At 43.1% G+C, this 72,089-nt stretch overlaps 2 protein-coding genes and 1 pseudogene across 2 annotated transcripts; all 3 read right to left on the bottom strand.

Annotated features, from left to right (window-relative positions):
• Nucleotides 1–3,364: 3,364 nt before the first annotated feature.
• LOC145344431 (cytochrome c oxidase subunit 8B, mitochondrial-like) lies at nt 3,365–9,138 on the bottom strand. Its single transcript, XM_080191568.1, has 2 exons — nt 8,854–9,138; nt 3,365–3,585 (listed from the first exon to the last, which is right to left on the bottom strand). The coding sequence occupies exons 1-2, from the start codon at nt 8,974–8,976 to the stop codon at nt 3,475–3,477; spliced, it is 234 nt and encodes a 77-aa protein (XP_080047694.1). The 5' UTR covers nt 8,977–9,138; the 3' UTR covers nt 3,365–3,474.
• A 2,223-nt stretch (nt 9,139–11,361) lies between these two features.
• On the bottom strand, nt 11,362–59,516 carry LOC145343661 (putative oxidoreductase YjmC). The gene is made up of 12 exons (XM_080189829.1): nt 59,386–59,516; nt 58,606–58,791; nt 57,637–57,785; nt 48,252–48,440; nt 34,046–34,107; nt 33,899–33,952; nt 32,248–32,346; nt 31,437–31,572; nt 22,738–22,856; nt 17,105–17,200; nt 13,152–13,262; nt 11,362–11,860 (listed from the first exon to the last, which is right to left on the bottom strand). The coding sequence occupies exons 1-12, from the start codon at nt 59,514–59,516 to the stop codon at nt 11,798–11,800; spliced, it is 1,395 nt and encodes a 464-aa protein (XP_080045955.1). The 3' UTR covers nt 11,362–11,797.
• On the bottom strand, nt 43,746–45,155 carry LOC145343647 (WD repeat-containing protein 75 pseudogene; annotated as a pseudogene).
• Nucleotides 59,517–72,089: the final 12,573 nt, after the last annotated feature.

The raw sequence follows: 72,089 nt of genomic DNA on the forward strand, positions 1-72,089 counted from the left end.
CACTGAGACTGGGGTTTAAATAAACAGATCTTCAAAATGAAAGGACAAGTTGATAAAGCTATCTTGATAAAAAACAGATGGTTTCTCGGTTTATAAATAGCAGACAAGAGGGGAATATCAAACCTGTACAAACCAGTGGTTAGGTTGCAGCTAATATATAATCTCTTGTTTCAGCTGACTTATCTGAGGACCTTGAAGTGGGTGCAGGAGAGATTCACTGAGCTGATCTCAGAGATGAGAAGAGACTGGAAACATTGGGGCTCTGTTCATTAGAGGAAAGGAGATCCTTTGGGAGAGGATTACAATTATAAAAATTATGAATAAAGTAAATCAGCTGAAAAAACTCTTTCCCTGGTTGGTTATCAGAAATGAAAGAATTTGTTAGCAAAATATTGAAGGGAGAGATTTGGAGAATACTTTTCATCTGCATTGTTATATACAGAATTTCTGACCAGTAGCTGGGAAACAATAGATACTATAGAATCATAAAATCCTACAGCGTGGAAGGAGGCTATTTGGCCCATCAAGTCAGCACCGACCACAATCCCACCCAGACCCTATCCCCATAACTCCATGCATTTACCCTAGCTAGTCTCCCTGACATTAAGGGGCAATTTAACATGGCCAATCTACCTAACCCGCACATTTTGGACTGTGGGAGGAAACTGGAGCACTTGGAGGAAACCCACACAGACACGGGGAGAATGTGCAAACCCCACACAGACAGTGTCTGAAGCTGGAGGAGATAAATATTTGAAAAATGAAAATTGAGAAGAAGGGTGTACAGGAAAGGCTGGCTCTGCTTAGAATGGATATACTGACTGGTCCAGATGATTTGCAACCCAGGTTTCAAAGGAAGTGAGGGTGGCGATAGTAATAGTCAAATCTTCCAATCTTTCCTTGATATAGGGGAAGTGCCAGAGGATTGGAAAGTGGCAAATGTAACATCCTTTTTCAAGAATGGCTTTAAGGACATTCCTAATAACTGCAGTGGTATGTAAGGTTTTGAAAAAAATCAATAAAACACACTTGGAGAAGTTTGAATTTGTTAGGGAAAGCCAGCAGACATTCGCAAAAGGTGGTTCGTGCTTGACTAATTAAATCTGATTAAGTAACAGAAGGTTGATGGGAACGCAATGGATGTCGTCAATATGGAAATTAAGAAATGAGATGGACAGAATACTACATAAAAGGCTGTGTATAGGAAAAATGCTTGAATCCGTCATCAAAGAATAGCGAGGCACCTTGAGAAGAATTGTTTGATAAAGCAGACGTAGCACGGATTCATTAAGGGAAAGTTGAGTCTGACAAATTTATTGGAATTTTATGAGGATGTGACTAGTGCGGTAGACAGAGGGGAACCGGTGGATGTGGTGTTTCTCGATTTTCAGAAGGCGTTTGATAAGGTGCCACACAAGAGGTTGTTTCAGAAGGTTAGGGGGCATGGAGTTGGCGGTAAGGTGTTAGCGTGGATAGGGGATTGGTTGTCTAATAGGAGGCAGAGAGTTGGTATCAATGGGTGCTATTCTGATAGGCGGCTGGTGACTAGTGGAGTGCCCCAGGGATCGGTGCTGGGGCCTCAACTATTTACCATTTATATAGATGATCTGGAGGAGGGGGCTGAGTGTAGGGTGTCAAAATTTGCTGATGACACAAAGATAAATGGAAAAGCAAATTGTGCGGAAAGTCTGCAGAGGGATCTAGATAGGTTAAGCGAGTGGGCGAGGACCTGGCAGATGGAGTACAATGTTAGCAAGTGTGAGGTTATCCACTTTGGCAGGAATAATAGTAGGAGGGATTACTATTTAAAGGGCAAAAAGTTGCAGCATGCTATGGTACAGAGGGACCTGGGGTCCTTGTGCATGAGTCGCAAAAACCCAGCCTGCAGGTGCAGCAGGTGATCAGGAAGGCAAATGGGATGCTGGCCTTTATAGCGAGGGGGATTGAATATAGAAGCAGGGAGGTCTTGCTGCAACTGTACAGGGTACTGATGAGGCTGCAGCTGGAATACTGTGTGCAGTTTTGGTCGCTGCACTTGCGCAAGGATATTTTGGCCTTGGAGGGAGTGCAGAGGAGGTTCACTAGGCTGATACCGGAGATGAGGGGGTTGGACTATGAAGAGAGGCTGAATAGACTGGGTTTGTCCTCGTTGGAGTTTAGAAGGATGAGGGGGGGTCTTATAGAGACGTATAAATTAATGAAAGGGATGGATAGGGTAGAGGTAGAGAGATTCTTCCCGCTCAGAAAGGACAGCAGGACTAGAGGGCACAGCCTCAAGATAAGCGGGGGGGGGGGCAGTTTAGAACGGAGTTGAGGAGGAACTTCTTCACTCAAAGGGTGGTGAATCTCTGGAATTCTCTGCCCGTTGATGTGGTGGAGGCTACCTCGCTAAATATATTTAAGACATGAGTGGATAGGTTTTTGGTAGGCAAGGGAATTAAGGGTTATGGGGAGAAAGCGGGAAAGTGGAACTGAGCCACTTCAGATCAGCCATGATCTTACTGAATGGTGGGGCAGGCTCGAAGAGCTAGATGGCCTACTCCTGCTCCTACTTCTTATGATCTTTTGTTCTTAACAAAATTGAAGCACATGGAATCATCTTGATTAAAAAAGTTGGCTTAAGAAAGAAAAATAGTGAGTCATGGTAAATGATTGTTTCTTAGACTGGAGAATAGTGGACAATGCTTGTTTCCCAAGGGTCAGTGCTAGGTCTATTCTTTGATGTGTATAAATGATTTGGATATTGGGAGTACAAATTCAAATTTCAAAATTTCTGGATGTTTTCAAACTTGGAATTGTGGCAAACAGTAAGGGTAATACTGATAGGCTGCAACAGGATATAGGCTACCAGAAAAGCTGATGAGTGGCAGAAGGGATTTAATGCAGAGATACAGGTATGGACTCAATAGACAGGAATTTATGGCCTCGCTCATCCTGAAACCATAAAATCCCACCCAAGGTCAATGGGCCTTCCCATTGTCTGCTCTGATTCCCGTGGTGGGCAGCGGATGGTAAAATTCTGGAGAATGTGTCGAATGACCTCCTTCTGAATTGTTCAGACTCAATGAGTTATAAAGTGTGGGAATGAGTCAGACAGTGAGAGCAAGGAGATGGGCCGAATGGCTGTCTTCTGTGCTGTAAAATTTCAAATAAGTTAAGGTCCAAAGGGTAGAAGGGGAGCCAGAAGCAAAGGAAAGGAGGGATAGTGGAATATGGTTCCCATGTTTACAATTAATAGAAGGGAACATTGCCCTTACCTTGAATTTACCCCTAGGTGTGTTATCAATCCTGTTTAAATACCTTGTAAAATCAGTTCTGAAATTCACTTCATGGCCGCAACAAAATAAGACAGTGGAATCTCTGGAATGGTTTAAAACGTATTTATCAGTAAATTCATGTCAGCATAGCAACATTGTAATGACCTCATGATGGCCATTCTTTGGCAATTACAGGAGTTCAGAGTAAATCTCTGTCTTAGCTCTTTGTAGGTTCTGGTCTGTGCTTGTACTCCTCCAGATGAGAGAGCATCCAACTAGAAGGTACCATCATTACAGATGTCAGGACAAAGAAGCCTATGGCCTGCTCCTGTAACACAAAACAACAGCTGGTGTGAGGCTGCTTGTCTCCCATTCAAGCCTGGAACTTCAAGTCACCTTCACTCAATGCTCCTTCACTCATTATCCTTCCCACTGTTCAGCATGTCCCCTCCGACAGTGCAGCAGGGCGCATTGCACTGAGAGCAGCAATATAGATTTTTGTGCTTAGAGTTCTGGAGTGGAGCTTTACCCATAACCCCCTGATGCAGAGAGAGAGAAAGAGAGAGACATTCATTGAGCCAATGGCCAGTACAGAATTTGAATGGAGCATTTTCCATTAACTGAGCTTACTTGACATTTCCAAAGTTAATACTTTACTTGTGTAAATAAACATCTTTTGGTGAAGTTCCAGAAAGCCCCTGTCTGTGAGGCTCTCCCTGATTTAGCAGATGCGAGCACTTAGATTCAGTGGGGCAATCTTACCAAAAAAAGTCCTAAGTGCTGAATCAGTGTGAAAATGGCAGAGTTTCAGATCCATTTCTCTGGCAAGGCCACAAATGAAATCTTGCGCCATTTAGTGCTAAAAATGATGCACGATCTGTTTCATGCCAGTAGGGGGAATGGGTGGGGCCTAAGCTCACCCAAAAGTCCAATTGCGCATGTATGCATCTTTCTGTTCTGTGTAAACCCCTCATCCCCTCCATCCCCTGAATGTCTCCCTCCCACACCGATCACTATCCTCCCCAGCTGTTTGACCTCTCCCACTTCCTTGGATATCACCCCCTGCCCCTGGCCGATCGCACACACCCGCACTCCTCTTCCAGCTCGGTTCGAGCTGATGGTCAGCTCAACCAACAGGTCCCACCCCTTCCCATTAGGTCCCACCCCCTCAGGCCCCACCAATGTGATCTTAGTGGTGATTACCTTCACCAGCAAGGGGACCATATGCGATCCGTTATAATATGAGGCCACTAAGGCAAGTGAGCCCAGACAATTGTGTCCCGGGCTCACTAATAAAATTTAAATCTTCATTTAAATAGATTTAAATGTTCTAGTCAGTGTCATGCCCTTCCCAGGTGCAAGGTTGATCTTATTGGAATCCAAGCCCGATAATGTCACAAAAGATGAAAAACTGGGCGCGAACCCAATTTTCCGCCTCTCACGCGATCTTGCGTTAACCGGTGGGACAAGCCGGTATGATCATCCCCAGTGTGTCTGATACCTCTCACACACTCCCTGCTTGGGTTCTACTCCAGACTTCTCCTGAGATGTTCGATATTACTATTCTATACTATTACTAGTTCGATGGACTATTACTTACGTGGCGAAAAACTGCAGCAGGCGACGGTGCAGAGGGACCTCGGGGTCCTTGTGCATGAGTCGCAAAAACCCAGCTTGCAGGTGCAGCATGTGGTCAGGAAGGCGAATGGGATGCTGGCCTTCATAGCGAAGGGGATTGAATATAAAAGTAGGGAGGTCTTGCTGCAGCTGTATAGGGCATTGGTGAGGCCGCAGCTGGAGTACTGTGTGCAGTTTTGGGCGCCGCACCTGCGCAAAGATATTTTGGCCTTGGAGGGAGTGCAGAGGAGGTTTACTAGGCTGATACCGGAGTTGAGGGGGTTGAACTATGAGGAGAGGCTGAATAAACTAGGCTTGTACTCGTTAGAGTTTGGAAGAATGAGGGGAGATCTCATTGAGACGTATAAGATGATGAATAGGATGGATAGGATAGAGGTGGAGAGGCTCTTCCCGCTCAGAAAGGACAGTAGGACTAGGGGGCACAGCCTCAAGATAAAGGGGGGGTGGTTTAGAACAGAGTTGAGGAGGAACTTCTTCACTCAAAGGGTGGTGAATCTCTGGAATTCTCTGCCCGTTGAAGTGGTGGAGGCTGCCTCGCTAAATATTTTTAAGACGTGGGTTGATGGGTTTTTGATAAGAGAGGGGATTAAGGGTTATGGGGAGAGGGCGGGAAAGTGGAACTGAGCCACGACAGATCAGCCATGATCTTATTGAATGGCGGGGCAGGCTCAAAGGGCTAGATGGCCTACTCCTGCTCCTATTTCTTATGTTCTTATGTTCTTATATACTTTGGACCAACTGGTTATAAAACAAACCAATGGCCTGTCCTCAAACTGTCCTGATGGAGTTTACACAAACACTCAAATTGAAACCCACTCTCACTAACTGTCACTCACTCAACCCCACATTCACTCACTGACCCTCAGTCGCTGACCCTCACCCACTGACCCATCACTCACTGACCCTCACTCACTGACCCTCACTCACTGACCCTCACTCACTGACCATCACTCACTGACCATCACTCACTGACCCTCACCCACTGACCCATCACTCACTGACCCTCACTCACTGACCCTCACTGACCCTCACTCACTGACCCTCACTCACTGTCTTTCAGTCGTGGGCCCTCTCTTGCTAACCCTCACTCAGTGCCTTTCAGTCACGGGCCCTCACTCACTGACCTGTCACTCGCTGACCTTCACTCATTGGCCCTCACTCACTGACCCTCACTCACTGACCCTCACTCACTGACCCTCACTCACTGACCCTCACTCACTGACCCTCACTCACTGACCATTACTCACTGACCCTCACCCACTGACCCATCACTCACTGACCCTCACTCACTGACCCTCACTGACCCTCACTCACTGACCCTCACTCACTGTCTTTCAGTCGTGGGCCCTCTCTTGCTAACCCTCACTCAGTGCCTTTCAGTCGTGGGCCCTCACTCACTGACCTGTCACTCGCTGACCTTCACTCATTGGCCCTCACTCACTGACCTATCACTCTGACCTTCACACACTGACCTTAAAACCATAAGAAATAGTAACAACAGTAGGCTGTTCGATCCCTTGAACCTGCTCCACCGTTCAATAGGATCATGGTTGATCCAACATTCCTCACATCTGCTTTCTTGCCTTTCCCCGTAATCCTTGAGTACCTCACTGATTAAAAATCTGACTATCTCAGCCTTAAATGTACACAAGGCCTCTGTCCCGACAGCTCTCTATGGCAAGGAGTTCCAAAGACCCACAACCCTTTTAAAAAAATAAATTCCTCCTCAGCTCTGTCTTAAATTGGCGCCCCTTTATTCTTACACTATGCAGTCTGGTCCTCGACTCTCCCTTGAGAGGAACCATTCTCTCAGCATTTAGCCTGTCAAGCTTCTGAAGAATCCTATATGTTTCAACGGGATCACATCCCGTTCTTCCAAATTCCAGTGAGTAAAGTCCCAACCTGTTAAAGCTTTCCTCATCAGGCAAACCCTCCATACCTGGGAACATCCTAGTGAATCTTCTCTGAACTACCTCCAATGCAATATCTTTCCTTAAATAAGGGACTGCTCACAGTGCTCCAGATGCTGTCTCACTAGATGTGCAGTTGCAGGAAGACAAGACTGTTATACTCCAACCTACTTGAAATAAAGGCCAACATTCCATGAGCCTTCCTGATTACCTGCTGCTCCCGCGTTCTAGCTGTCTTTCATGCACAAGTGCCCCTAAGTCCCATTTCCTCTCATTCACTCTCTGATCCCTCAGTGATCCCCACTCACACTCCTCATTCACTATCCCCTCACTGACCCTTCATTCATAGGCCCCCTATTCTGATCACTCACACACGCTGTCTCTTCACTGTCCCTCACTCATTGACCCCCTTACTCACTGGCTCCCTCACTCTCTAACCTCTCATTCTGACTGTCTCTTCACTCTGGCCCTCACTCTGCCCCTTCATTCATAATAATAAGAACATAATAAGAAATAGGAGCAGGAGTAGGCCATCTAGCCCTTCGAGCCTGCCCCGCCATTCAATAAGATCATGGCTGATCTGTCGTGGCTCAGTTCCACACTCCCGCCCTCTCCCCATAACCCTTAATCCCCTCTCTTATCAAAAACCCATCAACCCACGTCTTAAAAATATTTAGCGAGGCAGCCTCCACCACTTCAACGGGCAGAGAATTCCAGAGATTCACCACCCTTTGAGTGAAGAAGTTCTTCCTCAACTCCGTTCTAAACCGCCCCCCCTTTACCTTGAGGCTGTGCCCCCTAGTCCTACTGTCCTTTCTGAGCGGGAAGAGCCTCTCCACCTCTATCCTATCCATCCCATTCATCATCTTATACGTCTCAATGAGATCTCCCCTCATTCTTCTAAACTCTAACGAGTACAAGCCTAGTTTATTCAGCCTCTCCTCATAGTTCAACCCCCTCAACTCCGACATCAGCCTAGTAAACCTCCTCTGCACTCCCTCCAAGGCCAAAATATCCTTGCGTAAGTACGGCGCCCAAAACTGCACACAGTACTCCAGCTGCGGCCTCACCAATTCCCTATATAGCCGCAGCAAGACCTCCCTACTTTTATATTCAATCCCCCTCGCTATGAAGGCCAGCATCCCATTCGCCTTCCTGACCACCTGCTGCACCTGCAGGCTGGGTTTTTGCGACTCATGCACAAGGACCCCGAGGTCCCTCTGCACCGTCGCCTGTTGCAGTTTTTCGCCACGTAAGTAATAGTCCTTCCTACCATTATTCCTACCAAAGTGGACCACCTCGCACTTGCCAACATTAAATTCCATTTGCCAGTTCCTGGCCCATTCGCCCAGCCTATCTAGATCCTTCTGCAGACTCTCCACACCCGCCGCGCAATTTGCGGTTCCACCAATCTTGGTGTCATCAGCAAATTTTGACACCATACACTCGGTTCCCTCCTCCAGATCATCTATATAAATGGTAAATAGCTGTAAATTCACTGTCCCCCAACTCTCTAATCCCTCATTCTGACACACACTAAGGGTGACACATTGGTTAGCACCACTGCCAAACAGCATTAGGGACCTGGGTTCGATTCCCGGCTTGGGTCACTGTCTGTGCGGAGTTTGCATTTTCTCCCCATGGGTTTCTTCTGGGTTCTCTGGTTTCCTCCCACAGTCCGAAAGACTTGCTGGTTGGTGCATTAGCCATTCTAAATTCTCCCTCAATGTACCCGAATAGGTGCCAGAGTCTGGTGACTGGGCGATTTTCACAGTAGCTTCATTGCAGTGTTAATGTAAGCCTACTTGTGACACTGATAAATAAACTTTAAACTATCTTCTCAGTCTGACCATCACTCACTGGCCCCCTCACTCTCTAACGCCCCCCACTCTGACCACTCAGCCACTGTATCCGCACTCACTGACCCCATTCTCCCCCCGCACTCTGCCTCCATTCTCTCTATCCCCTATTCCCTCTCTCTCTCCTCGCTCTGCCTCTGTCTGTGTTTCCCCTGGCTCCGGACCCTGGGTTGCTTTGCAGTCACTCACCGCGATTGTCAGCTGTTCCTTCGCGGGTTTGGACGCGATCCTCGCCCTGGGCATGAGCTGATGCTGCGTTTGGGTGATCAGGAAGCGGAGCCCCCGGAACAGGGGGCGACTCAATCCCTGCATCTCCCCTACAACAAGCGCACGTCTCTCGGAAAAGCGGTACGGGTCCGGCTTGCAGCTGAATGACCTTCAGAAGTGGAGCTAATTCGCATTGACTGGGTGCAGGCAACAAGTAGCCGCGGCTCAACTGGGAGCGACCAACCCACAGGAGCTACCCACCTAACTGAAAATAACAACCCCCCAACTGAAAATAACACCCCCCACCCCCACCGCCTCCCGTTGAGAAATAAACCCCTTTCACTGGGGGAAAAAAACTCCATTCATTGAGGATAATCTCCTAATTGAAAATAACAAATGCCACAACCTGAGAGTAAACACCTCATTGGGAATAGAAAAATCACCGGGAATAAATTCCGCGAATTTTAAACGTCTTTATTAAGAATAAATAACCCTCTCTGGGAGTTCTCATAGTCCAACTACATTTTCAGCCAATGAAGTATTTTCACCACAGTTATTTATTAGTGTCACAAGTAAGCTTACATTATTAACAGGGCAATTAAGTTACCCTAAGGATCCACTAGTCGCCACATTCCGGCGCCTGTTCGATTTGATTTGTATTCCTAATAAAATGAAAAGTTTTGTTTCTTGCGCTATACAGACAAGGCATACCGTTCATAGAGAAAGTAACCGGAGAGTGCAGAAGAAGCTGTTGTTGAGTAGGTTGGTACGTGACCTCAGACTCTTGTATCTCTTTCCTGATGGAAGAAGGTGGAAGAGAGAATGTTCGGGATGCGTGGGGTCCTTAATTATGCTGGCTGCTTTGCTAAGGCAGTGGAAAATGTAGACAGAGTCAATGGATGGGAGGCTGGTTTGCGTGATGAATTGGGCTACATTCATGACTTTTTGTAGTTTCTTACGGTCTTGGGCAGCGCAGGACTGATACTTAGCTGTGATACAACCAGAAAGAATGCTTTCTATGGTGCATCTGTAAAAGTTGGTGAGAGTCATAGCCAACATGCAAAATTTCCTTAGTCTTCTGAGAAAGTAGAGGCATTGGTGGGCTTTCTTAACCGTAGTGTCGGCATGGAGGGACCAGGACAGGTTGTTGATGATCAGGACACCTAAAAATTTGAAGCTTTCGACCATTTCCACTTCATCCCTGTTGATGTAGACAGGTTAAAATCCAACAGGTTTATTTGGTAGCACAAGCTTTCGGAGTGTCGCTCCTTCTTCAGGTGAGTGTCTGCTCTAGTGTATGAGGTGGTTGAGGTGTGAGAGACGTGCGACTGTAAAATCTCTCAGTGTAGTTTTTGTTATAGGTTGACCTGAGTGGGTTCATGATCTGTAGTTCTTTCAATATTTTGTCTGCTTTCTTGCATTCTTTGTAGAAAGTTGATGTCTGTGTTTATGTGCACCATCTTTTTGGAGATTCTCTCCGCTTGGAGCTGACAGTTTGCAATGTTGATGGTAGCCATGATATGGAGATGCTGGCATTGGACTGGGGTAAGCACAGTAAGAAGTCTCAACACCAGGTTAAAGTCCAACAGGTTTATTTGGTAGCACAAGTTGATGCACAGTATCTTCCCATGAAGGGCCTCATTATTTTCCTTTAACAGCTTCTTCATAAGTTCATCCTCTCTGACATTCAGTATTCCCTCAGCATTGCCCTTCTGGCAATGCAGCACTCCTTCAGTGCAACCTATCTGATAGTGCAGCACCCCCCAGTACTGACCCTCTGATAATGCAGCGCTCCCTCACTACTGACCCTCTGACAGTGTGATGCTCCCTCGCTACTGACCCTCTGACAGTGCAGTGTCCCCCAGTACTAACTTTCGGACAGTGCAGTGCTCTGAGTACTGATCCTTTGACAGCGCAGCGCTCCCTCAGCCTTGACCCTCTGACAGTGCAGTGCTGCCTCAGTCCTGAGTCTCTGACAGTGCAGCGCTCCCTCAGCACTGACCCTCAGAGTGCAGCGCTGCCTCAGTCCTATTTCTCTGACAAGTGCAATGCTCTCTCACCACTGATACTGTGACAAATGTAATGCTCACTCAGTCCTGACTCTGTGACAGTGCAGCACCCCCTCAGTACTCTGACCCTCTGACAGTGCAGTGCTCCTTCAGTCCTGAATCTCTGACAGTGTTGCGCTCCCTCAGTACTGATCCTCTGATAGTGAAGCATTCCCTCAGTATTGACCGTCTGACAGTGCAGTGTTCCTTCAGTCCTGACTCTCTGACAATGCAGCACTCCCTCAGTACTGACCCTCTGATAGTGCAGTGGTCCCTCCTCCTCCACCGGGACTGTCACTATTGATTTTTTGCTACAGTCTGAGCTTAAGCTGATAAACTCCCTTCAGTGAGGCAAGAACAATTAAGGGCTACGAGCAAAAGCCTTTATTAAAAATGTAGAAATTTTAATTTCACTGTAGTGTTACACATCCCAATCCCAGAATAAAATACCTCCATTAAAATGATTTGCATTCAAACATTGCCACAGCTATAAAATATCAATCAACTCCCAAACGTCTGCTGTCCCCACTTATTCATGTGCTGGAGGTTACCTCCTGCGAACCACCCTAATGAGAGTTCAGGCTTGAGGACACCTCACTGCTGAACTTCACTCACCCTCATGCACACAATCTTGCAAGGGACAACAGAGAACAATGAAAATTCCTTTGTCTGTCCCCGGTGTCCTGCTGCAGCAGAATGTTTTAATGGATGAAACATCTTAATCCCTGGTTTAAACAAGTTAAAAGAATACCTCCACTTAATTTAAATTGCAACACTGAACTTCGAGCTAAAATGCAAACTACATGTCCAGGAGTGTTTCGTGTGTCCTGAACCCACTCTTGGTTTTTGATGCCTGTGCAGCTTCCACAATTGAGTGTTCAAGGGTCGATTGTGTGATCAGTTGGGAGCAACTTGACTCCAAGCTCCTTCGCGACAGAGTTCTGGAAAAATAATGAATGTTAGTACCAGGAAAAAAAAAGTGATTAAAGCAATGGGACCACAATACTGGACTTTGTCTGAAGGACACACCTTCCTAGTCACACACTGTTCCGATCACCTATGGGTTCCAATCACACCTATCCTGACACGTCAAATATTAATTGATCAAAAACTAAACAGAATAATTACTGATTTGTTACAGTAAACATCTGCATGACCTTGTCTGCATAAGCCTGATCATATGCCGGTCCTGTCACATGTGAACCCTATCACATGTGGGACCTGTTGCACGTGGATCCTGTCATACGCAGGCCCTGTCACATGATAGTCCTGTTACATTTAGACCCTGTCACATGCTGGCCTTGTTCATGTGGATCTTGTAATATGTGGTCCCTGTCACACGATATTGCCATCAAACAATGTTCCTATCACACATGAGCCCCAAACACAGTCCCATATTTGACAGGGCCTGTGGATGGTATGTGATGCTGTGGGACCCTGTCACATGCAGGCCCTATCACATGTGATCTCATCATTGGTGAGCTCTTCATACGTGATCCCCATCATATAGTTCCCATCAAAAACTGTTCCATTACACACAGAGCCCATTATGCATGGGTCCTGTCACACATTGGTCTTGCAATACGTGGTTCGCAGCACACACAGGCCTCATCATACATGGTCCATGTCACACATGGACCCTGCACATGTGGATCCCATCACACACTGTTCCCATTACCTATGGGTTCCAATCACATTTATCCTGATACATGTTGATCCTATTACACATGGGTGCAGTCACAGATGGGCTCCACCACGTGTGGGTGTTGTCACAGCTCTATCACGCTGGCTCTATCACGCAAGTGCCCCATCACATACGTTTCTCATCACATGCGGGCCCCATCAAATACTGGCCTTGTCACATCCAGTGCCTTGTCACACACAGGCCCTTACACATGCAAAGTCTAGCACACTGTCACATGTTTATTCATTCTACTACACCTGTAGTCTTTGTGTAGCATTAGCTCATTTCTAATCTCTTGATGTGTCGCGGCATTCTGGAATGTGGAGCGTATTCCTATTTTTAATGATTTACATTTGTTGCTAATCCTCTATTTTAGAGTTTTTCTTTGTTGTTCCACAGTACTGAAAGCCAATGTCCCTCCCTCCTACCACCTTGTAGGCAGCCTGCCCCCTGCCATCAATTCAATCACCCTTTGACTTTCTAAGTTTGGCACTCCAGGTTTTTACTGACTGACTGACAGAGCAGCTGAACTGTGGGCGGACTCTCACCATGTGATCAACGACATTGACGTGATAGGGAATGGCACTGTAACGGTCACATTCTGCCATGTGAAGGGCTTCTGGATCTCCAGGGATCAGCACAGGAAGGCTAGGTTCACTCTGTGAGGGTTTAAACACATTGCACTGTTTAACACAGTTTAATGCAAACTGAGACATTATCACCCAAAGCCCATACTCAACACACCACAGAACAGCTGGTTAGAACTGAAGATGGGAATAATCAGTTAAATGTTCAGGAGACACCAGCTGCTATCTCTTTGCCAGTTATTAGTACAACTCAGAGGGTCAAACTTTGACAAGAATATTACACTGGCGGATTTTGCATCACCTGACAACATGATTGTAATATTTCAACATAACATTCCTTTGTTATTTTAGTTTATTATAAGTCCAGTCATGACTAATACAGCTTTACACAGTTGATTAATTGTAGCAGAAATTAAAAAGGCTGCAATCCACCATCAGGATGTGGAGATGCCAGCGTTGGACTGGGGAAAACACAATAAGAAGTCTCACAACACCATGTTAACGTCCAACAGGTTTATTTGGTAGCAAACACCATTAGCTTTTGGAGTGCTGCTCCTTTGTCAGGTGAATGGGAGTTCTGTTCACAAACAGGGCAGAAAAGACACAAACTCAATTTACAGACTAATGATTGGAATGCGAGTTTTTGCAGCTAATCAAGACATTGTCTGTACCTTTAAGACTTGATTAGCTGCAAAGACTCACATTCCAATCATTAGTCTGTAAATTGTGTTTATGTCTTTATATGCCCTGTTTGTGAACAGAACTCCCATTTATCTGATGAAGGAGCAGTGTTCTGAAAGCTAGTAGCATTTGCTACCAAATAAACCTGTTGGACGTTACCCTGGTGTTGTGAGACTTCTTACTGTATCACCATCAGGGATGGAGTGATTGACCATTTGAACATTCACATGCTGACTGGAGTTAGCATGGACTTACATCAGGCTGGTTACATCTGGTAAATCCTGTTAAGGTTACTAACCTGGTATACAGATAATATCTCTGGTGCAGTCTTCCAGACATGTGATAAAGTTTTACACGAGTGATTTGTAGAATGATAGGCTGCCACATTACAGGAAGCCATTCGGTCCATTGTGGGCATTTGCCACTCTATCCAATTGTTCCCATTCTCCTGTTACTTTTGTATTTGTGCATTCCAGACCACAACTCACAGTGTACAATCATGTTTCTTTATGCCATCTCAGGTTATTTTGCCAATCACTTTAAATGTGTTCCTTGGTTACTGACCCTCTTGCTGGGAAGGGAGTAAGTAAGAGTAAGTGATCAAATCATCCCTTAACATACTCTGCTCTGAAGAGAATACTCTCAGATTCTTAAGTATCTCCATATAACCCCTTTCTGGTACCGTTCTTCTAAATCTCCTCTGCATTTTCTTCAAGGCTTTGACATCCTTCCTAAGGTGCAATGCCCAAAATTAGACACGATATTCCAGGTGTTTATTAAAATGATTAACGAAAGATGCAGCGCATCCCACCATGGCAGGGCTGGAAAATCCCAGCCAATCTATTTTTGTGATGCTGATTGAGGAATAAATATTGGACAGGACACTGGGGATGACTCCCCTGTTCTTCAAAATGGTGTTGTAGGATCTTTTATGTCTAACCAAGAGGGTCTCGATTTAATAGCTCAAGCCAAAAGGTCCCTCAAGGAACTTGGAGTACAAAGAGGAGGAATAAAAGCAAAATAGTGCGAATGCTGGTAATCTGAAATAGAAACAGAAAATGCTGGAAAACCCAGCATCTGGGGAGAGAGAAGCAGAGTTAATGTTTTGAGTCCATGTAACTTGTTTTAACAGTATTTCCTGTTTTATTAGAAGAGGAAATTATGCTCCAGTTGTACAGAGCCTTAGTCAGACTCCACACGCAGTGGCTGCTTTTCAGATCTGGGCTCCAAGCTTCAGGAAAGACATATTGGGCTTGGAAGAGTGCCATGCAGATTCACTAGAATTATACCGCTGCTTAAAGGGTTAAGTTACAAGGACAGGCTGCATAATCAGCTTGTGTTCTCTTGGGATTTGAAGAGTAATACAAGGCCCGATCGTTTAAAATGATAAAGGGAGTTGGTAGATAGGCCATATGTGTGAGAATTAATGTTGGCCGTAAGAGTAAGCCCAAAAACTAGAGATCAGTCAATTTAACCTTGCTGATGGGAAAGCTTTTAGAAGTTATAATCTGGGGTAAAATTAACAGTCACTTGGACAAATCTACATTACAGAAAACCAGCAAGGATGTTAAAGTCTTATCTTGTTAATTTGACTTCAGTTTTTGATGAGTTGACAGCAATGATTGATGAAGATAATGCAGTTGATTTAGTATATCTGGACTTTCAAAAGGCTTTCATTAAATTGCCACGTAACAGACTTCTCAGTAAAGTTGAAGCCCATGGATTAAAAGGCATACGGTAGTCTGCACGCAGCCAATGGATACCACACTGGCTGCATGCAGGAAACACAGCAGTGATGGATGTTTTTTCCTCATGAGGACGGTCTCAACAGGGATCTTGGGTTCATGTCGCACTATCCGTAACCCCCGTGACTTGCCTGGGTTTGCAAAACCTCACTTACTGTACTGTCTGGAGACAATACACATCTCTTTAAACTGTGATCAGTGCTCCTTCCACTCACATTATCAGCCACTTCAGGTCTTGAACAGCAGGTTAGGTGTAAGGATTCGCATTCTAGTCAGTAATCTCTAAACTGTCTGTGCTTTATATGCTCTGTCTGAGGCCAGAACTCTCCATTCACCTGACGAAGGGGCTAACCCCAAAAGCTTGTGAGTATATTATCAAATAAATAGGTTGGACTAAAACCTGGTGTTGTCAGACTTTTTAAAGTGCTCTAAGCACAGAGGGTGACACGTTGGCACAGTGGTTAGCACTGCTGTCTCACAGCACCAGGGACCCGGGCTCAATTCCCATCTTGGGTCACTGTCTGTGTGGATTTTGCACATTCTCCTCATGTCAGCGTGGGTTTCCTCCAGGTGCTCCGGTTTCCTCCCACAGTCCAAAAGATGTGCTAGTTAGGTGCACTGGCCATGATAAATTCTCCCCCAGTGTACCCGAACAGCCGGCAGAGTGTGGCAACTAGGTAACTTTCACAGTAACTTCTTTGCAATGTTAATGCAAGCCTATTTGTGACACTAATAAATAAACTAAATTAAAGAAAGCCCATTGTGCTGCAGCATCATTTATTTCAAGGATTTTCATATTGTTACCACCAATAAGAAACTCATTGGAACAACACCCCACCAAGAAGGAAACACTCTCTGGACTTTGACTTCTCAGAATCTGGAAATCATGTGAATTAATATTAATTTATGTGGTTCTTGTACTCTAAATCTCCCCCTGTACTCTGTGTGCATAGTTATGTGTACACGCACATGCGCGTGTCTGGGGTAGAATGGGAAGTTGCAGACTCCTCTTTTTTTAAAAACATATATGAAATAAACTAACCTTCTGAGTTAATCATAACATGGGTTTGCTGTGAATTATTAATTAATTGGATCATGCAAACCTAGGGATTGGTAAACCACACCACAACATACTTTAAAAATAATTCAAAATACCGAATACTTACAGATGGGCGTTGAGAATCACAGAATTGTTACGGCGAAGAAGGAGGCCATTTGGCCCATTGCATCTATATCGGCTTTCCAAATGAGCATCATGACTTAGTGCCAATTCTTAGCCTTTCAGTTGTGCCCCGCACATTGCTTCTATTCAAATAATCATCTAAAGCCGTCTTGAATGCTCAATTGAACCTGCCTCCACCATACTTCCAGACAGTGCAGTCCAGACCCGAACCAGTCATTGCGTGAAAGGTTTTTTCTCACGTCAGTGCAGTTTGCTTATCTCTCTCCTGTCTGTAACACCATTAATAGTTAAACTGTTATACTCACCGGTTCTAGTGTTCTGTGCATTTTAAGTAAGTCTGACATCCTTGTCTCAAAACCTGGAGAAAAGCAGCCTGGATTAATGGCAACGAAACATTGTCCCTGGAGGATAAGGAGAGTACAAAAATTTGTGAGTTAATGATTGCAGCCGTACTGAACACTACAATATCAATTCTTATTTTCATTGCAGATGTATATTACATAGTTACATAAATATATCCAAAGGAGAAGTGCACTGGGCAAGTGCTGGGAGTAAAGCAGAGAGCAACAAAAACTTCAAACAGATACACACAGACAGACAGATGTACATACACACACGAACACACACAGACATGTAGGCACACACACATTCCCTGGAACTAGTTGAAAAATGATTCCAAAGGGAAACTGTATGGGCACTTGAGTGAAATAAATTTACAGGTTTGATAGTGTGGGAGAAGGAGGTTGACTGGATTGTTCTACAGAGAGTCAGTCTGGGCTTGCTGGGCCAAATGGCCTCCTTTTGTGCTGTAATGGCTCTATGGCACACAACACTCACAGACATATATACAGTTACACACAGCAGTTAAGGCTGTTGCTGTGCTCTAAGTGGGAGCACAGCAAGTGGGAATCAGTGGGAGATTCGAACTCTGTGTTCTGTCTGGAGTCACAAATATGTTCTGGCCAGATCCTTCTGGTACCTTATAAGATTGGCCATAACAGGCAGATATGCTCAGATTATTCCATTTTGCTGGTGTCAATCTATAGTAAAAGATTCCCCCACACTCCTATAGCAGGATCGACAACAAATGAACTCTGAAATTTGACTATTATTTTCCAACCCTTTTTTGGACATTGGTATGGTGCCAGAGGACTGCCAATGTTATACCATTGTTTAAAAGGAGAGGAAAGAATAGCCCAAGTAATTGCAGGCCAGTCAATCTAACCTAGTGCTGGGAAAATTATTGTAATAAAAATGTAAGACACAGTTTTTTTAAAATTTAATCATGGAACATGGACATTGCTGGCTGGCCAGCGTTTATTGCCCATCTCTAGTTATCCTTGAGATGATGGTGGTGAGCTGCCTTTTTGAAATGCTGCAGTCCAGTTGACCCATAATCCTGCTAGGAGGGGAATTTTAGGATTTTGACCCAGCGATTGCAAAGAAACGCCAATGTATTTCGAAGTCAGGATGGTAAGTGGCTTGGAGGAGAACTTGCTGGTGGTAGTGTTCCCATCTCTCTGTCCTTCTAGATGGAAGTGGGCATGGACTTAACTGTCAAAGGATCTTTGGTGAATTTCTGCAGCACATCTTGTAGATAGTACACACTGCTGCTACTGAGCATCAGTGGTGGAGTGAGTGGATGTTTGTGGATATGGTGCCAATCAAGTGGGCTGCTTTGTCCTGGATGGTGTCAAGCTTCTCGAGTGTTGTTGGAGCTGTACCCATCCTGGCAATTGAGGAATATCCCATCATATTCCTGACTTGTGCCTTATAAATGGTAGAGAGGCTTTGGGGAATCAGAAGGTGAGTTACTCACTGCAGTACTCCTACCCTCTGACCTGTTCTTTAGCCACTGTGTTAATGTGGCGAGTCCAGTTGAGTTTCTGATCGATGGTAATCCCAAGGATGTTGACAGTGGGAGATTCAGTGATAGTAATACCACTGAATGTCAAGGGACAGTGGTTAGATTGTATCTTATTGATGATGGTCATTTGTGTGGCGAATATGTTACCTGCTACTTGTCAGCCCAAGTCTGGATATTGCCGGAACTTGTTTAAATCATAATTTAGAGGGGCACAGATTAAGCAAGAACAATTAGCATGAATTTATTAATGGAAGGTTGTGTCTGAGTAACTTGATAACAGTCTTTGAGATAAAAAAGAGCGTTGATGAGGGCAGCAGTTTGATTTAGTCAGTATGGATTTTAGCAAGGCTTTTGACAAGGTTCCACAGAACAGATTGTTTAGTAATTAAATGCTCATGGAATCAAGGGAAAGTCTGAAATTGGGTCCAAAATTGGCCAGGATGCAAAAATTAAAGTTCTGACGGAGATTTTGTGATTTGAATAGGATGGAAAAGAGGATTGGTTAATGGATAAGAAGCAGAGAGTGGGCATAAAGTAGCAATTTCAAGTTAGCAGGCAGTGAATAGTCAAGTTCCACAAGGATCAGTGAGGGATTTTCATAGAAAGTTCATTGCAGTCTTAATGTAAACCTACTTGTGGCACTAATAAATGGAAAAAAAACTTACTGAGGCCTCATATTTATAATCTATATTGACGACTTAGATAAAGAGCTAGAGAGTAATGTACCTAAGTTTGCTGATGATATGTAGCTATGTGGAAAGGTAAACTATACAGAGGAGAGAAGCTTCAAGGAGATACAGATAGATTAAGTGAGTGGACAGCAAGATAGCAGATAGAGTATAATATAGGAAAGTGTGAAGTCATTCACTTTGGTTAGACACATAGGAACATAAAAGTTAGTAGCAGGAGTAGTCCTAAGTTCTAAAAGGTTTATCCTTTATCCTCAAACTATACCCCTAGTTCTGGACTCCCTCACCAGCGGGAGCAGCCTTTCTGAATCTATAGAAACAGTGAAAATCTAGATAGAAAAGCAATCTACTTTTAAAAGGTGAGAAATCTGTGTTTATGTTCAAAAAAACATGGATGTGCTCATACAATGAATGTAGAAAAAGTTAGCATGCAAGCTCAGTAAGCAATTATGAAGGCAAATGTCATGTGGCTTTTATTGCAGGGGATTGGAGTACAGGAATAAATTCTACTACAATTTTGCAAGGTTTTGGTGGGACTACATTTGGAATGCTGTTTGCATTTTTGGCCTCCGCACTTAAGAAAGGATATACTTGCATTCAAGGCATTACAGCAACAATTCACTCAATAGATCTCTGGGATGAAGGGGTTGTCCTGTAACGAGAGGCTGATTGAATTGGGATTATGTTCTTTGGTTTTTACAAGAATGAGAAATGATCTGATTGACACATACAAAATTCTAAAAGGGCTAAATATGATGGACTTTAGAGTTTATCTCTGCTCATCAGGGAATCACAAGGGCACAGTTAAAGGAAAGTAGTCAATCATTTAGGACTGAAATTGGAAAAAATTACTTCATTCAAAGGATTGTGAATCTTTGAAATGCACTACCCCAGTGAATTGTGAGTGCTCCATTGTTGAATACATTTAAGGCTGGGATAGACAAATTTTTGGGCTCTCAGGGACTCAAGGGGTCTGGGGAGTGGGTCGGAAAGTGGAGTTGAAACCCAAGATCAGAGATCTCATACTAAAGGTGGAACAAGGTCAATGGCCATCTGGTCTAGCCCTGCTCCTACTTCTTGTGTTCTTGGAAGCATGTTTCCAATAGGGTTCCACAGGGTTTGCTACACAGGTCCTTTGTTTTTCATGGTATACAATCAATGATTTAGACTCAGATTTAGGAGGGATGAGCAAGATGTTTGTGATCGTACAAAAATTGGTTTTGTGGTTGATAGTGAGGAAGAAAGCTGTAGATTGCAACTAGATATAATGGATTGGTCAGGTGAGCAGAAAAGTGATAAGTGGAATTCAATCCAAAGAAGAATGAGATTGTGGATCTGAGGATGGCAATCGAGGCATAGGAGTGCAGGATAAATGGTAAGATACTGAGAGTGTAGAGTGGAACCTTGGAGCACGAGTCAATAGGTCCCTGAAGATAGCAGGACAGAAGTCAGGTGGTTAAGAAGGCACTAGAAATTTTTTCTTTTTTAATTGAGGCCTGGGATATAAGAATGGGGGGTGGGGGGGTGCAGTGTTAGACTGCAGCTAGTTTACTGCATACAATTCTGGACACTGCATGACTGCATTATAGGAAGTGATTTCAACTGAGGAGATTAATGAGTATATTGCCATGACTGGAGCATTTTAACTATGACAAAAAAATTCGATTGGCTGGAATTGTTTACTTTGGAACAGAGCAGGATGTGCAAAGATTTAATTAAGGTCTAGAAAATTATAAGAGGCCTAGATAGAGTAGATTGGAAGAATCCATATTCATTAGCAGAGGGATTAATAACCAGAGGCAAAGACTTAAACTAATTGGTTGAAGGGTCAAAGGGAAGTTGAGGAGTATCATATTCACCCAGAAGGTGCAGCGGTCTGGAATTCACTGCCTGAAAGGGCGATATAGGCAAAAATCTTAAATACATTAAAAACAAGCACTGGCATATGCACTTGAGAACCTGCAACAGACAGGGCGATAGGACTGCTAAAATGTAGTTCATTCTGTAAAATCACTCAGTCACTGTGGCAAATCAAGATACAAATTTTCAATGCAAGTGGAAATCACAAAAGAAAGATAATCCACAGAACAATTCCCGCAGGTTAGGAAGCCAGAAGAGGGTCCACAGTCCTAGAGGGAACCAGAAGGACCATTCTCACAGGCCATCAGCTCAGAATTGGAGTCAAGTCTCTCTCCAAAGCTGGAATTGAGGTTAAAGACCCTAAAACTTTTCTGGTCAGATGGTGAGCTGCATTTCATGCTAGTAAGGGAATGGTGGGGGGTAGATTGAGGAAGAAGCGGGGAGAAAGTGATAATAGAGAGAGAAAATGAGTGAGAGAACAGGGAAGTAGGAAAGTGACAGAAGGGGATGAGGGAGAGGGTGGTGGGGTGAGAAAGAAAATGAAGAGAGAGAAAGAAAGAAGTCAAAAGCAAGGTAGAGAAAGTGAGGGAGAGTGAAGGAGTGAGACTGAGGAAGAGTATGAGAGAGAGAGGGTGAGAGAAAGGGAGAGAGAGTGCGGGAGGGGGAGCACAGTGACACAGTGGTTAGCACTGCTACCTCGTAGCGCCAGGGGCCCAGATTCAATTTCAGACTCGGGTGACTTTGTGGAGTTTGCACGTTCTCCTTGCGTCTGTGTGGGTTTCTGCTAGGTGCTCTGGTTTCCTCTCATAGTCCAAAGATGTGCGGGTTAGGAAGACTAGCCATGATAAATAGCTGACTGGGGTTACGGTGAGAGGGCCTGGGTAAGGTGCTCTTTTAGAGAGTCAGTGTAGACTTGATAGGCTGAATGGACAATTTCAGCACTGTAGGGATTCCATAGAATAAGAGAGTGAGGAAAAGGGAGACAGAGTGATGGAAGGAAATAAAAATTAATAATACTCAAAATAAATGTGGAAAACTAAATCACACCCAACTTCCTCCAGGCTCAGGTGATGCTCAGAGCCTGATGAGGAAGATAAAGGAGGGAGGGAAGAAAGGGAGAGAGTGAGGGAGGGAGTAGTGTAATAGTGTTGATGAGCATCTCAAATTATAAAATTCGTTCTGTACCAAAATGAATAGCACTTGGAGAAAGCATTAACGAAACAGAAACCACTTTGGTTGGGATGGCTCAGTAATAACACCAATGATACAAGTCCTGAATATTGTAGACCGAGATTGTGGCAGGTGATGTGAGAGAACAAATACAAGGAAGTAACCTTCTTGCCACAAACTTAAACGTATATGATAGCTTTAGTAGAAGTGAACAATACACAATGTTCATGAAGACAAAACATCTCTACCCTGAGTGAGCTGGAGTGGGAAATGGAGCAATGAGTTCAGTTTGGAGCAGGATGAGGATACACTTGATGTGCAGTCACTAAGTGCAGCAACAGAGAATCCTCACCAGATTGGCCACCTTTTCTGTGTCCTTCCAACGACGGATGTTTGTACTGTAGTTAGATCCTGTGAGCATGCCACATAATATCTCCACCAGCAGACTCAGTCCATAACCCTTATAACCACCTGAAAATACAACACAACGTTAAGCTCAAATATCACTCAGCTAGTCATAGCGCTCGGCCAATCACAATGTTCAGCTCAGACAACTTTCTTTCCTTCTCTCTGTCCCTCCCTTTTTCTCTCTCTTCTCCACCCATGTCTTTGTATTTTCACCTCTGCTTTTCTCACCTCCTCCTTTCCCCTCACCCATTCCTGCTTTCAACTCCTTGTCTCCTCTCCAGTGGATTCTCTTCCTTCCTTACTTTTTTTTTCACCTCCAAATGTCCTGTTCCTTCCATCCACTCCCCCTCCTCCTTCTTGAAGTAGGATATTCCCTCACTAGGGTCACCAACAGAACCTCACTCAACCTTGCCATTGCTCACACCCAAACCCATGTGAGTGAATGTTGATTAATTGCCTTGAGGAGGGAATATGCCCAATCTGCAATCAGCGATTCCAACAGAACTCAGTATCATGGAATACGGAAGCAAAAATCAGCCAGACATTCCACTTTACCCTGCCGCAAATTATTTATTTTTAATCAACGGTAGATATTGGTTTGTCTGCACTGAATGGCCTTCCACATTCACTACCCAAGTACAGTCGTCTAGTGATTGGTTACAGCTTGACAGAATCTGAGCATTACTCATCTCTTCTTACGTTCTGCTCCGCATGACCAACTGGATCCTCTTATGTGATAAACTGGTTCTCTACAATGATGAACAGAACTTCAAGGAAGGACTAAGGGCACAGAATTCACACTGGATGGGAATGGCTCAGCAATAATACCAGCAACCCAAGTCCTGAAAGATCTTGATTGGGATTGTGGCAGGTAGTGAGAGAACCAACACAAGGAAGCAACCAAAACAGAATATGCTGGAAAAACTCAGCGGCTCTGGCAGCATCTGTGGGGAGAGAAAATAGAGTTAATGTTTTGAGTCCTTCACAGTTGGAAGTAACCACCTTGTCACCATCTACACCTGTGATGGGTTTAGCAGAAGCGACCATTACACAGTGCTCTTGAAGACGAACCCTCATCTCTGACCCGAGGGCCTTCTACATCCAATGGGATTAACCCAACTGCTCAAAACTAGTCATCCATAAGGCACTGCTGGGCATCAGCAGGAACAGAATTGCAATCCACCATGTTGACAATCTGTAATCTTACTTCCCAACATCTCTCTCACTCCCCCATCACCAGCAAGCCAGGAAGTCAATTCAAGCTCAGTGGTGAGTGTTGAAGAAGCAGCACCATGGCATATCTGAGAATGGAGAGTGAGTTGCAACTAAACAGCAAAATCAGCAGGCTGGAGAAAGTGGCTCGGTAGCACAGTGGTTAGCATTGCTGCTTAACAGCTCCAGAGACTTAAGTTCGATTCCCGGCTTGGGTCACTGTCGGAGTGGAGTTTGCACGTTCTCCTCGTGTCTTTGTGGGTTTCCTCTGGGTGCTCCGGTTTCCTCCCACAGTCCAAAAATGTGTGGTTAGGTTGATTGGCCATGCTAAAATTGCCCCTTAGTGTCCTGAGATGAGTAGGTTAGAGGGATTAGCTGGTAAATATGTAGGGATATGGGGGCAGGGCATGAGTGGGATTGTGGTCAGTGTGGTCTCGATGGGCTAAATGGCATCTTTCTGCACTGTAGGGTTTCTATGATTCTAACAGCCTGAACCTGCCTTCCCCCCAATATCCTTCGATTCCCTCCACCTCAAATCCCATATCTAACTGCTTCTTGAAAACGTTCAATGGTTTGGCCTCACTACTTTGTGGTAGCAAATTCCACAGGCTAACCAGTCTCTGGATGAAGAAATCTCTCCTCAACGTTGTCCTAAACAGTCTATCCTGTATCCTCAGACTGTGACCTCTGATTCTGGACACCTCTAATCAGAAATATCCTTTTTGCACCTACCTTGTCCAGTCCCCTTAGAATTTTATAGGTTTCTATGAGATCCTCCTCATTCTTCTGAACTCCAGCAAATACAATCCTAATTGATTCAATCTCTCCTCATATGTCAGTCCCACCATCCCAGGAATCAGTCTGGTAAACCGTCTCTGCACTCCCTCAAGAGGAAGAACATCTTTCCTCAGATAAGGAGAGCAAAGCTGCACACAATGTTCCAGGTGTGACCCCACCAAGACCTTGTATACTTGCATCAAAACATCCCAGCTCCTGTACTTGAATCCTTTGACCATAAAGGCCAACATATCATTTGCCTTTTTTACTGCCTGCTGCACCTGCATTCTTAATTTCAGTGATCAGTGTACAAAGACACCCAGATCTCATTGCACATTCCCCTCTCCTAATTTATGGCCATTCAAATAATAATCTGCCTTCCCATTTTTGCTACTGAAGTGGATAACCACACATTTATCCAAATTACACTGCACCTGCCAATCATTTGCCCATTCACTCAACTTGTTCAAATCACAACAAGATTTGCATTCTCCCCATAGCTCACCCTTCCATCCAGCTTTGAGTCATCTGCAAATTTGGTGATATTACATTTAGTACCCTCATCCAAATTGTTAACATATATAGTGAATAGCTAGGGTCCCAGCACTGATACTTGCAATATCCCACAAGATACTGCCTGCCACTTGGAAAGAGACGCGTTTATTCCTACTCTATATTTCCTGTCTTCCAACAGTGTTCTATCCATCTCAGGGCACTACCCCCAATCGCATGAGCTTTAATTTTACACAATAATCTCTTATGTGTGACCTTGGAAGCCTTCTGAAAGTCTGAGTAACCACATATACTGGCTTCCCTTCATCAACTCCACTAGTTACATCCTTGAAGAATTCCAGTATGTATTCCAATAGATTTGGCAAGGATGATTTCCCTTTTATATTCCAATAGATTTGTTAAGCATGATTTCCTTTCAAACAACCCCATCAGTGTTGTAAATGAAGAGGGTACCCTAGGGGGAACGATACCATAGCTGAGTGGTTTATCCAGGGCCAATGTGCAAAGTGTAAACTACCCAGTATTGGTCAAATGTATCTTGAACACTATGTCCAGTTCTGGTCAGACACACCTTAAGCACCCTATCCACTTATCATCACTAAACAGTGGAAGACATGCAAACACTGGGTATAATGCTTCGAGGAGACATGCATTTCATCTCCAGGGTCAGGTTTTGAACTATGGGGAAATACCAGGGGTGGAATTGGTTTTGGGAAGCAGCAACACACCAGACAACTGCAAATTCACAGAATATTTCACTCTTGCCTGAATCTCTTTCCCATTTGAATCATAAAATCCCTGCATGCAGAAGGAGGCCATTCAGCCTGTTGAGTCTGCATCGACTCTCCAACAGAGCCAGGCCCTATCCTTGTAACCCTACATATTTACCCTGCTAATTCCCTAACCTACGCATCCTGGGACAGCTAAGGGGAAATTTAACACGGGCCAATCAATGTAATCCGCTCATTTTTGGACTGTGGGGGAAAACTGGAGCACTCGGGGAAAACCCATGCTGAACAAAGAAAATGTGCAAACTCCACACGGACGGTCACCCAAGGCCCCTTGACCTTGATTTTTTTTATGTTAACTCCCTTGCATCCTAACCAAGACTAATATCAAACTTTGGAATTTTCAAATAGGGAAGAAAGTGTCTGAGAGCTGATTCTGTAGTGAGGTACAGGAACAATACATCAGTGATGGGGTAAAGGGGTATAGTAGAATACCCCAGTGATGAGGTACAACAGGGGTATAGTAGAATACCCTAGTGATGAACTATAACAGATACAGGATAATACCCTAGAGATGGGGTATAGCAGATACAGGAGAATACCTCAGTGATGGGGTACAGCAGGTACAGGGAAATATTCCAGTGATGGGATACAAGGTGAAGCCTTCCATTGTTTGCTGGAGCAGACGAGTGAAGGAGCAGAGAGAGAGCTAAGATTTTACCTGTTAAAAACCTGTTTAAAATAAGTTTAAAGCACTTTGTTCTTTGTAGAACTGTTTAAAGCATTTATTTATTGTATTTACTGCTTTAAGAATTCTGAGGGAGTGGTTAGCAGGCAGTTGTGGGCCATCAGCTTTAAATCAGCGCCAGGTTTAAAAGGAGGCCTGGTGTAGACAGCGGGCAGCGTCTGAGCGGGCAGCGGAGTGAGTGGGAAGCAGAGTGAGCTACTAGGGCTTAATATCAAAAAGGGCTGGAAGGAAAAAAGGCCAGGTGAGTTCGTTTGAAAAACAAAAAAAACAAAAAAAATTTTTTCAAAACTACTACAGTGAATAATGGAGGGGCATGTGATGTGTGGTTTCTGTATGATGTGGGAACTGGTGGACCCTAGGGTTCATCCCAGTGACCATGTCGGCAGTAAGTGCAGGTTGCTGGAGGAGCTCCAGCTCAGGGTAAATGAGCTGGCCTCTGAGCTACAGACACTGAGGCTCATCAAGGGGAGAGAGGGTGCCATTGTCAATGGGGTGCAAGTGACATCCACCCCGCCTAGACTGGCTAACTCTAAGGGTCAGGGACAAGAGGGGGCTGCTGGGAGGAGGAAAGGGGGTGAGGAGCGGAGGCCTCAGCCTCTTAATCTGCATAACAGGTTTGAGGTTCTTGCTTCCAGGCTGGACGAGAACGAGGCAGGTGAGGTTGGTGAGCAAGCTGCACACGGTACAGTGCTGCAGCAGGACATAGGCAAAGAGAAAGGGAAAAGGAACGTAGTAGTGATTGGGGATAGTGGGGTGAAGGGTATTGACACTGTCCTTTGTCACAATGACAAAGTGCACAGAAGGGTGTGTTGTCTGCCTGGTGCTCAGGTCCGGGATGTCGCCGCTGGGCTGCAGAGGAACCTGGAGTGGGAGGGTGAGAATCCGGTCGTTGTGGTTCATGTGGGTGCCGGCGACGTAAGCAAAATGCAGACTGAGGATCTGGGGAGGGAGAATGAAAAGCTGGGAATGGAATTAAAAAGTAGAACCGACAAGGTGGTTATCTCTGGGCTACTGCCTGAACCGTGTGCAGATGGGCGTAGGGTTGACAGGATTAAGGAAGTGAATGGGTGGCTCAGGGATTGGTGTGGGAGGAATGGGTTTGAATTTATGGGGCATTGGCACCAGTATTGGGGTAGGTGGGACCTGTTCGGGCGGGATGGGGTTGGTCTGAACCGTGCTGGGACCAGAGTGCTGGCGAATCGAGTAAAGAGGACTGTAGACAGGGCTTTAAACTAATTAGGGGGGGGGAGGGTGCGAGGGTAGGTGACCTTACGAGGTCTAAAGTTAAGGAGAGTGTACATGTAAGGGAAGAGGCCGAGGATGTCCCAATAATAGAGGGAGTAGGGGGCGTGAGTATAGTTGGTGGCGTTGCGGCAAATAGCGTCCAGGTGAAGGCTGGGATGAAAGCACTTTATCTGAATGCACGAAGCATTCGGAATAAAGTGGATGAGCTGATGGCGCAGATCGACACAAATGGATACGATCTGGTGGCCATTACAGAGACGTGGCTGCAGGGTGACAGGGACTGGGAGCTGAATGTACAGGGCTATCAAGTGTTTAGGAAGGATAGGCAGGAGGAAAGAGGGGGTGGCGTAGCTCTGCTGATTAAGGATAGCATCACGGTGGTAGCAAGGGATGATATTGGAGCCAAGGAGCAGAGGGTGGAATCGTTGTGGGTGGAGATTAGGAACAGCAAAGGGAGGAAGACGCTGGTGGGTGTCGTCTATAGGCCCCCGAATAATGATCTGGAGATGGGGCGGGCTGTTAACGTGCAAATAAGTGCGGCGTGCAGGAATGGGACGGCTGTAGTTATGGGGGATTTCAATCTGCATATTGATTGGTCGACCCATGTTGGATGTGGGGGGCTCGAGGAAGAGTTCTTGGAATGCTGCCGGGATAGTTTCCTCGAACAGTGTGTGTTGGAGCCGACGAGGGAGCGAGCTATCTTGGATCTGGTGCTATGTAATGAAGCGGGTAGAATTAGGGACCTTGTGGTGAAGGATCCTCTTGGGGAGAGTGATCATTGTATGGTGGAGTTTCTGGTGCAGATGGAGGAGGAGAAAGTGGGTTCCCGGACACGCGTCCTTTGTTTGAATAGAGGGGAATACGGTAGGATGAGAGAAGAATTGGCGAATGTGGACTGGGAGAGCGCGTTGGAGGGAGGGTCTGTTGAGGAGCAGTGGAGGAGCTTTAAGGAGATCTTTCTTGGTGCTCAACGGAAATTTATTCCGATGGTCAAAAAGGATAGTAGGAGGAGAGGTAATAAGCCGTGGATAACGAAGGAGGTGAAGGAAAGTGTTAAACTAAAAGCGGAGGAATTTAGAGTAGCTAAGAGTAGTGGGCGAGAAGAGGATTGGGAGAGGTTTAAATGTCAACAAAGATTGACAAAGAAGTTGATAAGGAAGGGTAGGAGAAACTATGAAGCTGGGCTAGCGCTTAATATAAAAAAGGATAGCAAGAGTTTTTATAAATATATAAAAAGGAAGAGGCTGGCTAGGGTGAATGTTGGTCCTTTAGAGGATGAGAAAGGGGACCTAGTGGTAGGGGATGGGGATATGGCTAAGGTCTTGAATAACTTTTTTGTTTCTGTCTTCACGGAGGAGGACGTGAATAATTTGCCGGGTGTTAGCGATGGAAAGGTGGTAGGACTGGAGGGTCTTAATGACATTACTGTTACTAGAAAGGCGGTGCTCGACAGACTGGAGGGGCTGATTGTGGACAAGTCCCCAGGACCGGATGGAATGCATCCGAGGGTTCTGAAAGAAATGGCGGAGGTGATAGTGGATGCCTTGGTGGTTATTTTCCAAACGTCGCTGGATTCCGGGGAAGTGCCAGATGATTGGAAAACGGCTAATGTTACGCCGTTGTTTAAGAAGGGTGCCAGGCAAAAGGCGGGGAATTATAGGCCGGTTAGTTTAACGTCTGTGGTAGGTAAAATGTTAGAATCTGTCACTAAGGAGGAAATTGCGAGGCATCTTGAAGGGAATTGCTTGATAGAGCAGACGCAGCAAGGTTTCATTAAAGGGAAGTCGTGTCTGACAAATTTACTGGAGTTCTATGAGGATGTGTCTAGGGCGGTGGATAGAGGAGAGCCGGTGGATGTGGTCTTTCTTGATTTTCAGAAGGCGTTTGACAAAGTGCCTCACAAGAGGTTATTGCAGAAGGTCGAGGGACATGGAGTTGGGGGTAGGGTGTTAGCGTGGATAGAGGATTGGTTGTCAAATAGGAGGCAGAGAGTGGGGGTCAACGGGTGCTATTCGGATTGGCGGATGGTGACTAGTGGAGTGCCCCAGGGGTTGGTGCTGGGGCCTCAGCTTTTTACCATTTATATAGATGATCTGGAGGAGGGAACCGAGTGTAGAGTGTCGAAATTTGCTGATGACACCAAGATTGGGGGAACGGCAAATTGTGCAGAGGGTGTGGAGAGTCTGCAGAAGGATCTAGATAGGCTGGGCGAATGGGCCAGGAAATGGCAAATGGAATTTAATGTTGGCAAGTGTGAGGTGGTCCACTTTGGTAGGAATAATGGTAGGAAGGACTATTACTTACGGGGCGAAAAACTGCAGCAGGCGACGGTGCAGAGGGACCTCGGGGTCCTTGTGCATGAGTCGCAAAAACCCAGCTTGCAGGTGCAGCAGGTGGTCAGGAAGGCGAATGGGATGCTGGCCTTCATAGCGAGGGGGATTGAATATAAAAGTAGGGAGGTCTTGCTGCAGCTGTATAGGGCATTGGTGAGGCCGCAACTGGAGTACTGTGTGCATTTTTGGGCGCCGCACCTGTGCAAAGATATTTTGGCCTTGGAGGGAGTGCAGAGGAGGTTTACTAGGCTGATACCGGAGTTGAGGGGGTTGAGCTATGAGGAGAGGCTGAATAAACTGGGCTTGTACTCGTTAGAGTTTAGAAGAATGAGAGGAGATCTCATTGAGACGTATAAGATGATGAATGGGATGGATAGGATAGAGGTGGAAAGACTCTTCCCGCTCAAAAAAGACAATAGGACTAGGGGGCACAGCCTCAAGATAAAAGGGGGGCGGTTTAGAACGGAGTTGAGGAGGAACTTCTTCACTCAAAGGGTGGTGAATCTCTGGAATTCTCTGCCCGTTGAAGTGGTGGAGGCTGCCTCGCTAAATATTTTTAAGACGCGGGTTGATGGGTTTTTGATAGGAGAGGGGATTAAGGGTTATGGGGAGAGGGCGGGAAAGTGGAACTGAGCAGCGACAGATCAGCCATGATCTTATTGAATGGCGGGGCAGGCTCGAAGGGCTGGATGGCCTACTCCTGCTCCTATTTCTTATGTTCTTATGTTCTTATATAGTGGGTCATGCGATTGGTAAAGGAATGAAACATGTAAATCTGGAATATTATTTTGAATTAAACTGTAGGAATAGACATTAGGACTGGCTTAATAAACTAGCTGATCTTTTCATGCCTGTTAATTCTATATATTCCTATATAGGAAGGGGAACAAGCAAATTCAGAACCAAAGTAGGAAATCCTTCTACAGACAGACAGTGACTGAGGTATAGAATGGAACAAGAGCGCAGCTGAGCCTAGGGGTTGCAGCGGTTCGGATTTTTCTGAGTACGTGGTTTCAGGTGGATTGCACAACTACCCTCATCGATAGTGGAGTTGTGTGAAAGACATATTGATACAGATATCACTCACTTGTAGCCTCACTTCCTCCCAGAGGCACTAGTCCTCCACCTCTTAGAATCTGTGTCGGATCAGTGGTCTCTCTGCCTTTGGAATCACACCCCCATCCTACTGGAACTTTCTCTTTACTTCTTTCCTGTACTTCTATCTAAAAGGACAGAGATGATATGGTTCAACAAGCAAGTTCCTGCAGATCGGAGGCATGCAACAACAAGAATAATTTGCATTCATACAACAACTGGTGCTTTAGAGTAGCACAATCAAACAACATTTTACATCAAGTCTCATAAAAAGCTTGGTTAAGGCAAATAACAAAAAGCTTAGCTAAAGAGGAAGGTTTTAAGGAACACCTTGAAGGAGGACAGAGAGGCAGAGAAGTTTACACAGCTAAAAGCATAACCAGCATTGAAGGAAGGATTAAAATTCTGGATGTGCAAGAGGCCTGAATGTGAGGAATGCAGAGACCTCGGAAAGTTGTGGAGCTAGAAGAGATCACAGAGATAGGAAGAGGCAAGGCCATGGAAGATTTTGAAAACAAGAAAGAGAATTTTAAAAGTTAGGCTTTGCCAGATCAAGAGTTAAATGTATGTCAGCTATCACAAGGGTTAATGAATTAAACAGGAGTTGTTGTTAGTTAGGATACAGGCAGCTGAGTTTAGAATAGTCTGATGCTTCTGGAGGATGGACGGACAGCCAAAAGTGTGCTAGAACAGTTGAGGCTAGAGGCAACTAAGGCATGAATGATGGTTACAGCAATAGGTGAGCCTGAATGGGTCATTTAATCTTTTATCATCTGAATGTAAAGAATGAAACTATGCTGTACCTTTCCCAGAGCCACTGCTGATGTGGCCATGTCCAGCACAAAGCTATCATCATTCAGGGCTGGAGCAGCAACACTGAGAGGATTGGTCCCCAGAGTGCACTGGAAAACAAGTAAATAACAGATGAAAGGTACAATTTTAAAGTGGGTATAAGAACAGAGGCCTGGGATGATTGTACACAAATCTTTGAAGGTGGCAGAAAAAGTTAAAAAAAGTGAACAGGATCCTGTGCTTAATACAGACAGTAGACTAACAAAACAGGGAAGTTATGGTGAACCTTTGTAAATTATTGTGGCCTCCGCTGGAGTAGTGTGTTCAGTTCTGAGCAGCACACTTTAGGAAGAATATCAAGGTTTTGGAGAAAGTGCAGAGGAGACTTATTAGAATGACATCAGGGATGAGGGACTTCAAATATGCAGACTGAAGAAGCTGGGATTACTCTCCTTAAAGCAGATATTCCTTGGTAGGCAAGGCTTTCGCTGGTTTATGGGTTAGCTGAACCATATGTAACTAATTCTAGTTACTACAACCGAGGCTGACCGAAACTACAGACTGAGATTCATACCTGGGACATTCTTGGTCTCTATGAATCAGTACTCATGTAGCTGAATGTTTATGAGACATGAACCAACTATCCCAAAGCATCGGAGCTAGTTTGCTAGATTTAGTGATTCATGGGCTTGCACCAGCTATAACAAACATGGAAGTAGTGGATTGTAGTGAAAACCCCAACTAGTTCACAGTTGTTTTTCAGAGAGAGAAGCTGCTACAGCTACCCAATGCTGGCAATTTGACTCGAACCCCAGGTTATATGGCTGACCCTCAAAGCCTTCTGAAGTGTCCAAATCATTCTCTCCTGGCCAGTGCATGCTGGCCTTCATTGCAAGAGGATTTGAGTATAGGAATAAGAGTGTCTTGCTGAAGTTATACAGGGCCTTGGTGAGGCCACATCTTGAGTATTGTGTGCAGTTTTGGTCTCCTAGTCTGAGGAAGGACGTTCTTTTTATTGAGGCAGTCCAGCAAAAGTTCACCAGACTGATTCCTGGAATGGCAGGACTGACATATGAAGACAGATTGGATTGAACAGGCTTGTACTTACTGGAATTTAGAAAAATGAGAGAGGATCTCATTGAAACATATAAGATCCTGATATGACACGACAGGATAGATGCAGGAACAATGTTCCTGATGTTTAAGTGCAGAAGTGGGGGTCATAGTCTAAGAATAAGGGGTAACCAATTCAGGACTGAGACGAGGGAGAACTTCTTTACTCCAAGAGTTGTAAACCTATGGAATTCTCTACCACAGAAAGTTGTTGGAGCCAGTTTGTTAGATATGTTCAAGAGGGAGCTGGACATGATCCCTGTGGATAAAGGGATCAAGGGGTATGGGGGAAAGCAGGAGTGGGATACTGAATCAACCATGATCATATTGAATGGTGGTGCAGGTTCAAAGGGCCAAATGGCCCACTCCTGCATCTATTTTCTATGTTTCTATAAGAGCAATCTACCCAGTGACTGATACCCACACCCAGGCAATAAAAAGACTGTTGACGCTTTCACACATTGAGGTAAGAAGCTGGCTGTACAACAATATAAAGTCTCCCATTGATCATCTCTCTGTAACTACAGCCTTTGTCAGCAGATACTCTACCTCCTTTGCTCTGGTTGGCACTACGAATGGAGAGGTGTTTGTGCAAGTCATTCCCTGTTGAAAGTAAATGCAGAGATTGTAATAAACTGCTTACCCAACAAGTGAAATTTCCGAATTGTTTTGTCATGTAAGAATCATTCTACTTACAATGAAACCACATTTTAGAGCTTGCATGGAATAAAATCCTGCAATGCCGTAGTGATTAGACCCTGCAATGACAAAGAGGCGTAATAATAAACAGTACACTGTAAGGGATGTGACTAAACCCTCCCAACAAAGGAAGTTATCAGACAAGTTATACACAAGATTCCACAGTTATGAGATAATAACTACATATCTATTTCAGTGAGGTGGGCTGAGGGATAAATATTTGTCATGGGACAGTGGGAAGAACTCTCCTCCCAGAAGAAGGATCTTGTATGCCCATCTAAGAGGACAATTGAAGTTTAAACTTAAATTCTCATTCAAAAGAGGGCACATCTGACAGTACTGCATTCCAAGTAGTGCAGCACTTCCTCAGTACTACATTCCATCAATGCAATTCTCCTTCAGTATTGGACATTTAACAATGCAACATTCCCGCTACTCACTCTGACAATGCAGTACTCTTTCAGTAATGCCCACCCAATAGCGCAGCACTGCCTTGGTAAAGAAATGCAACAATACAGCAACCTCTCAGTACTGAACTTCCTACAATGCAGTGCTTCCTCAGTACTACCCCTCCAATGATGCAATATTCCCTTACGACTGACTCTCCAATAGTGCAGCACCCCTTGAGTACTGATCTTTCAAAAGTGCAGCACATGAAACTGGGATAAAATGAAATGGAAGCAGCTACTACCATAGCCTTGTCCAGCTATAGAAAGCAGACTCTTTTGAAAATAAGTTCTTGCTAAAAGGCTGCTGTTTAAAATCTAAACCTTGAACAAAGAAGATTATTTCTTCACTGAAACTGAAAATGGCTCTCCCAAATGTGAGCAAATAACCTGTGGGTGGTAACTATCTGCTGCATTTAGCTCATAGGATTGTGTAATAATGGAAGTTGTTTGGGAAAAATGGAGTTTCTCAGAGTTCAGGAAATGTAGGTAGTTGGAAACAAGGGGCAAATACTGTCTGTGCATCATCTTCAGTGTCCTTCTTGTCATGTGTTTTCTTTTAAATTAATAATATTCTTTATTAATTGATCACCAAGTGACTGGATTCTTCCTCCCTGGTTTGCATATGTTTTCTCACACTTAGGACTGCTTCTCCAGCCGTGGTGTATTTCTTCAGCTTTGGTCCTCTGAGAGCGTGGCACTCCCTCAGTATGACGGAACACCCCTTTAGTGCTGCCCCGCTGATAGTGCCGAATTCCCTCAGTACTGAACATCCACAGTGTAACGTTCCTCAGTACTGACCCTCCAACAAAGCCCTGTTCCTTTAGTATTGTCCCTCCAACAGTGCTACATGCCCACAGTACTGCCCACTGACAGTGCAACATTCCCTCAGTACTAGCTCTCTGATAGTGCAGCACTCCCTGAGTACTGACCTTTTGATAGTGCAGCTCTTCCTCAGTACTGTTTCTCCAACAGTGCTGTACTCTCATTATTGGCCCTCTGCGAGTGCAGCATTCCCCTAATGCCTCTCCAGCAGCACCACACTCCCTTAGAACTGCACCACTGACAATGCAACTTCCTTCATTACTGGCCCTTTGATTGTTCTGTACTCTTTCAATATTGAACACCTAGTGGTACAGCATACCCTCAGTACTGCCCCACTGACAAAGCAGCATTCCCTCAGTAATGCCCTTTCAACTATATAATCCTCTCTCAGTACTGGCTCACTGACATTGAAGTGGTGTCCCAACTGGGAGTGACAACTTTGATAATACAGAGCAAGGCTCAAACCCATGGCTTAATTCCCTGAAGCAAGAGCTATCCACAACTAACACCCTCAATACACAGAGACTCTCTTCTCATCTCACCTTTGGTTCTTTTGCCAATTGGTTTCAATCTGGTAAATGATCCTCTGCCAATGGACACTGTCAAAACCCATCATGATTTTGAACACTTCTATTGAATCTTCCTTAACTTTCTTTGCTCTAAATAGGGCAAACCAGTTTCGCCTGTCTCTCCACATAACTGAAGTTCCTCATCCCTGGTATCATTCTAATAAATTTCTTCTGCTTTCTCCAAGACCTTGGCATCCTTCCTAGAGTATGGTGTCCAGAAGGGACATAGGAGTTGAATCCTAATTACTAATTTGTGAACATTTAACATAATTTTCTTGCTTTTGTACTCATTGCATCTGTTTATGAACCAAGGATCCTCCTTCTTAACCAAGCTTCAATTAATCTCCTCTACTATGACTAGCTATCTGGCTTCCTGTCTATCCCCATTTTCAAATCTCGGTGGAATTGCATTCCCCTTCCCAATTACATATCTCAGCGGTGGCAAACTATAGTGGTCTAAATCATGGCTGATATAAGTGTTGTGCAGCTGTCCACCCTCACTTCACACGTGACTTCAAAGTATTCATAATGACAACTGCACTATCTTTGTCCGCTCTCTCAATCATAGATGCATTTAAGGTGATTATAAACAGATAAGGGAGAAAGGAATAGAAGAATATGCTAATAGGGTGAGATGAAGAGGGTGGGGAGAACACTGTCACACTCCAAATGGTCTGTTCCTGTGCTGTCAATATGGAGTGCAACATTCAAAGCCTACTTGCACTGGCTCCTCAACAATGCCAGTGTTAAGCCACACTGTTGAAGTTATATAGCGGAGTTGCTTACTGTAGGTGGCTTGGATGTTGGGCTGGGCTTCTTACTGTGATGCGGCGCTATTCCAACAGCCTTGTGTGAGTGACTCTCAGGCAGTGTTGCACTTTAAAATAGAGATCAGCATGGCAACTAGCTAATGCCAAGAGGAGAGGGCAAGGCCCTATTCTCAAGTTTAATAATATCCTTTCTATAATAGGGTGACCAGAATTGTACACAGTATTCCAAGTGTGCCCTTAACAATGTCTTGTACAACTTCAACAAGACGTCCCAATTCCTGTATTCAATGTTCTGACCAATGAAACCAAACACGTCAAATGCCCTCTTCACCGCTGTCCACCTGTAACTCCATTTTCAAGGAGCTATGAACTTGTACCCTGAGATTTCTTTATTCTATAACTCTCTCCAATGCCCCACCATTAATTCAGTAAGTCCTACCCTAGTTTGATCTACCAAAATGCTGTGAGGGAGGGAGTTCCAGGATTTTGACCCAGTGATAATGAAGGAACGTCATGTAGCTTCAAATTAGGCCAGTGTGTGGCTTCGAGAACTTACAGGTGTGATGTTCCCATGAATCTGCTATCCTTGTGGAAATTGCAGGTTTGGCAAATGCTTTTGGAGAAGCCTTGAAAAGTTTCTGCAGTGTATCTTGCAGATGGTACATACACTGTGTGCTGGTGCTATAGGGAGTGAACATTTGAGGTGATGGATAGGGCACCAAACAGGTGGGTTGCTTTTCCCTGGATGAAGTTGGACTTCTTGAAGATTGCTGGAGCTACACTCATCCAAGTAAATGGATAGCATTCTATCACATAACCGACTTGAGCCTTGTAGATGGTGTACTGGTTTTGGTGAGTCAGGAGGTTATTCATTGCAGAATTTGCAAACACTGATCTGTTCTTAGATCTATTGTATTCTCTTGCCAGTCTAGTTAAATTTCTAATCAATGGTAACATATTCTTGCACAAAGAGAGCAGATGCATGGGAACTCCACCACCTTCAAGTTCTCTAAGAATATTGGTGGTAAGAGATTCAGCCACGGTCATGCCATTGAATGTCAAAGGAAGATGGACAGTCTCTTTCTTGGTGGTGATAATCCTTGCCTGGCACTTGTGTAACACAAATTTTATTTGCCACTTATCAGCCCAAATTTGAATGCTGTCCAGCCCTTGCGAAATGCCAGCTGTTTAATTGAGATCTGTGATTTCAACTTAATTGAACAAACTCCTTCAGACATTTGGATTTTGTGCTTTTGTGCCACAACTAAATGAAATCTCTTTATTTTGTCTCCTAGGGCCTTTAAATATCACAGGACATAAGACCATAAGACAGAGGAGCAAAATTAGGCCATTCGGCCCATTGAGTCTGCCATTCAGTCATGGCTGATACTTTTCTGATCCCCATTCTCCTGCCTTTTCCCCATAACCCCTGATCCCCTTAATCAAGAACCTATCCATCTCTGTCTTAAAGACACTCAATGACCTGGCATCCACAGCCTTCTGTGGCCAAGAGCTCCACAGATTCACCACTCTCTGGCTGAAGAAATTGCTCGTCATCTCTGTTTTAAAGGATCATCTCTTTAGTCTGAGGCTGTACTTTTTGGTTCTAGGTTTTCTTATTAGTGAAAACATCATCTCCATGTCCACTTTATCCAGACCTTGCAGTATCCTGTAAGATTCAATAAGATCCCCCTTGTCCTTCTAAACTTCAACGAATACAGACCCAGAGTCCTCAACTGTTCCTCATATGACAAGCTCTTCATTCCAGGGATCATTCTTATGAATCTCCTCTGGACCCTTTCCAAGGCCAGCACATCCTTCTTAAGGTACAGGACCCAAAACAGCTCACAATACTCCAAATGGGGTCTGACCACAGCATCAGAAGTATATCCCTGCTCTTGTATTCTAGCCCTCTCGACATGAATACTAACATTGCATTTGCCTTCCTAACTGCTGACTGAACCTGCATGTTAACCTTAAGAGAATCTTGAACAATGACTCCCAAGTCCCTTTGGGTTTCTGATTTTATTAGCATTTCCCCATTTAGAAAACAGTCTCTGCCTCCATTCTTCCTTCCAAAGTGCATAGCCTTTTCCACATCGTATTCCATCTGCCACTTCTTTGTCCTCTCGCCTAACCTGCCCAAGTCCTTCTGCAGCTCCCCGTTTCTCAATACTACCTGTCCCTCTACAGTGCCTTCAGTTCCTTCTTCCAAATCGTTAACGTATATTGTGAAAAGTTGTGATCCCAGCACCGACCCCCGAGGCACACCACTGGTAACTAGCTGCCATCCTGAAAAAGACCCTTTTTTCTCCACTCTCTGTAAGCCAACCCTCTATCCATGCCACGATCTTACCCTTAACACCATGGGCATTTAACTTATTTAACAGTCTCCTATGCAGCACCTTGTCAAAGGCCTTCTGGAAATCTAAATAAATCACGTCCACTGGTTCTCCTTTATCTAACTTCCTTGTTACCTCCTCAAAGAACTCTAGCAGATTTGTCAGACATGACCCCTCCTTGACAAAGCCATGCTGACTCAATCCTACTTTATCATGCACTTCCAAGTACTCCGTGATCTCATATTTATTAATGAACTCTAAATCTTGCCAATGACCGAAGTCAGGTTAACCAGCCTATAATTACCCGTCTGCTGCTTCCCTCCCTTCTTAAATAACGGTGTTACATTAACTACTTTCCAGTCCTCTGGAACTCTCCCTGCCTCCAGTGATTCCTGAAATATCACCATCAATGCCACCACAATTTCCTCAGCTACCTCTTTTAGAACTCTGGGGTGTAGTCCATCCATTCCAGGGGATTTATCCACCTTCAGACCTTTCAGTTTCCCCAGAACCTTCTCCTCAGAGATGGCCACTGCACTCACCTGTGCCCCCTGATTCTCCTGGTGCTCTGGCATTCCACTGGTGTCTTCCACCATGAAGACTGATGCAAAGTAACGACTCAGTTCCTCTGCCATTTCTTTATTTTCTCTTATTACTTCTCTAGCCTCTTTTCCAATGGTCCAATGTCTATTTTTGCATTTCTCTTACTTTTATATATTGAAAAAAACTCTTCCTATGTTCTTTTATATTACTAGCTAACTTACACTCATATTTCATCTTCTCCTTCCTTATTGCTTTTTTAGTTGTCCTCTGCTCACATTTAAAGGCTTCCCAGTCCTCTCGCTTCCCACTAATCCTTGTCACTTTGTATGCTTTTTCTTTTGCTTTTATGCTGTTTCTGAGTTCCCTCATCAGCCATGATGCTTCATCCTCCCTTAGCATGTTTCCTCCTCCTTGGGATGAATTTCTGTTTTGCCTCCTGAATAACCTACAAAAACTCCTGCCACTGCTGTTCCACTGTCTTCCCTACTAGGCTCCCTTTCCAATCAGCTCCAGTCAGTTCCTCCCTCATGTCCTTGTGGTTATTGTTATATCTGATTCCAGCTTCTCCCTCTTAAACTGCAGGGTAAATTTTATTGTATTATGGTCACTGCTCCCTAAGTGTTCCCTCACTTTAAGTTCCCTAATGGAATCTGCCTCATTACACAACACCAAATCCTGAATTGCCTGTTCCCTAGGAAGTCTGTCACAAGCTCTCCAAAACGCCAATTCTTAGACATTCCAAAAATTCCTTTGCTTGGGACCCACTACTTACCTGATTTTCCCAGTTCACCTGCATTTTGAAGTCCCCCATGATTATTGTAATGTTGCCTATTTATAGGCCTTTTCTATCTCCAGATTTATTTTCAGCCCCACATCCTGACTACTGCTACGGGACCTGTACATAACTCCCATCAGGTTTTTTTTATCTTTGTGATTCCTCAACTCTACCCACAGAGACTCTGTGCCTTCTGATCCTATATCGCTTCTTGCTATCGATTTAACTAATTCCTTACTAACAATGCAACCCTTTGCCTATCTGCCTGTCCTTTCGATAGGACACATACCCTAGGATATTTAGATCCCAACCCTGATCCCTGTGCAGTCACGTCTCTGTGATGCCCACAACATCGTACCAGCCAATTTCAATATATGCAACAAGTTTGTTTACCTTGTTCTGTATACAGCACGCATTTAGGTACAACACCCTCAGTCCTGCATTGACCACATCCTTTCTCATACTTTCTCACCTTTTTTGCCCTGCCTGAGGTTAGATCCTGCCACCTTCCATACTGTCTGTTCTATTACGTGGTCTGGAAACTTTACTAGCCTCTCCTGAGCCCTCGGCTCCTTTAACTAGTTGAAAGTCCTTATCATTAACCTGCACTTGTACGCTCGCCTTTAACTTTGATTTTCTAAATCTCCTTACAACTGAACCCTCCCCCCACTATTTAGTTTAAAGCTCTATCTACAGCCCTAGTTATATGATTTGCCAGGACTCTGGTCCCAGCATGATTCAGGTGAAGACCATCCCATCGAATAGGTCTCCTCTTCCCTAATACTGGTGCCAATGTCCCATGAATTCAAACCCATTCCTCTCACACCAATCTTTGAGCCACGCATTTACATCCTTAATCTTATTGACCCTGTGCCAATTAGCTCATGGATTGAGTAATAATCCAGAGATTACCATCTTTTTGGTTCTGGTTTGTAATTTAACGCCTAGCTGTTCATACTTCCTTAGCGGAATCTTTGTTCATGTTCTACCCATGTTATTGGTACCTATGTGGACAACTGGATCTTTATTCTCCCACTCCAAGTTCTTCTGCAGATGAGATATCCCGAACCTGAGCATCAGTCAGGCACCACAACTTTAGGGATTTTCGATCCTCGTCACAGATGAACAGTGTCAATGCCCCTAACTATACTATCCCCAATTATGACTACTTTCTTTTTTCTCCCCCCACTTGAATGGCTTCCTGTACCATGGTGCCATGGTCAGTTTGCTCATCCTCCCTTCAGTACTCATTCCTGTCCACACAGGAAACAAGAATCTCAAATCTGTTGGACAAGTTTAAGGACTGAGGCTCCTGCAACCCTACCTCCTGGATCCCTCTACCTACCTCACTCGCAGCCGCATCCTCCTGTCCCTGACCATTGGCCAGATTCAAGGTATTTAATCTAAGGGTTGTGACTGTCTCCTGGATCAGAGTGTCCAGATATCTCTTCCTCCTCCTAATGTGTCATAGCGTTCAAAACTCAGAATCCAGCTCATCCACTCTGAGCCGGAGTTCCGCAAGTAACCAACACTTATTACAGACATGCTCACTGGGAACCACAATAGGGTCCACCAGCTCCCACATCATGCATGAACAACATATCACCTGGCCCTCCATTTCTATTTTATTTGATTAGTTTAAAAAAATTTAAATTTAAACTTTTAAAAAATTACATCTCTCCTTATTACTTCAGTCTCAATACAATTTCTAACCAGTAACTTAAATGGATTTTCAAATTTAGCACAGCTCCCTTTAGCCAATCAAATCACAACCCTCCAGTGATGTCACTTATAAGTTTTTTTTGGTCCAAACTCACTGTCAGTTTCAGGGAATCAAGAGTAACATTTACTTACCAATCAGCACTCTCCCTTACTTACCAATCAGCACTCTCCCTTACTTACCAATCAGCACTCTCCCTTACTTACCAAATCAGCACTCTCCCTTACTTACCAATCAGCACTCTCCCCTGTGGCCTCTGCTGCCTATTTCACCTAACTCCCTGTTTCCAACTAACTCTAAAAGAGCTCCTCACAGCCAGGCAGCACTCACCATGCAGACCAACGGGGATGCTTCCTCACAGCATCTGAGGTGCATTGTCACCAGACATACAGCCATGAATCAGTGCAAATTTTCACACTTCAGTGGATCCAGTTGGAGAGATTGCATTTACACTTGGTGAATCACAGCTCATAAGCGAACATGAGTAGACATTGGTTACAGGGAGTGTGTCAGGACCCCCCAGGTTCTATTTAGTTCGATGGAGATGCTGAACTCTGAAGGGTATCATAGAAAATAATGTTGATGGGGCATCAGAAAATTAGTCAACTGTTGGCAGAGATGCCATATACGTTCACAAGAGTGACAAGGTTGGAGAAATTCAACTTGATTGCTAGGAGACTGATGGTGAGACTGTCTGCCCTCCTCCATGGAACTCCAAATATGACTCTTGAATAGGTTCATGTCTGCCATGGCCACAGCCTTGCAGACTTTGGATGCTAAGTTGACTGCAACTTGTCTCAAACACAATGACAGATGCCTTACCTCTGGCCACACAATGCATCGCTGATCTATACTAATCTGGAATGCAGCAGAATGTGGCACAGATCTAGGAGAGAGATAATGTTGGAAGGGAATCTGGAAATTGAAACTCCAGTCAAAGTGCTTCCATTCCTTATCCACTCCTCCCTGAGAGAGCACCAAACATGTTGTTTTATTTCTTGAGACGACCCCTGCATTGGTTAAACAATCATTAGCAGGGCCCTAAAAGGTTCCAAACACAGTGGTCATCAGCCCAAGCAGACAAAGTGCAGAAGTCACAGGATGCAACATGTCAAAATGGTAGGAAGCACAAGTTGATGAAATTTTTCACCAAACATATACACGACTGGCAGAATGTTCTATTGTTACATTTTATTTGGCATTATAAATATTCATCAACACTATTTTTCACATCTTGGTCAGTATTCCACCTCAAGGGCTAACTCACCTTTCACATGTTTTATAATGGCAGTACATTAAATGGGACTCATTGGGCAGCTAGCAATGGACGTGCAGTTGAAGTACTGTTTAATGCAATGAGAGGGGATGGTGTCGGCGGTGGATGTGAACCTCTGGATTTCATTTACTATGACTCAGAAAGATGAGCCTTAACAATATTTAGGAATCCTGGGCAGCTACGTAAATGACTGTTATCCCATTCCTATCCTGCTCCTTCTCTATATTGCTCTTTAGTGAAGGAGCTGTACCCCTTACATTCTTCTTCACCTGCAATCTTTTCTGCTGCTCAGCGCTGTGAATGATGCAGTGCATCATTAACATTATGGATGCCCTGACTGGTAAGTGCTGAACGATGATGCCTCCCACCCTCCTTTTTAAAGGTAATGATGTGCAAATGTTTGTTCTAAAAATATTTAACATTTTATCTTGTCATTTTCCAACAGATCCCCAGCTGTAATCAATCCCTCCAGTCTATACTGTCAATAGCCAACTCAATCAATCAATCCCTCCAGTCTACGCTGCCAATAGCCAGCAATAATCAATTCCTCCAGTCTATACTGCCAATAGCTAGCTATGAACAATCCCTCCAGTCTATACTGCCAATAGTCATCTGTAATCAATTTCTGAATTTTTTTCGGTTCTTTTCTTTAGATTTGGTCAGTTTAGGTAACAGTTCCTCTGGTGAATAAGCTTTCTCTGTTTCTCTCCACATTGGATTCATCTTCCTCTTTCTCACTCTCCATTTCCACTTTGTCTTGTTCTTTCTTTGAGCTTATGCCTATCTTGGGTACCAGTAAATTAACAAATTAGAACAGGGAAATAATGCATTTGGCAGAGCAGGATCTAGAAGATGAAATATTTGTTTAATTGTAGCAAATCCTTCAGGCAGTACAGTTTGTTCTACTTCTGATCCAAAATTAGTTTGTTGTTTTCTATGGTTTCCCAGCAACACATGAAAAAATGTCCAGGGAATGGTTTTGTCTATGAATGCTAGCTACTTGCTGGATGGTTTCTTCTGCTGATTCTGTACCAAATGTCATCAAGTTCTGTGAATCAGAAAGGAAGTAGAGCTGGGATCTGACTAGTCACTTGTTACTGTCTGAATTATATTTCTCAGGAACTTTTCTGGGAACTGGGACTTCCACCAAAACACACATTTGCCTGCATATACAAGGGCTGTAGTTCATTTGACTTAAAAATAAACAAGTCTGTAATCCTAAAAAGTTCAGTAAAAGCAGCAACATTCTCAGACAGAGAATCAACTTGCAATACTTTTACATTCAACTGTGTGCTCCAATCCAAGGTACAACTTAAAAGGTTCCAACAGCACAAAGACCCATTTTCCATGTACGAAGGGGATATTGCAAACAACAAAGGCAAGATCTCATATTTTGCCAGGTGGGTCACAGAAGGTGCATTTCAGATCCCAAGTGTCTGCCTCCCATAAAGTAATAAACTTGTTCAAAGCTGACTGCAAGTAGAGATCCACCTTCAGAGAAATTACAATTTGCAGCCTGAAGGTGCTGATACATTCCCACAAAATCACAGCTCCAGCTGACACTCTTTCTACATATATCAGAATCATCTCCAAGAATCCAGACTTTAACTTGGCAATCCAAGCCAGCTGTTATCAAAATAGCTGGCCCATTTCTGGAGCCAGTCAAATTTTGGAATCAAAGGGCTGAAAAATGGCTCTCATGTGGTATTAAGATTAAAATTCTGCTTTTCCTCACAGTGGGCCCAAAGTTTCATCTGCAGCTCAAGGTCAGTTTCTTCCACAGTTACTAACCATATATCCTGGGAATCAAAGACTGCTTTGATCACTTCACTCTGGTTTAATCATACATCTAGATTGTATAATTACCCACTTCTCATGTTATTGTCTCATGGAGTCATAGAGGTTTACAGCATGGGAACAGGCCCTTCGACCCTTTTCTTAAACCACTAAGCGAGTCCCAATTGCCCGCATTTGACCCATATCCCTGTACACCCATCCTATGCATTTAACTGTCTAAATGCTTTTCAAAAGGCAAAATTGTACCTGCCTCCACTACTACCACCACTGGCAACTTGTTCCAAACACTCACCATCCTCTATGTGAATCCTTTTGTATCTCTTTTGGAAATGTCAACATATATGCATTCATTCTATTTCAAGGAAATCTTGTTCTGTTTCTAAGTTGTTCCTGTACAAAATCAGTCCATTTAAGCTCCCTGCATTAGACTGACCCAATTTCTTCTTTTCAAAAAAAAAAGACATGCTTGTTCACTATAGGATTGTGTTTTCTCAGGTTTATTTTTCCCCATGGTCAGCTCCTTTTTGCGTTAAACCAGAGGCCACTTCCAGCTGCACTCGTCATCCTCACAAGAGTGGACAATTCACTGTTGTCAGCAGCATCTTCCCTCTGTTTGGTAATGACCAGTAGAAATGCTTCCAGGAGCCTGAAGAACTTCATCATTATTCAAGTAAATTGCTCAACGACATACCTAGTGGTTGTGTGGCTCTGGTTGTAGAGACCCGTTAGTGGGGTGCCCCACAGGATTCATGAGCTAAGTTTGAAAGCAATATCTCTTATCTCCTACAAGTCAACCTTCAGTTCTGCTGGTTGGAACAAGGAAAGCTCCGGAATGAAGTTGTCAGCTCAGTTCTTGAGGCTTCTAGCGCAGAGCTGCATAAACATTCTCTTGTGGTTGCACACATACCGTGCATTACATATGAACAAGGAGCTTGCTCTGCCATTTAATAACTTCATGGCATGATAGTAACTCCAAATTTGCACTCCACCTACCCCCAATAACCTATCACCTCTTGCTTAACAAAAATCTATTTTAAAACAGTGAGCCCTAGTTCTACATTCTCCCACAAGAGAAACATTCAAGACCCCTCAGGATTTAATCAAATTGCCTCTTGGATACAAGTCTAACACATCCAACCTTTCCTCATAAGGCCATCCCAGGTATTATTTGGTAAATCTTCTCTGAACTGTTTCAAACATGGACAAATATTTGTTACAAACACTCTTGCTTGCTGTGGCAGTGCTCAGATCGCCACATGTATCCAGTTACTGGGGGTAATCCAGACAGGGAGGTGAATTCGAGTGTCTGTTCATTCTATCCATTGTCATCACCAAGGAAGTTGATGCATGCACATCTATCTCTTGCGCACCTTCTTCCTGTGCTGGGAGTACTGCAGCACATCATTGCTATCATGGATGGTGATGGTCTCCTCTTCTGATATTCTGTCAACTACATCCAAGCTACCTCCCATCCTGATCACATTGAAGACCACCAAAGGAGGAAATAGTTGCACCACTAGCACCCTCTGCCAAATATCTTACAGTGGGACCTGAGAGGGCAATGAGTGAATTTTTATTCAGATAACAAGAAATTTAAATACCCACCTGAACTGCTGTTCCATTTTACCTCTATTCTCCCGGCCAGTTTCCTATGTTGCTCAAGTTAAAGGTGGAGCCAAGTTAATTGCAATTCACCAAAAGCTTATTAATGTTTCCTGAGAATGTCAATTGTGCAATTAAATACACTTCCCCCTCAATAATTAAATCCTTGGAATAGGTGAGTAGGTTTGAAACTGGTATGCAAACATAGCTCGATTAACCCCAGAAGTGGGCTTGTTGGGATCAAGTTCGGCTCTTGCTGGAAAGATCTAAAATTTTATCAGCCCCTTTCACTCCCATTGCACCTCCTCCTGGAAGTTAAAATTCCTCCCATGATTTTAATGTAGAGACTGAGTTACATTGAGCAACTTAACCCAGTTTCACTCCAACCTCAATCACATCTGGAGACAATACTTGTTGTTGCATTCCATGCTAAATGTTCACATGGATGTTAAAGTGACTTGACTTTTCTTCCAAGCAATAAAGATAAAAATTTCCCCACTTATGCAAACTCACAAGGGAGTAAGAGAAGGAGGAAGAAACTAAAGCTGTTAAAATTAATGTTCATACCTTGACTGTGTGATATTTCCTGATTTGTCAATTCCTTTGAATATTAAGTACATTATCGTACCTGACTTTTGTCAGGAGTACAGATGTAAGCAGTGACCACTAGTTCTAGATTATTTTAAGTATGGGTGTAAATATTAGTCAGGTTAGGAAGGTGGATGCTTTGCAGAGGAGACAGAACACAATGGATTCAGTGGGTAAGTAGCTGTGCAATGAGTGTCTCACTGCCACTGTTATCGCCTGCCTTTGGAGGTGGGAGAGCAATTTCCCCAATTTCAAGGGATTTTTCAGAAGTTTTTGTTTGCCTCTCCCAAGAAATTACATGGCATGTGAAGAATATTTCCGGGGCAGTTTCCAGTTGTGCCAGGGCTGTAGGTGGGGATTGTTTGGAGGCCAATATTTTTTCCATTACTTAAAGGTTGTGGGTAGGAAGTTTTGGGCAGAGGGGGCAGGATGTTTCTCCATTACTGCAGGGCTGAAGGGCCCAATGCACCAGGAGGATCATTCACTGTCAACCACTTTGAATGTTTGTGTCATGATTGTTTAATGAATTCTGGAACATTCCTTTTCCTTTTTTAACCCATCTCACTACCAATGCTGAAGCAGCACTGAAATATTTTTTGAGAGACTTTGGGCTAACTGGCTCAACATCCGATTGGCTCAGTCTCTTCAGTTCAAAGAGTAAAGGGAGATTAACAGGCCATATAATTTATTCCTACTGATCTTCATGTGGGTTAGTTTAGCTCAGTTAGCTGGACAGCTGGTGAGTGATGCCAACAGTGCAGGTTCAAATCCTGTACCTGCTGAGGTTATTCATGAAGACCCTGCCTTCTCAATCTTGCCCTCGTCTGAAGCGTGGTGACCCTCAGGTTAAATCATCACCAATCACCTCTTCCCCCTCCAAGGGGAGAGCAGCTTATGGTCACCTGGGTCTATGGTGACTTTACCTTACTGATCTTGGTGTTCTAACTCACCGTAAGCTGCCACCCATCCGATTCCCACTTCTTTGGCCTTTTGAATAGCCAGATCCATGCAGAAATTGCCGACCACAGGCCCCAACAGGTTACTGCCGTTTACCAATGCCGTAGCCACGGTTGACTTTTCAATAATAGGTTCTCCATCCTTGGCACAGATTCCAGTCTTCAAGTCTTTCACGTATATTTCTGCAATAAAGACATACCGACCGTGAAAATCATATCTCTGACTCTTACCCTGACAATAACTCCTGACATAATCCAAAACTTGCCCCTAACTGCAACCCTACCCTATTCTAACCCCAATACAACACATACAAACCAACAGTGAGAATCATAACACTGGTCCTAACCCTGACCCATATGCAGATGGTAACGCTAATCCTGACCTAATTCCTGAAATCAACACTGACCCTGCTAGACTTCCTTTTGAGTGAACAGGTTTGATTAAATGATGGCTTCTACATCAGAAAATTTGATGAACTGTTTGTGTTGAGGTGTATCTCAGTGGGGCTAAAATCCTTAGCTGACTCCATAGCTGGCGCCATAACTGGGAGAAGTCAGGTTGTCTTGTTTTCAAAAATTGTTGGCAGAGGAGAGAGGAGGCGGATTAGGAGAGGAATTGAAAGCAGATTCAAACTTTCTAACTGCTATTTTAGAAAAGCACTGGCCAAGAAACAGGAGCAAATCTCCCAACCTGATCCCCGTTCTGGTCCCCCATCTCTTAGATATCTGTCAATCAGCTAAAAGTAGTTGGTTTAATACATATGGCAAGAAGCCAAGCTAGAGGCTCCGTAAAAGTGGAAAGCTTTTTCAAACCAGAGGAAGTAAGGGATGCATAGAGCAGTGATCAAGCACCTTAGTGAGACATTGACATAGGGGCTGCAATTTTACCACCCTACCCACCTTGGGAATCGGAGCAGGACAATTGGAAGGATTTTGCATTTTGGGATGAGTGAGGCCGTAAAATCCTATCCAGTATGTCATTGGGAATTTGGTTCAGGTGGGAATTAAGCGCAAAGGGGAAAAAGTTGGGTCCCTTTTCTATCTTTTTCAACATTTGGTAGCTGTAGACGATGCAAGTTGCTTCCCAGAAATAGAGGTAACCTAGGGACAGTGGTGAGATTTTGATGAGCTAGGGAGGGTGTGTGGGCAGAGGGGGTTGGTGAGTCTTTTATTTCAGAAAATTCCAAAGAAAATTGAAATGTGACATAACAGCAAAGAAAGTAAGTGATTAATTGGTTCATGAGTATTTTCTCTATTTAAACTAAGTACTTAAAATTGAGGCAAATATGGTATTAATTGAAATAATAAGAAAATTAATCTTCTGAAACTTGGGTTATTTATGATTAAGGTTTTACTAGTAGGATAAGTTTTACTAGCAATTGTAAAGCTTTTTAGTGGCGGTGGGGTTAAATTGTTAGAAATTAACTAAGTAGTATAATTAATTAACACATAATAAAGATGACAGGGCACGTGATGTGTTGCATGCAGATGCAATATCTGGGAGCTTGTGGGCGCCAGTGTGATCCACAGCAACCACATGCGCAAGTGTCTCGAGTTCAAGGAGCTTCGCTATAATGCATCAGAAAGAAGGAAAGTTACCTGGACACACTCTTCCAGAGGTTAATTACACCATTAAGGATAGAGTCAGGGACAAGGGGGTGTGACAATGAATGAAGCAGGTATAGGGATCGAGATGAGTTTCAGCCCTTGCAGCTTTGCAAAAGATTTTAAGTTCTTTCAGCTTGTATGATGACAGAACTGGGGCTGCAATGTGGATGAGCAAACACCATGGTATCTGTGACACAGAAAGCCATTCAAGTCAGGGGAGTAAATAGGAATGTTGTGGTAATAGTGGACTGTATCATTAGGGGATAGACACAGTTCTCTGTAGCTGAAGGAGAATCCAGAAGGCTGTGTTGCCTGCCTGGTGCCAGGATTTGGGAAATATGCTTTGGGCTGGAGAAGATTTTGCTGTAGCGGGGCGGATCCAGTTGTTGTGCTCCATATCGGTAGCAAAAACTAGAGAAGGAAGTTCTGCCGAGGCATTGTAAACAGCTAATGGCTAAATTAAAAGGTAGCATTCAAGGTAATAATCTCTGGATTATTACATGAACTATGAGTAAATTCAGGTAGGATAAATAGAATTAGATGAATGTGCAGCTCAAAGACTGCTCTGGGAGAAATGGATTTCTTCTTCAGTTTGAACCACATAAGAAATTGGATCTGTTTTATTAAAACTATGGCTGCTACCCATATCTCACTTCTGGACAATTCTGCACCAATATTCGATCTCCTTGTTGAAATGAGCATTGTTTTGCTCTTACTTCACATCCAGCAACTTGAAATTGTGGTTGATGCTCTACTATCTCTCAAATTTCTGTAGATAATAACAAATCAAATGAAGTTTCAACTCTCTCTTAAAGAGTAGTGATGTAAGTAAAGATTGGGTATTCTCATGAATAGTATTTCGATAAGATGCTAAAAAATTATTCACATGACGTCATAATGAACCATGTTCTCTTGAAGCTTTTAAAGAATATTTCGTCCAATCCGGCCATTGGTTGATGGGTGATAAAGTGTGGATTTTGTACGTTGAATATAACTTATTTTGTGATAATCCTCAAACTCCTGTTAAGTAAACTGCGAACCATTATCAGCAACAATCTGTTCTGGTTTAGCAAATCTTGCAAACATTTCATCAAGTTTTTCAAAACTTTGTTCGGGTGTAGTAGATCTCATGATGACAACTCTGGCCATTTTGAGTATGCATCAATTATGACTAAGGACATGAAAGCCTCAAATGAACCATGAAAATCTACTTGCAATCATTGTCATGGCATTTTAGGCCACTCCCAAGGATGTAATGGACACCATGGTGGTGTACTTTTAATTCGTGCACACAATTGACACTGTTCCACATTTTCTTTAAACTGAGTGTTCAGATCTGGCCACCAAAAATAATTATGTGCTAATTTCTTCACCTGGACTATATCAGGATGTCCTTCATGTGGTTGTTCAATAACCCTTCCATGCAGACGAGGAGGAAGATCACTTAGATTTCTCACAATAGACACCCACCTTGGATGGTCAATTTAATCTTTCATGACACATATGGTTTCAAGTCAGGATGTGTATGATGCATTTCAGCTATCATTCCTTTCAATACTATATCTATCATCTTCCCCATCACAGAATCATTTCTAGTATGTCTCTGGACTTGAGAAGCTGTCACAGGCAAATGATGCACTAGCAAAAAATAAAAAAAAACAAAACTAGTTGGTGTCATCTGTTCAAAAGGTTAAGGTAAGTGTGATAATTCATAAGCATTAGTATGACACTCTTACATCATTGGAGTGTGCTGGTAAGATCAGTGACCATCTTTGCAATTGGCTAGCAGCTAATGAAAGTGTGCCTTTATACAGCCCAGAAATAGCAATTAAGGTTGGTAATTAGTTGATAATGTGAAATACAACCATATAAATAATGATGAAATCTTCATATGCCAAAAACTATACTTAGTGCTTCTTTTTCCTAACTGAGCATACTTTGATTCAGGACTAGTCAGAGTACACAAAGCAAAAGCTATTGCTGGTTCTTCTCACAAAGGCATAATATGTGAAACTACTGCCCCTACTCATAAGGTGACATGTTGCAATCAAGCAGTATTGGTAACTTTGGATTAAAATGAACCAATACTTCAGACTTTTGCAAAGCGTCTTTGACATCCTTACATGCTCTGTCACATTCTGTTGTCCACTCCCATGACTGTTTTACCTAAAGTATATTGTGCGTTTGTTTCCAAAATGTAGCTAAGTTAGGAATAGATTTGCCATAATAATTTACTAATTCCAGGAATGGCCTTAAATTGCATTACATTTGTCAGACACAGTGCTTCTAAAATAGCTTCCAGGTGCTTTTGTTGTTTTATGACGGCCTTTAGTATCAATGATATGACTCAATGTGATTGACATCTGGAAGAAGTCTTCATACTTTTCTTTCTTAATATGCAGACCACATGGATGAAAATATTCTAATGTTGCTTCCAAGTTATTCAAGTGCTCCTGTTCACTGGACCCTGCCATGAGAATATCATCCAGGTAACATTGTACACCAGAGAGACCACTTAAAATCTGATCTTTGGAATAGTGCTAGTGCGGATGTTATTCAAAAATGCAACCTTTATAATGAAAAAGACCTTTATGAGTAAAGATGATATGCAATGGTTGAGGTTCAGCGGCTGCAATCATATGTAATTATGCTTGTAAAAGATAAATCTTCTTCAATTTCAGCTCACTTGATAACCCAGCAAACAAATCTTCAATTAAAGGAAGCAGATATTGATCAGCACACAACACTAATTTATGGTTGTTTTGAAATCACCATAAACACTAACCGGACTATCTGGTTTCATGACAGATACAACGTAGGTAGCTGAGTCACTCATTGTAACCGGTTCAATCACACCCGATTTAACAAGTTGTACTAATTCTTCTTTGATCTTGGAACGAATTGCATACAACACAGCCCTTGCTTTGAAATTTTTTGCTTGACTATTATGCTTTATGTTGAGTTTCACTTGAACTCCCTTTATTGAGCCTGCGACTTTATATACACTCTTGCTTTTATCCAGAAGGTACTGTGGGTCTGTTTTGGCATTGACCAGTCTGTTGACAGCACTCCAGTTAAGCTTTATTTTGTTCTAACCATGATCTTCCAAATAGAGCTGGAAAATTGCCATGTACCATATAGAGAAGCAATTCTGCTGTTTGTCCATCAAGGTGGCCATAACGTAACCTTTTCACAGCATAATCTCTTCCTTGTATGTCCTTAAAATCACATCAGCTGATTTTAAAGAAAAATGCTTCAGCTTTTGTTGGTGTGTAGTCCCAGGAATTAAAGATACAGCAGCACCAGTATCAACTTCCATCCTAATAGGTTGTCCACTTAACTTTGGAATCACCCAGAATCTATCTAATTCACTCTGTATGGATGAGATGTTCAGTTGAAGCTCTTCATCATATTTCTGAACATTCTCTTCTTCACTGTTGTAATTCTTTTCTTCCATGTTGTAAATTTTTTTATTGAATGCAACTTATTCTCCTTGAAGATACCCAGATTCCTCTTCTGAATATTCTTCTCAGGGGAAGCTGGTTTTACCCAAGAAGCATTTGCAATATGACCTATTTTGCCATAATTCTTGCACTGACTATCATTGCTCCAGCTTCCACTCTCGCCCAAACTTGTGTTCTGCAGTCGTGGAGCATGATTCCAAACTCACATTGCAACGGTTGAAAGACGATGATTGGAGATTGGCAGTTGAGCTTTGACAGTTGACCCTATTCATGATTTCAACCAAAACCAATTCTAAATTGCTATCCACTCCTTTATATCATGACTCAGCACCACTTTGAAACCTTCCCTGATCAATAATGCCACCCTCACTCCTTTCCCAATTGGTCTGTTCTTCTGGAACATCGTATAGCCTGGAATATTGAGCGCCCAGTTCTGGTCACCCTGCAACCACATTTCTGTAATAGCTAATACAGATTATTCATATATTGCAATCTTTGCTATTAACTTATCTATCTTGCTGCATGCAAATACTTCATGCATTCAGATAAAGAATTTCCTTGTTTTACCTATGTCATTGGTGCCTACATGGACCATGACCCTGGATCCTCCCCTTCCCATGTGCAGGTTCCTCTCAAGCCCACAGCAGATGTCCCAAACTCTGGCACTGGACAGGCAACACAGCCTTTGAGTCTTTCAATTCTGGCCACAGAGTACAATGTCTATTTCCCTGACAGTACTATCCCCAGTTACAACTACATCCGTCTTTCTCCCTCCATTTCAACAGCTCCCTGAACCATGCTGCCACGGTCAGTTCACTCATTCTTCCTGCAGTCCCCTCTCTCATCCACATAAGGAGCAAAAATCTCATACCTGTTGGCCAGGGACAAAGGTTGAGAGTCCTGCAGCACTACCCCTTGGATCCCTCTATCTCCCTCATTCACAGTCACATCTTCCTGTCACTGACCACAGGCCAAATTCAAGGTAGTTAATCTAAGGGATGTGACTGTCTTCTGAAAGAGAGCATCCAGATACCTCTCAGCCTCCCTGATATGCCACACCATCTGAAGCTCAGACTCCAGCTCATCAACTCTGCTGCAGTTCCTTGAGTAACTAACACTTATTACAGATGTGTTCATTTGCAACCACAAAGGGGTTCATCAGCTTCCAAATCATGCATGTGCAACACATTGCCTTGTTTTATTTATTTTTAATTTGGTTTTTAAAAATTTCAATTGGTTTTTAGTTTTTCAATCTGTAAAATATTTATGCTCTTTCATCCTGTCTTCACCACTATCTCATCCTGTCTCCTCCGTTCTCCACGCGCTCTTTTATTCTGTGTCTCTGTCGCTCTCCTCACTCTTTTATTCTGTGAAATCATTGCTCTCCTCACTCTATCCTGTGTTTCTGCCACTCTCCTCGTGTTCTTTAGTCCTTTTCACTGTCAAATAACTGTAGAGCCTCGTAGTTATTACCACAAGCAATTTGTTTGCAATTTTATTTGCTTGTACTAAGTACTGAAAACGCTCTGCATAGAACGCCTTGATTCATTTTCTTCATTGAAAGGATCATGGAGTCTAACTGACTTGCCATTTCTCTTGTAGGCACTAGTGACTCAAGACTGCTCAGTCTATTTCTTTACTGGCTTCCCAGTACTCCCCATTTTAACTTGGAGACAGTTAATATGATGTATTTTTTTCAAACGGCCCCAGCCTTACAGCCGAGCATTCCTTCTTTTCAAATATTCCGAATACTGCCTGGAATCTCACACTTCTCTGATCAGAAAAGCCCCCTCTTTTAAACCACACAGTGAGCTTCCACCCTTTTCAATTGCGTAGTCTCCCGCTTAGCCAATGCAACACGTGTTTTTTTTTCACTGTAAGAAAATATAATTTTTTTCCTTTGTTTTTTTCTTACTTGGTCTTCCTTCACCGGCACTTCAGTCCTTAATGATGTTGTTGATTTTCCCCAGCTTTGCAATACTTGAAATGCGAGAACCCACGTGTTTTTTTTCTACTTCAGATCTTTTCTTGATGTTCTCAATGAAACAAAATCCCGACTCGTTGACAATTTTCTTTTTGTAATGTCCTAACTTTGTTAGGGGTTGTGGCTTTTAACAAAAATAATGTGGTTTGCACATGTGGATTCAAAGTAACACACAACAGGTTTATTGAGAGATGTTCACTGCACAGAACAGAAAATGAAACACCCAAAGACATCACCTTCAAATCATGTCACTGACTCTTAAAGCAACCACAGAATTGAACAGGTATTTTGTCTGTGTTCACTGTAGAAGAATGAGAAAACATCTCAAATTTACTTGAAAGTCGAGAGATAATAGGCAGGGAGGAGCCTAAAATCATCACTGAGTAAAACATATTGGGAAAACTGTTTGACATAAAGGCTGACATGTCCCCAGGACCAAATGTCCTGCACTCTAAGGTCTTAAAATAAGTGATTGCAAAGGCATTGGTTATAATCTTTCAAAATTCCTTCAAAATTCTTAATGCAATCAGACAAGTTGACGTGGTTTTGTGAAATCACGTTTAACTAATTCATTTGAGTTTTCTGAAAAAGTAACAAGCAAAGTGGGTAACAGGAAACCTTCAGATAAAAGCAAATTACAGCAGATGCAGGAATCTGAAACCAAAAGAAAATATGCTAGAAAATCTCAGCAGATTTGGCAGCGTCTGTAAGGAGAGAAAAGAGCTGAATATTCGAGTCCAGATGGCCCTTTGTTAAAGCTAAAAGGCAGAGAAAGTGGGAGGTATTTATACTAGGGAACCTTCAGATGTGGTGTACTTGGATTTCCAAAAGGCTTTTGATAAAGTGCCGCATCAAAGGTTATTGCACAAAATAAGAGCTCATGGTGTTGGAGATAACACATTCCCACGGATAAAGGACTGGTTGGCTAATAGGAAGCAGACAGTAGAAATAAATGGGTCTTTTTTTGGTTGACAAGCTGTAACTAGGCACACAGATCAGTACTGAAGCCTTAACTAATTACAATCTACTTCAATGATTGGATGAAGGGAGCAAATGTATTGGAGGTAAATTTGCCGATGACCCGAGATAGGTGGGAAAATAAATTGTTAGGAAGTGGTAAAGAGTCTAGAAAGGGATATGTGAGTGGACAAACATTTATCAGATGGAGTAGTATGTCTGAAAGTGTGAACTTGTCCAATCTGACAGAATGATAAAGCAGTATTCTGTTTATGAGGAGCAATTGCAAAACTCAGTTGTACAAAGGGATCTGGATGACCTAGTACATCCTCACAATAAGTTAAAATGCAGATACAGAAAGTGATTAGGAAAACAAATGGAATGTTGGTGTTTAGTACAAGAGGTCTTGAATATATAGAAAAGTTTTACTTCACGGTACAGGGCCTTGAGGAGGCCACATCTGGAATACTGTGTACAATTTTTGTCTCCCTATTTGAAAAATAATACATTTGCATTAGAAGCAGTTCAAAAAAGGTGCACTTGAGAATTCTTGAAATAAGACTTACCTTATGAAGAAAGGTTGATCAGGTTGGACCTATGCCCATTGGAGCTTAGGTAATCTTATTGAAATATATAAGATCCTCAGGGGACTTAACAGGGTGGATAATGGGAAGAAGTTTCCTTTCGTGGGAGGGACTAGAACTAGGGGATAACATTTAAAAATACGGGGTCTTCCAGTGAAGGCAGCAATTAGGAGAAGTTTTTTTCTCTGAGAGTCATTAATCTGTGGAAACCCTACTCTCCAGAAAGCAGTGAAGGCGGAGTCATTTAATTTATTCAAGGCTGAGTTACACAGATTTTTGGTAGATAGGGGTGCCCAGTTATGGTAGTTGAGGAGGGGGGTGCATGGTACTAAGGAAAGTGGAGTTGAGGCCACAATCACATCATTCATGATCATACTGAATGGTGGAGGCTTAGAGGACCAAATGGCCTATCCCTGCTGTTAAGCCCCATATTCCTATGGTTTTATCGTTATCCTCAAGATTCCTCATCCTTCACATCTCTTGTCCTTCAGGTCCCTCATTCTCCCAGATTCCCATCTTCATCCTCCAGAGCCTTCATTGCCAAAATCCCCCAAATCCTCCATTCCCCAAATGCCCCATTCCCAAACACACATCCTTGGGACTCACTGATTGCCTCCTGACCCAGTGTTCAGTGAAGCTAAAGCTGCCTCATAACACAGTGTTGCATAAACCCTGGTATTTCTTTGGGAAAGAGCTATCAAATGTTCCAACTCTTGATGCAATCACAGAGCTGAGGAAAGATGGCCTCAGTTCCACTGTTCCATCATTGCAGGTCCACCCACCAAGCCTGTTGAGTCCGTGGCTGTAATGTCCTCGATAATCTCCCTCCACCAACACATCAGCCAATGCTTTGGCATGGCTGCACTTGGCTCCCACTGCTTTCATACAGCTCTCAATGAACTGGTGCATATCCAAACGACTCACCAAGTACCTGAAACACATATCACATTTTCAACTTTTGAAAACATCAATCATGTACTGGTCATGTCAACAACAACAGAATCTGCTCACAGTAATCCTGGCAGTAAATGGAAAGGGAGTTAAGGTCTGAGGGGTATTGGGACAAAAGGACAGCTGAGACTGGGTTGCAGAGGGATTGAAAGAGAGGCTCAGGGATAGGGATTCAGAAACTGAGTGACAAAGGGACTGAAACTGAGGGACTGAGACTGACGAGGAACTGAAATTGAGGGACAGAGACCCAGGGACAAGGTTGTGTCTCCTGGGAGACAGAAAGACCGAGCAACACAGGTTGAAGGACATAGACTGAGGGAACACAGATTGAGGGATCAATGGGCAGGGACTGAGGACAAAGGGTCCCTGAGGGGCTGGGGAACTAAAGGACAGATTGAAGGCTAGTAACTGAGGGATAGCTGTTTGAGGGGCCAAGGGTTTGATAATTGAGGGACAGTTGACTGAGGGACAAAGGGGGTCTGATAATTGAGGGGTTGAGGGACTAAGGGACAGATTGAAAGCCAGTAACCGAGGGACAAAAGGGGGTTTGATAATTGAGGGGCTGGAGGACTAAGATTGAAGGCAAGTAACTGAGGGACAATGAGTCTGATAACTGAGGGGTTGAGGTCTATGGGGGAGAAGTAAGATTGAAGGTCAGTGACTGAGGGACAAAGGGCCTGATAACTGAGGGACAGCGAACAGAGGGTCTGAGGGACAGACTGAAGACTAGTAACAGGGCCAAATGCGGTCTGGAACTAAGGCTGCGGACCGGGGAGGGCGGGAGACTCTCTCCACCTGGCCATATCCCGCCGGGACCCTCAGCCCTCGAAACGCGCGAGGACCGGGGATCCCGGGCCCGGTTGCTATGGAGACCCGCGGCCCGCGTGCTCAGAGCGGGAGCTCCGCCCTCAGGAACAGGTACTGGCGCGAAATATAGAATACATACACACCCGCTACCGTACATCACATCTATAATGGGTATAAATCTGTATAATATATACAAACACAAAGATATACTGAAAATATACTATATATACACAATATATGATATATATATCGGCGGTGCCTTGTGTTTAATATGATTATTTCTTGCAGGTAAGTGTTTGCAAATGGCAACCTGCACCATATTGTTTATAAACTACACACCAGTCCGCTGTATGCTCGACATATATTGTGTGTCCAACATATAATGTACACAATATATATCATATATAATACAATATACATGATACACAGATCGACATGGTGTACATGTACACTATATTTACAGTATGTCCAATATAAATAACAGTACATGTTGCATATAAAATGTACAATACGTCCATATACAATATATAATGCAAGCAGTATACAAAATACATTCATAGTTAAGGAATTAGCAACAGGACATTTAGACAATCAGAATACAATTAAGCAGAGTCAACACGGTTTTTTGAAAGGGAAATCATGTTTTCCAAATTAATTAGAGTTCTTTGAAGATGTAACAAGCAGAGTAAAGAAAGAGAAATCAGGATATATAGAATGGGATTTTCCTCTCCCCCCGCAGCGTGTTTCGATGCAGTAGGAGGTGTGCCACTCACTGGTGGTGGACATTATGATCTTGCCGTTGCCGATGAACTCTTCGGTTGAACGCACCCCTTGCCACTGGGAAACCTATAGCAAGGGTGCGTTGTCTGTGGGCCCATGAAGATCCCATCAGCATAAACACCATCAAGATTTCGGCAGCAGTGCATTTGGCTAAAAGGCTTTAAATAAACTAACATCTAAAAGGTTGTTACACAAAATAAGAGATCATAAGACCAATAAGATAGAGCAGAATTAGGCCACGCAGCCCATCGAGTCTGCTCTACCATTCAATCATGGGTAATATTTTTTCTCATCCCCATTCTCCTGCCTTTTCCCCATAACCCCTGAACCCCTTATTAATCAAGAACCTATCTATCTCTGCCTTAAAGACACTCAATGACCTGGCCTCAATAGCCTTCTGCAGCAAAGAGTTCCACAGATTCACCACTCTCTGGCTGAAGAAATTCCCCCTCATCTCTGTTTTAAAGGATTGTCTCTTTAGCCTGTGATTGTACCCTCTGGTTCTAGTTTTTTCTACTAATGGAAACATCCTCTCCATGTCCACTCTATCCAGGCCTTGCAGTATCCTGTAAGTTTCAATAAGATCCCCCTCATCCTTCTAAACTCTAATGAGTATAGATCCAGAGTTCTCAACCATTCATAAGAACATAAGAACATAAGAAATAGGAGCAGGAGTAGGCCATCTAGCCCTTCGAGCCTGCCCCGCCATTCAATAAGATCATGGCTGATCTGTTGTGGCTCAGTTCCACTTTCCCGCCCTCTCCCCATAACCCTTAATCCCCTCTCTTATCAAGAACAGCTCTTCATTCCAGGAATCATTCTTGTGAACCTCCTCTGGACCCTTTCCAAGGCCAGCACATCATTCCTTAGATATGAGGCCTAAAACTGCGCACAATACTCCAAATGGGAGCTGACCAGAGCTTTATACAGCCTCAGAAGTACATCCCTGCTGTTATGTTTTAGCCCTCTCGACATGAATGCTAACATTGCATTTGCCTGCCTAACTGCCAATTGAACCTGCACGTTAATCTTAAGAGAATCTTGAACAATGATTTCCACGTCCCTTTGTGTTTCTGATTTCCTAAGTATTTCCCCATTTAGAAAATAATCTCTGCCTCCATTCCTCTTTCCAAAGTGCATAACCTCATACTTTTCCACATTGTATTCCATCTGCTATTTCTTTGCCCATTCTTCTAACCTGTCAAGTACTTGTGTAGCCCCCCTGCTTCCTCAATACTACCTGTCCCTCTACATATCTTTGTATCATCTGAAAACTTAGCAACAATGCCTTCAATTCTTTCCTCCAATTGTTAATGTATATTGTGAAAAGTTGTGGCCCCAGCATTGAAGAACACCACTTGCCATCCTGAAAAAGACCCCTTTATCTCCACTCTCTGCCTTCTGCCAGTCAGCCAATACTCTATCCATGCTAGGATCTTACCTTAACACCATGGACACTTATTTAACAGTCTCCTATGCGGCACATTGTCAAAGGCCTTCTGAAAATCTAAATAAATCATGTCCACTGGTTCTCCTTTATCTAACCTCCTCAAAGAACTTTTGCAGATTTGTCAGACATGACCCCCCCTCAACAAAGCCATGCTGACTCAGTCCTACTTTATCATGCACTTCCAAGTACTGTGCGATCTCATCTTTATTAATGGACTCTAAAATCTTGCCAATGACCGAAGTCAGGGTAACTGACCTATAATTTCCCATCTGCTGCTTCCCTCCCTTCTTAAACAGTGGTGTTACATTTGCTACTTTCCAGTCCTTTGATACCCTGCCTGCCTCTAGTGATTCCTGAAAGATCATTGCCAATGCCTCCACAATTTCTTCAGCTATCTCTTTTAGAATTCTGGGTGTCATCCATCTTGTCCAGGTGATTTATCCACCTTCAGATCTTTCAGTTTCCCCAGACCCTTCTCCTCAATGATGGCCACCATAGTCACCTGTGCCTCCTGACTCTCCTGGAGCTCTGGCATCCCACTGGTATCTTCCACCGTGAAGACTGATTCAAAATAACTATTCAGTTCCTTTGCCATTTCTTTGTTTCCTATTATTACTTCTCCAGCCTCATTTTCCAGTAATCCAAGTCTATTTTTGCCTCTCTCTTACTTTTTATATATTGCAAAAAAAAACCTCTTCCCATCTTCTTCTTTATTACTAGCTAGCTTACACTCATATTTCATCTTCTCCCCCCCTTATTACTTTTTTAGTTGTCCTCTGCTCGCTTTTAAAGGCTTCCCAATACTCTGGCTTCCCACTAATCCTCGCCACTTTGCATACTCTTTCTTTTGCTTTTATGTTGTCCTTGACTTTCCTTGTCAGCCATGGATGCCTCATCCTTCCCTTAGCATGTCTACTCTTCCTTGGGATGAATTTCTGTTGTGCCTGCTCAATAACTCTCAAAAACTCCTACCATTGCTGCTCCACTGTTTTCCCTGCTAGGCTCCCTTTCCAGTCAACTTTGGCCAGTTCCTCCTTCATGTCTTTGTAGTTACCTATATTTAATTATAATACTGGTACATCTGATTCCAGCTTCTCCCTTTCAAACTGCAGGGTAAATTCTATCATATTGTAGTCACTGCTCCCCAAAGTTTCCTTCACCTTAAGTTCCCGAATCAAGTCTGTCTCATTACAAATGACCAAATCCAAAATTGACTGTTCTGTAGGAGGTTCTGTCACAAGTTGCTCTGAAAAACCATCTCTTAGACATTCCACAAATTCCTTTTCTTGGGATCCACTACCTACCGGATTTTCCCAGTCCACCTGCATATTGGAGTTTCCCATGATTACTGCCTGTTTTATATGCTTCTTCTATCTCCTGAGTTATTTTCTGTCCCACGTCCTGACTGTTGCTAGGGAGCCTGTACATAACTCCCATTAGGGTATTTTTACCTTTGCGATTCCTTAACTCTAGCCACAGAGACTCTATGCCTTCTGATCCTATATCACTTATTGCTATCGATTTAACTTCATTCCTTACTAACAATGCAACCCTGCCCCCTTTGCTCATCTGCCTGCCTTTGTGATAGGGCACATACCCTTGGATATTTCAATCCCAGCCCTGATCCCCTTGCAGCCACGTCTCTGTGATGCCCACAATGTCGTACCGGCCAATTTTAATGTGTGCAACGAGCTCATTTATCTTGTTCCAAATATTGCGTGCATTTAGGTACAACACCCTCAGTCCTGCATTGATCACCTCCTTCTCATACTTGTCACCTTTTTTGCCCTGTCTGAGCTTAGATTCCTGCCACCACTGTTCTATTACATGACCTGGAAACTTCTACCGTTTCCTTTAACATTTTTTTTCCAATTCCCGCACCCCCCTCCCCTGCGCGGGTTAGTTTAATGCCTTATCTACAGCCTTAGTTATACGATTTGCCAGGACTCTGGTCCCATCACGATTAGATGAAGACTGTCCCACCGGAACAGGTTGCCTCTTCCCCAGTACTGGTGCCAATGTCCCGTGAATTCAAACCCATTCCTCCCACATCAATCTTTGGGCCATGCATTTACTTCCTTAATCTCATTGACCCTGTGCCAATTAGCTTGTGGCTCAGGTAGTAATCCAGAGATTATTATCTTTTTGGTTCTGCTTTTTAATTTAGCACCTAGCTGTTCATACTCCCTTAGCAGAACCTCTGTTCCTGTTCTACCTACCTATGTCAGCATGGGTAGAGAATTATCTAACTAATAAAAAACAGTGAGTCAGATAAATGATCCATTTTCAAGTTGGAAAACTTATGTTGTGGTTGCCACCAGGATCAATGCTGGGCTTTAAGTATTTACAATCCATTTTAATAACCTGGATGAAGAGACTGAAAGTAATATATTTAAGTTTGCTGATGATACAATACAGATGGAAAGTTGTGAGAAGGACAAAAAGGGACATTGATAGTTAAAAAATTGACAGATAGAATAAAATCTAGGAATATGTGATGTTGTTCACTTCGGTGAGAAAAACAGAAAAGCAAAATATTGAGAGGGACTGCGGAATTCTGCGGTACATGGGGGTTTGGGGTCCTCATACATGAATCATGAAAAGCTAGCTTGCAGATGGAAGGTAAATGGAGTATTAGCTTTCATTAAAAGGGAATGGAGTATAAAAATAGGGAAGTCTTGCTACAATTGTACATGGCATGAAGAACTGCATGCAGTTTTGGTTTATTATTTAAGATGGTACATTTTATATTCGGAATAATTCAGATAAGGTTCACTAGGTTGGTTCCTGGGAAGAAAGGGTTGTCTTATCAGGAAGTATTGAGCAAGTTGGGTCTATATTCATTGGAGGTTAGCAGAATGAGTGGTGATCTTATTGAAACATATAAGATCCTGAAGCGGGGTAAAATCTGAGAGGATATTTGCCCTTGTGGGAATCTGGAATTAGAGAACACAGGTTCAAAATAAGGGACCTCCCATTTAAGAGAGAGGTAAAGAGTAATTTCTTCTCGTAGACTTATTAATCTTTGCAATTCTCTACCCTATAGAGCAGTGGAATTTGGATCATTTGATATATTCAAGACTGAGATAGATGTTTGATCGGTGAGATAGTGAAGGATCATGGGGAGAAGGCAGAAAAGTCAAGTTGAGGCCACGTTCAGATCAGAGATGATCTTATTGAATGGCAGAGGGGCCCAAGGGATCAACTGTCCATTCCTCTTATTTTTTGTGTTCTTTCCAATGCATAAAATCATAGGATGCACTGGGGGCAAAAAGTGGCAATAAGACATTAAAAGATTAAGTCGTCTTAGAGTCATGACAGATGGAATTAAATGCGGGGAAATGTGAAGCCTTTGGATCCAAGATAGATGGACTCAAAAAAGTAAAGGAACAGGGAGATTTAGGGATGGTCAATGGGATGTTTTGGTCCTGCCAGTATCTATAGGGTTTTGCATGCCCCGCATCCTCCACCGCTGGGGAAAGCACCAGGGTGGGTTGCCATCGATGGGACTGGAGGATCCCACCAGAGGGAAGGGCTGGGAAATTTTGGCCTTTGACTTTTCAGGGCATATAGTGCAGACTTAACAGAACTATACGTGACTTGGAGGGTTAAATTAAAAAGTTAATTACAAAGACTAGGCTTGTACTCCTTTGAACTGAAGTGACTGAGAGGTGATCTAATCAAATCATTTATCATACCTATTTCCTTTGTTGGGAGCAGATAAGGGGGCATCATAAAATTAGAGTCGGTTCAATCAAGGGTGATGTCAGGAAGCCATTCTTCATACAAAAGGTGGTGGAAATCTGGAATATGCTCCCCCAAACATTGTTAAGTCTGGGAGTTATGTGAAAATTGAGAGTGTTAGATCTTTGTTACCTCAAGAGTATTCCTGGATATGGAACAAAAACAAGGAGTTATCTGATTGAAAGGTGGAACAGACTTGAGGCTGAATGAGTGAATCATACTCCAATGCATTAAGTATTTTAAAAACCTGAAATAAATCTCAAAGGCTTTCTACAATTAGTTTGATTCCATTCACTTGTTGTGACTTGTCCAACTCGTTCAATGTGCTACAATGATTAAAACATAAGAACATAAAAAATAGGAGCAGGAGTAGGCCATCTAGCCCTTTGAGCCTGCCCCGCCATTCAATAAGATCATGGCTGATCTGTCGTGGCTCAGTTCCACATTCCCGCCCTCTCCCCATAACCCTTAATCCCCTCTCTTATCAAAAACCCATCAACCCGCTTCTTAAAAATATTTAGCGAGGTAGCCTCCACCACTTCCTCCACCATTAAACTGCCTCTTGCTCCATTTCCTCACATGCTTGATCCAAAGCTAATTTTAATAACCTTAATTATCCAACACAGTCTAATCTCCTTAATCCTATATACTTTAATATCCAATTCTGTACAATTCTATTCTCTGTTCATTCCCTGTATCCTTTAATGTTCCACCACGTCTAATTTCAATTTCCCTCTCATCTTTTAAACCTTTTAATATCCCATCTAGTCTAATCCAACTTTTCTCCTCACTTCTTGAACCCGTTAATATCCTAACTAGCCTATTGCCACTTTTCCTCTCAGTCCCTATATTCGTTAATCCAGTCCTCCGTTCACTCCCTATTCACTTTAATGTCCTATCCAGGGAAGGAGTTCAGTAAATGGGCAATGGTCTGAGTTGGATTGTCACAGTAACAATCTGAGCTATTCCTCATGTTTCACTTGCAACTAAATGGCCACATCCTCTCTGGCCCGTCCTCAAGTAGTTGATCGTTGTCCAGATTTTCCATTAAATATTTAAACATTTTGTTTGGGGTGGTGCAGTGGCACAGTGGTTAGCACTACAGCCTCACAGCACCAGGGATCTGGGTTCAATTATGGCCTCAGTTCACTGTCTGTGTGAAGTTTGCACGTTCTCCCTGTGTCTGTATAGGTTTTCTCTAGGTGCACCAGTTCCCTCCCACAGTCCAAAGATGTGCAAATTAGGTTGATTGGCCATGCTGAATTGCCCCTTAGTTTCAGGGGGACTAGCATGGTACATACATGGGATTGTGGGGATGGGGCAGGATGGAATTGTTATCCGTGTGGGTCAATGAGCCGAATGGCCTCCTCCTGCACTGTAGGGATTCTACGATTCTGTGAAAACTGGGATGTCACCAGTTGGGTCAATGGTTGCAATTGGTGATTTTTGCATTCAAGCAGACATTGTGCCCTGAGAGGTAGAGCTCCTATCAGTTTGTAGAAGTGGAACTTGTTCCAGCAGGGATTACAGTATTTCAGAAGAATGCATACATTTTGTTGCTGAGGTCTTGTGTCAATGAGATTGCGTTGTTAGCTGGTGATGTAGTTTGAGTACGGTGCTTTCTCTGCTCCTTAAAAGCTGCTTTTTTGACAATCTTTTGGACATCTGACCTAATCTTTCTTTATTTGGCTCAGTATCTGCTTGGGTTTTATTCTTTTTGCCTGTGAGCATTTTCACCAATACCAGCTTGGGAGAGACAAATAACAGTGGAATCTGACCACAAGCCCCTTCAAAGCATTTTTCACTAACCATGATTATTCACTCCAAAGCAACTATGAAAAATGTTACTTTGTTTACAAAGATATCATCTGGATGTGAAGTACAAGTGAGGAAAACAGATGTACCCCTAAAACATGCTGTTGGGAGTAGCGCTTCCCATTAAGAAAGGTGAGGAGGCTGCAAAGAATGCAGCATCTTCCAGATTCAACATGAAGCAATAGCTACACATTTTCTATAAGCTATTAATCCAACAGAGACATTCACCAGAACTCTACTGCCTGCCCGAAATGGAATCAGAATGGGCGAGGGGTGGACAACGGAAATGTCTGTTGACCTCGGGCCGGAATTTGCAGTCTTGCTTGAGCGAGGTCGTAAAATGCCACCCATTGAATCTGACAGACGGAGCCTTGCTCAAGTCATGCACAACAAAATGCAACTCTACAAGTACTACAAGAAGTCGTGATGATAGGTTTGCCTGAGAACTCTGAGGACAGACTTGTGGTCACAAGGTTATATTGGGCATACCTGGATGAATCAACACCCCAAGATGGTATCTTGTACAAAGGAAATAGAATTGTCATGCCCAAGGACATGATAAGAGAGATGGTGAAGCACCTCCATGCAAGTCATCAATAGTTGAATTGACTGAGAGAAGCAAGGAAAGTCCTGTACTGTCCAAATGTGAGCAATGAAATTAAAGGCCGCATTGGTCAGTAGGATGTGTATAATGAGTACCAGGCTAAATAAGCTAGAGAGCCATTGATGACCTGCAAGATCACAAGTAGATCAGGAATGAAACTGGGAGTAGACCTCTTCACTTTAGCAGGAAACTGATTATCTTACCAAATATGCAGACTGCTGGGAGTTATACCAGCTGACCTCAATGACAACAAGAGAAATAGTAGGATGCCTGAAAGCACACTTCAGTTAGTATGCATTCCAGACATTGTGATGTGTGACAATGGCCCTCAGTTAATGAGTGAAGAATTCACCAATTCACAAAAGATTAGCAAATTCAGAACCACACATCGTCCCCGCACTATTCTCAGTTGAACAGAAATATTTAGGTGGCATGAAGATTGCCAAAGGACTGGTCATGAAATACAGAAAATCTAGCGCAGATGTGTACAAAACAATTCTTGAGTGGCAAAACACATTGATTGAAGGCATGGAAAGCAGTGCTGTCTAGAGACTAATGTCACGCCTCACACAAACCACTCTTTCATTAGCTGCAAAATTATTGAAACCAGAAGCAGTAATATGTGAGTGAAAAGATCAAGATGAAATGACAGAAAACCAAATTTTGGTTCAATAAGATTGCCAAGCTTTACCAGATTGGAAAGCCAGTTATAGTGCAAACTTTCAAAGCTCTTGGCAGGAGTCAGCCTATGTATAAGACACGTGTGTAGAGAAATTCTTACCTCAATTGCATGTAGTGGAAGTGAATGGCTAAATATATTGGTGCAACCGTAAGCAAATCCAGATAGCTTGCAAAGCTGTCTTTCACAGTGCGAAGCTGTTCCTTCACAGCAATTAGACCATCAGGGAGCTAGGGATCCCATCAGCTGTACTGAGTACAGAACAATCACGAATCTCAGAAGTACATGAGTACCCAACAACAACAGTCACCAAGGTTAGAAGGGCCATGGGAATGAGACTGTTCAGACAAGGAACATCACCCAGAGAAACAACCAATTTCAACACACACATATTCCATTAAGACACCGGTACTATTTAAAGACTGTGAACAGTGCATGTGCAGAGGCTGACTATTAGAATTAATTGTTAATGCATGGTAACAGTGGGTTTTAGAGAGTAGTGTGGGGAATGTACTGTCACACAGGATCGTGCAAGCAAATGCGTCCTTTGTTCACTAGGGAAAAAAGGGATGTTTACATCTTTTGTTAAGTATGAAAGGGGCGTTATTTGAGTATATGAACAAGGAGCAGGATTAGGCCATTCAACCCCTTGAGACTGTGCTGCCATTTAATAAGATCAAGGCTGATCCGATAGTAACCTCAAATCCACATCCCCGCCAACTCCCGATAACCTCAAATTACATCTCGCCAACCCCTTGCTTACCAAGAATCTATCCACCTCTGCCTTAAAAATATTCAAAGACTCTGCTTCCATCACCTTTTCAGAAGGAAGCTCCAAAGACTCACGACCCTCCTTGAGTGAAAGGGTTTTTCCTTAACTCTGTTTATTTTTAAATTTGTGAAAATGAAATAATGTTTAACCAATTTACTGGAGTTTTTTGAGGAAGTAAGATGTTCTGTGGATGAAGGGGAACCAGTGGATCTAGTAAGATTTTCAGAAGGCATTTGATAAAGTGCCACATCAAAGGCTATTTTTAAACAATGACCTCCTAGTTCTAGATTCTCCCACAAGAGGAAGCAATCTCCATATGACCATCTCAAGACCCCTCAAATCTTATATGTTTAAATCAAGTTGCTCACTCTTACTCTTCTAAATGCTAGTGGATACAAGCCTAGCCTGTCCAACTTTTCTTCATAAGATAACTCACTCATTCCAGGTATTATTCTGGTAAATCTCTTCTGCACTTTACATCCTTTTTTATAAGGTGACAAATACTGTACACAGTATTCCAAATGTGGTCTCACCAAAGTCCTGTACAACTGAAGCATAACCTCTCTACTTTTGTATTCAATTCCCCTCACAATAAATCATAACATTTTATGATTTCTCCAAATGACTTGCTGTAACTTCATATTAGTATTTAGTGACTCATGCACTACAACACCCAGATCCCTTTGCATTTCAGAGTCCTGCAATCTCTCAGTATTTAGATAATATGCTTCTTTTTAATCTTTCTGCCAAAATGGACAGTTTCACATTTTCCAGCATTATACTTCATTTTCCAGATCTTTTCCCAAATCTATCTATATCTTTTTGTGGCCTCATTATGCCCTTTTCACAACTTAATTTCCTACCTATCTTTGTGTTATCAGCAAATTTGGCAACCATCCCCTCTAATCCCTTCATCCAAATAATTGATATAAATTGTAAACAATTGAGATCTGAGTACCAAAACCGATGGCACACTATTCATTACATTTTGCCAATCAGAAAGTTACCCATTTATGCATACTCTCTGCTTCCTGTGAGGCAGCCAATCTTCTATGTCAGCTGGTATGTTACCCCTGTACCATGGTCTATATTTTCTTCAATAACCTTTGATGTGGCACTTTATCAAATGCTTTCTGGAAATCTAAGTACAGTAGGTCCATCAGTTCCCCTTCATCCACAGAACATGTTAATTTCTCAAAAAACTCCAGTAAATCAGTTAAACATTATTTCTCTTACACAAAACTATGTTGACTCTGCATTTATCCATATGCCCTGCTATAACTTCTTTAATAATAGCTCCTAACATTTTAAGCTATGTTAAGCTAACTGGCATGTAGTTTCCCACTTTCTGTCTCATCCCTTTTTAAATAATAGTTACATTCACAATCTTCCAATCTACTGGGACCTTAGCTGAATCTAGGGAGTGTTGAAAAATTAAAACCAATGCATCAGCTATCTCACTAGTCACTTCTTTTAAGACACTAGATAAAGTCCATCAGGACCTAGGCTCTGCTGGCTTACAGTTCTTATAATTTACTCAATATGACTTCTCTGGTGACTGTAATTTCCAAGTTCCTCTCTCCCTTCCAACTCTTGGTTTGTAGCTGATTCAGGGATGTTATTTGTATTCACTATAGTGAAGACTGATGCAAAAAACCTGTTCAATTCTGCCATCTGCTTGTTTTTCATTATTTATTGGCCATACTCACTTTCTATGGGACCAGTGCTCACTTCATTAACTCTATTTTAAACTTTATTTAGGAAAATACTGTTGTTGTCCACTTTTATATTTCTGGCTAGTTTTTTTTCATACTCAATTCTTTTCCTTCATTTTAATCTTTTAGTCAACCTTTGCAGTTCCTTTTATTTTGTCCAATCTTCTGACCTATGACCTGTCTTTGCACAATTATATGATTTTTCTTTAAGTTTGAGACTATCTCTAGCCTTTCTAATTAACCATGGGTGAGTTTGTCTCTTGGACCTTTTTAGAGAGTATGCATAAATGGGTAACTTTCTGATTGGCAAAATATAATGAATAGTGTGCCACCAGTTTCGGTACTCAGATCTCAACTGTTGAAATACATTCCAACAAAAAATGTTGGAATGTATTTATTCTGTGCATTCTGAAATATTCATTTTCATATATTTAAATATTCATTCAAATATTCATTTAGAAGGATGAGGGGGGATCTTATAGAGACGTATAAGATAATGAAATGGATGGATAGGGTAGAGGTAGAGAGATCCTTCCCGCTCAGAAAGGACAGCAGGACTAGAGGGCACAGTCTCAAGATAAGGGGGGGGCAGTTTAGAACGGAGTTGAGGAGGAACTTCTTCACTCAAAGGGTGGTGAATCTCTGGAATTCTCTGCCCGTTGAAGTGGCGGAGGCTGCCTTGCTAAATATATTTACGACACGGGTAGATAGGTTTTTGACAGACGAGGGAATTAAGGGTTATGGGGAGAAAGCGGGAAAGTGGGACTGAGCCACTTCAGATCAGCCATGATCTTATTGAATGGCGGGGCAGGCTCGAAGAGCTAGATGGCCTAGTCCTGCTCCTATTTCTTATGTTCTTATGTTCTTATTTTAATGTTTGCCACTGCATATCTATTGACCTATCCCTTAACTTAATTTGCCATATCACTTCAGCCAGGTCTACTTGCATACCTTCATAATTGCCATTATGTAAATTTAAAAACACAGGCTGGAATTTTACCACCACGCCCACCATGGAATCAGAGCAGGTGAGGGGCAGACAATGGAAGTGTCTGTTGACCTCGGGCGAGATTTTACAGTTTCAAGACAAGTGAGGCCGTAAAATCCCACCCATAGTTTCCAAGCCACTTCAAACTGAATGTAAAATGCAATCCTATTATGGCAGCTGTTAGCTAGGGGTGCAGTCTCTTGGGTAATTTCTTCCATTTCCTTGCACAATACCAGGCTTGGAATAGCCTGCTCTCTGGTTGGCTCCAGAACATACTATTCTAAGAAACTATCCTGGAAACATCCTATAAACTCCTCATCTAGTTACCTTTGCCCACCTGACTTTTCCAGCCTATATGTGGATTAAATTTCCCATGATTATTGCCATGTCATTCTGACAAGCTCCAATAACTTCTTCCTTTATGCCCCACCCTACTATGTGAGTACTGTTAAGGGCCCTTAACACAACTCCCACAAGTGACTTTTTACCTTTAACATTTCACATCTGCACCCAAACTGTTTCTACATCCTTGGTTCCTAAACTTAGATCACATCCTCTATTGTGCTAATACCACCATTAACTAACAGAGCCACACCTCCACTTTTACCTCATTTCCTGTCCTTGATAAATATCCTGTGTCCTTCAATATTTAGGTTCCAATCTATGTCCTCCTGCAGCAATGTATCCTTTGATGGCTATCAAATTGTATTTATTTATATTCATGCTCGTTTATTCATTTTATAACTTATTGTCTTGCTGTTAAATTTGTACTCCTCATCCCTCTCTCTCTCTGTCTGTTTTTCACTTCCTGTAATCTCTTTTACCTTGTCTCTGTACTTTACTATATCTTCCCAAATTTGATCCTTTGCCCCCACAACTTAGTTTAAAACTTTCTCTACTTCCCTAGTTATACAGCTTGCAAGAACACCA

Source organism: Carcharhinus amblyrhynchos, chromosome 6 (genome assembly GCF_965287045.1).
Source record: "Carcharhinus amblyrhynchos chromosome 6, sCarAmb.v2.hapA, whole genome shotgun sequence".
NCBI classification, from domain to species: domain Eukaryota; kingdom Metazoa; phylum Chordata; class Chondrichthyes; order Carcharhiniformes; family Carcharhinidae; genus Carcharhinus; species Carcharhinus amblyrhynchos.

What these genes read in the sequence shown, in the direction of transcription:
- LOC145344431 (XM_080191568.1), bottom strand. Translation starts at nt 8,976, where the DNA reads ATGCAGGGATTGAGTCGCCCCCTGTTCCGGGGGCTCCGCTTCCTGATC. An exon ending in AGGAACAGCTGACAATCGCG is followed by an intron (nt 3,586 to 8,853) that starts GTGAGTGACTGC and finishes TTTGTGTTACAG; the next exon opens with GAGCAGGCCATAGGCTTCTT.
- LOC145343661 (XM_080189829.1), bottom strand. Translation starts at nt 59,516, where the DNA reads ATGGTGTTTATGCTGATGGGATCTTCATGGGCCCACAGACAACGCACC. An exon ending in GATCATAATGTCCACCACCA is followed by an intron (nt 58,792 to 59,385) that starts GTGAGTGGCACA and finishes TATATTATACAG; the next exon opens with ATTTATACCCATTATAGATG. An exon ending in CGGATGGGTGGCAGCTTACG is followed by an intron (nt 34,108 to 48,251) that starts GTGAGTTAGAAC and finishes TTGTCATTGCAG; the next exon opens with GGTCTAATCACTACGGCATT.